Here is a 72,089-nt window from a genome sequence, read left to right as displayed (position 1 = left end):
CAGCATTCTTAGATTTGAGTCATCGTTCTTCCATATAGTGACTGTGTGACCCTGAGTCACAAGCCTTCTGCACCTCCATTATCCTATCTGGAACTGGGAATAAATTGGTAATAAACATGTTCATCTGGAGGAATTGTAAAGATTTTGGTTCTTGTTAGTGGCATACCATAACAAAAACCTAAAATGTGGGAATAGCTTTAGAACTGAGCTCTGAGCAGAAACTAGACAAGCTGTAAGGATTTTAAGAGTATTAGTGAAATATTAAATGCATTTGAACACACTTCTTACACAATTCTGGACTTCGGCTGTTGGAGGGGATTTAAAGGAAATTGAGGAAAATCTTATTGGAAATGGAAGAAAGGGGATCCTGATTATGAAGTGGAAGAAAGTTTAGCAACACTGTCACCTGCAGTTATGTGGAGAGCAGAAAGCCTACCCAGCAAACTGGGTGATCTGGCTGAGGACAATTCCAGCCAGAGTGGTAAAGCCCCCTGGTTTCTTCTTACTGCTTGTAAGAGATAAGATTGATATATAAGGCCTGGTGCAGTGGCTCATGCCTGTAATTCCAGCATTTTGGGAGACTGAGGAAGGCAGATCACTTAAGGTCAGGAGTTCGAGACCAGCTTGGCCAACATGATGAAACCCCATCTCTACTAAAAATACAAAAATTAGCCAGGCATGGTGGCAGGTGCCTGTAATCTCAGCTACTCAGAAGATTGAGGCAGGAGAATCACTTGAACCCAGGAGGCGGAGGTTGCAGTGAGCCGAGATTGCGCCACTACACTCCAGCCTGGGCAAGCGAGACTGTCTCAAAACAAACAAACAAATATAAAAGACTGTTAAACTGAACAAGCCTGAAAACCATTAAAACCACTAAACACAATGGCTTTGAAAATTCTCAGCTCTTTCAGATGACAAATGCTGATAAATTTTAGAAAGAGCTTGTAAGCAAAAATCAAACCGGGACACTGCAAGGAAGACATGCTTCACACCAAAGACCCACTGAAGATTTAAAGGGTTTGAGTCACAGATTTATTCATTTAAACAATAGAACTTTTAAGAAGTGGAGGACATTGTCCCTCCAAAGAAATTTATAGTTTTTAAATTTAAAAAAAAAGGGGGGGGCTTTCTTTGAAGAGATCTATGCCTTTTTATCTACTGGAGTAAACTCCAGTAGGATTCACAGAAGACTTATGAAATTTTTAAAAGAATGATATCAGGCCAGGTGTGGTGGCTCATGCCTACAATTCCAACACTTTGGGAGGCCAAGGCAGGTGGATCACTTGAGCCCAGGAGTTCAAGACCAGCCTGGGCAACATGGCAAAACCCCATCTCTACCAAAAATACAAAAAAAAAAAAAAAAAACTAGCTGGGCATGGTGGCATGTGTCTGTAGTCCCAACTACTCGAGAGGCTGAGGTGTGAGGATCACTTAAATCCAGAAGTCCAGGCTGCAGTAAGCCATGATCACACCACTGCACTCCAGCCTAGATGACAGAGCAAGACCCTGTCTCAAAAAAAAAAAAAAGGCCGGGCATGGTGGCTCACACCTGTAATCCCAGCACTTTGGGAAGCCAAGGCAGGTGGATCACGAGGTCAAGAGATTGAGACCATCCTGGCCAACATGATGAAACCCCATCTCTACTAAAAATAGAAAAATAGTTGGGCATGGTGGCATGCACCTGTAGTCCCAGCTACTGAGGAGGCTGAGGCAGGAGAATCACTTGAACCTGGGACACAGAGGCTGTAGTGAGCTGAGACTGCACCATTGCACTCCAGCCTGGTGACAGAGTGAGACTCGGTTTCAAAAAAAAAAAAAAAGAATGATATTGATATCAGCAGAAACACCCCCAACTTTGAGAGGCACAGAGAAAAGGACAAAATGAAAAGAGGCTGTTGAACCCCAAAATGTATATAGATAAGAAACAGGTTGAGAAAACTACTCGGTCACAAACACATGATGTTTTCATGAAAACAGGATGACTCAGAGAGAACCAAGAGTCCAGAAGGCAGAGCCAGGAGTGAATAGAATAACTGCTACTCAGGAGTGTGACTGAGACCCAATCAAGGAGTTTCTGTGTTTGCCCAACTGGATTTCAGACCTGCTAGCGATCGTTGTGTGCCTTCCACTATGCCCATTTTTGGGCAGGAGCATCAGTAGTGGTTATCCAATGTCTAGCTAAGCCTGTATGTTGAGTGTGGGGGACAAATAACTTGTCTTTGCAGCCCACAGGTGTATGGATAGAAAGAAATGGTACTCAAGGAACTGTCCATATGGAATTACACCTGACAAGCCTCATCTGCACCCAGGCCTGAATATATGACAATCATCTAGACCTCAAGTTTATGCTCTAATGGGATGAGACTTTTGGGGAACTTATGAGGAGTTAAGAGTATTTTGCCTATGGAAGGGATGTAAATCATAAGAACCCAAAAGATGGACTGTGAACGCCAACCTCCAAGGTGGCACCTAAGATTTACACCCTCAGACAGTCGTCTTCTACTTTGTACCAGAATTGGTCTATGTGACCAATAGAATGCAGTGGAAGTTGTGTTCTATCACTGTGGCTTCTGTCTTGTCCTCACTCTTGGGTCACTCATTCTGGAGGGAACCAACTGCCATGTCGTGAGCAGCCCTGTGAAAAGGCCCACAGGGAGGAAAACTGAAGCCCCCAGCCAACAGCCATGTGAATGAGCTCAGAGGCGAACTCTCCAGCCCAGCCAAGTTTTCAGACAACTGCGGCCCCAGCCAACATCTTGACTGAACCCACACAAGTGACAGAGCCAAAATCACCCAGTGAAGTTGCTCCTGGATTCCTGACCCTCAGAAAGTAGATGAATAATAAATATGTTTATTAAACTGATAAGTTTTGGGGTGATTTGTTACATAAAAATAGATAACAAATACAGATAACTAATACGGAAAAATTTTAAAGTGTGGCATTAATATGGGTAAAAACAACAAATATGTGGTTAAAAGTACATATATTTATTATCTTAAGGTAAATTTTAATAACAGACCTGGAGTATGATAATTAAGACTCATTTGCCACATGTCACCCTATATATGTAAAGGACGTCAACGTACAGCAAATGTTTTCAAGAGTCAAGGTGTCATCCCTGGAGAAAGGAACACAAATCTATAACCTATTAGTGATCAGGGAGGTAAATCTTTTGCTTTTCACAGCATGCCAAGAATGTCTTTTGTGTGATCTCCTATTGATATATGTCTGGTGCCAGAACAGCTCTGTAACTGGGGGAAAAGCTAGAGTTTATTGTTTTGCATGCTCCCACCTGGGAGTAAGGCTGGGAGTGGATTTTAACGCACTTCAAAGAGCCTAAAAAGGCATAGGATTCAGTGAAAACTGAGATGGGCCTTCGAGTGACCATAGCTCAACTACTGGATCCCCAACTTAGGAAAGAGTTTTCAAGCCCAGTACGACAGTCAGGGTGGAGACTGGGACAGCAGAGACAGAGGGCTGGAAGAACCTAAAAAGAGTGAATTCTGTGAACCAGAGTTTCCACGATATTGAGGATAACTGAGGCATCTCCCTCTGACTGTGACAAAACAAGCTGGAACTGACTGGAACTAAATAAAGCGACAGGAAAGGGAGGACGTTCTTGTCAGCAACCCTCCGTTTCAGCGGGTTGTTTTGACTACAGAGTGAGTAGCACTCATCATACCGAGAATTGACAAGAACTAATCTTCACGGTCAAAATACATCTCCTCGGCTTCTTGTATTTCAGAAGTCGTCGTCTCCTGCCTCATTCTGACCACATTAGAACCTGGGGTCATTGGACCACATTTTTTTTTTTTTTGACCCTACCCAAGGAGCAGTTTCGATGTCTCTCTTTCATTACTCTCTTTTTCTTTTCAATGTGACTTTAGTGCCAGTGCAGGGAGCCAGATGGAAACTAAAGCCCTCTGTTTATGACTGAACAGGTACACCACAAACAGCAGTGCAAATGTTCCACCCCACTGCCTCCCACACACCCAGACTGCCCCAAGCCCCATCTGGAAGGACCAGTTTCTAGCAGGGGGGATGATGGGTCCATTTCTATGCTTATTGAACCTGGTAATATTTGTTTAAGAACATTTGAATAGAGGCCCCTCAGAAAACTCACATTTCCATATTTACTGGGGGATTTTTGTTTATTACAAATGAGGTTAAGAAACCATTCTGCATACTTGCTAAGCGAAAAGAAGCAGGCTGCTAAAGAACATGCCAGTAATCTTAATTTAATAAGCATTTTTTAAGCATTGACTATACCTCAGGACCTGTGCCGGGCACATAAGGTCAGTATAGATGAGGCTATGCGAGGAGTATTATAATCTCCCATCTTTCAGTTGAGAGAAGGAGGAGCAAAGAGGTAAAATAACTAACCTAATAGGAGATAATTACTTCTGGGGAGTAGGGGACGGGTGCAGTGGGCAGCAGCTTGGACCTTCTTATACTGTTAGAATTTTTACCATAAGCATATATTATTTGGATGCATTTGACAAGATGTGACAAGGAAATAGTTACATCTTTTTAAGAAAATCATTTGCTTAAAGTCACAGAGCTAGTAAGTGACCCAACCAAACTCTAGAACCTGATTTATGGGGCTCCCCATTGCAGGAGCTTCCTCCCTGCGTTATGATCTTATTGTTGGAAAATGGATTCTATAACCATTGGCCAACACGTGCATGGCAGTTACCTCTGTGAGGCGGTCTAGGGACACTATGGTAGCAGAGCGACTACATAAGCTATCGCTCAAACTGGGACACTCTTGAGAGTGAAAGGGGGCACTACTTGGACTGAGACTGTCCTAGGGGCACTAGGACGTATAGCCTGATTGTCAGTGACTGTTTTCATTATGCCATGAACAGACAGTCCCCAACTTAAGATGGTTCGACTTAAGATTTTTCTTCTTTACAATGGTATGCAAGCCATACACATTCAATAGAAACTGTTATTTCAAGTACTGTATTTTGATCTTTTCCGGGCTTAGTGATATGTGGGACCACACTCTTTCAGGATGCAGGGCAGGTGCTGTGAGCCGCAGCTCCCAGTCAGCCATGCGACCACGAGGGTCAAAAGCTGAGTCTCTGTAGGGCACTGTGTTGCCAGCATTTTCTGGACACCGTGTTTGTGTTTTCGCATTCCGTCTTGTCCACAAAATGGCCATCTATGTCTCCTGCTTCTGGTACAGAATTTAATAAATTACATGAGATATTCAACACTTCACTATAAAATAGGCTTTGTGTTAGGTGATTTTGCCCAACTGTAGCCTGGTGTAAGTGTTCTGAGCATATTTAAGGCAGGTCAGGCTAAGCTATGAAGCTCAGAAGGTGAGGTGTGTTAAATGTGTTTTTGATTTACAATATTTTCAACTTATGATGAGTTTATTGGGACATAACCTTGTTGTAACTTGAAGAGCATCTGTATATTAAATGTTCTGCCTTAAGCATGTATCATTTAATAAGTAGAGGGACAGTATTGTGTACCTTTGAAAAAAAGAAGAAACCAGTCATTCTAACTCTTGTGAGTCTGTATTCTTTTCATTCAAATCATAAAACTAAATTCACATAATTCAAATTATTTACCACCATAGTCATATAGTGCTAACAGTCATAAATGTGGCAATCACTGTGACTGAAATGCTAATGTTTCGTAAGAGTGCATGGAAACCACTCTGTCAGTTACCCCTCACCAGGAGGAGGGCAGCAACCCTCAATTCATGGGTTTCGCAGTACAGGTGGCAAACCCAGAGGTTATGTAACCCTCCCCAGAGGTTACCCTGCAAGTTAGTCAGCTTCCACTCCACCTATTGCCGACTTCCGCTGTTCCACCAAGCTGAAAGACAGTTTCCAGTTCTCTGCGGCTATTCATAACTTTCTCCAAAAAAATGAAAGCCAGCTTCGGGAGAACATATGTGTTACCTTGGCCACATCGTGTACCAATACACAAACACCATTCACGTCCAGGCAAGACTATCAGTAAATAATGTAACCTGACTCAAAACAGAACATGCACATTTCTCAGTAGGGGCAGCCTTGTCTGGACCAGTTCAGATGACTAAGGAACCTCAGGAAGTGGAACCATGAATCAGAAAGAGACCTCCTTTCCTCTGACTCAATGCTGAGCTCATGAGCCCAGGTGGTGTTGGAGGATACTGTGTTCCTGGAGGTGCCGAACGCCTCACAAATATACAGAAACTAAGGAAAAACTTATGACTTTTGCGCGTACTCTGTAAACCAGGCTCTGTGATCACATGGTATTAATTACTTTTCATATATTATTTAATCTCATGATAGTATGTGTTCCAAGTTATCGCCCCATTTTAAAGGTAACGAAACCGAGGCTCAGAGGGCTTCCCAAAGCCCCACCACAAAGTCTGTGCATTGCTGGTGCTTTTCCATTACATTACACTGCCTCCCAAGGGGAAGCAATAAGTAAGAAATTAAACAGTGTAAAACATTCTCGGAGCCTCCTCCTAGTCGTCATTTTCACTAGGGTCTTTGTCACTTCAATTTAGGTAAGCTCTATCAGTAGTAACAGGCCTTTTAAATACTTATTTCATTTCTTCCATTCTATTCACAAACTTGAGAATGTATCTACTACACAATTTTGAATATAGTTATAATAATTGGAGTATTAGCTAGTTTTCTCCCACATACAGACAGGTCTAACATGTATTAATGAATTAAGAAGAGAGTGAAGAGTGTGCTTTTTCAGGAGTGCATTAACTCCAGCCTCAAAAGCAGTGAATGAGCAGCCCATGTGTCTCTGGGTCCACTGAACCCCCAAAGGAATGAGAGCCACAGATGACCACACGTGGCCCCTGTGGTTAGGTAGGCTGGAATCTGGCGAACTCCTCAAACGCGGTTTGGAGCCTCTCAACTTAGACTCAATGCTTGCAATTTGGATTTTTACCACTAGGTGGACGGTAGTGCTTTGTGCAGTAATGGTTTTGCTGAATCCTAGTAAGCTTTCCCCAGCAACTGATAAACATTTACATTTATAAAGTAAGTTCTACCAGCTTTAATTAAAGACTATAATCTCCACTGAAAAACAAGACTTTACAACTCAAACGGGATGAGAGAACAATAAAATCGTGGTACAGAAATTTAGTTTGTAATACACAATCTCAATTATGCTGTTTTGTAAAAATAACCTCTTTATTAAAAAAAAAATAGAATTAACAAATCTGATTTTGGACGAAGAGTGCTTTTTCACATTGCTATAATTCACTGCCTTTCTCCCTAAAATTCAGTTACTGCTGATTATTGCTAAACCTAATGCCGGTCTTACTTTTTCTATTTTTAAGAGGGAAATTTAACTTTTTTTTCCTGTGTTCCTTTTGTTTTGGTTTTGTTTTTCCAGTGGTCGGGAGAGTCTCAGGCTGCAAATGTGACTGAGGTGAGAAGCAATGGCAGCCTCTCATGCTGCCGCTATTCCATAACCTGCACACTTCTGGAAGGGTGACCCTTACAGTCCCTCCTGCAGCTGGTGTGGCTATTGTGTGGTAAAAGACATGGGTAGTTCTTGATTTGTTCCACTTCCTGGTGACTATCTCTGCGACTGTCCTTTTCCAATCATGAACAATTTCTTTCTCCAAGGAACACCTTCCTATTCTAATTCCTCGACCTTTGAATCCTAGAAGCAGCATAAAACTATAATAATAATAAACATAAGTAACACATTGTACTTAAACCCATCACAGCACTAGGCATTTTATATATATTAACTCATTTTAAGCAACAGCACACCAAATATTTAAGATTATCTATAAAACATTCAAATAGCTTCATACCTCCTTTTTTTTTTTTTTTTTTTTTTTTTTTGACAAAGTCTTGCTCTGTCACCCAGGCTGGAGTGTAGCGGTACGATCTCAGCTCACCACAACCTCCGTCTCCCAGGTTCAAGCAATTCTCCTGCCTCAGCCTCCCGAGTAGCTGGGATTACAGGCACACACCATCACACCCAGCTAATTTTTGTATTTTTAGTAGAGATGGGGTTTCACTATGTTGGCCAGGCTGGTCTCAAACTCCTGACCTCAAGTGATCTGCCCACGGACAGCAGCAGCACTGTCATCTCAGAAAAACACTGACACTTTAAGTTCCAGCTCCCTTTCTAGCCTCATGCATTTCAAGGAAATCACTTCTCTTCTAACTATAAGCAGCCAGAGACAGTAGACAGTAAAACACAGATAAGACAGCTCAGGCACAAAGGGAGGTGAGGGGAAAGTTCCTTGGGTAACTGCCAATCTTCACCCTCATACAATGGACCCCGGTAAAACAGTGGGCCTTAATAAGCACATTCCTTTCCCTTCAGGTGCGCTAAAATAGGAAATCTAAAAGCAGACTCGGGGGTATGCCTGCAGCTGGCAAAAAGATTTATAGGGACGAACATACAACTCTCTCTCTCAGATAAGCACAACAAAGAGTCACAGAAGCAGTCTAAGCCTCTGATAAACTCTTCCACCCTAAATCCTTAACAACTCAGTCTGTAAGAGAGTGTGGCTCTGACCTAACTCAGCCAGAAGTCCCTCTCAGGTTTGTTTCCTAAAATAAACCTGTCCTTGTGAACTGGCAAGCCACCCTTCACGTATCTCTTCTCTTTTTTTTAATTCTTACACCCGCCTCGGCCTCCCAAAGTGCTGGGATTACAGGCGTGAGCCACAATGCCTGGCCATACCGCCTTTTAAAATGTTTTTTGTAAAACATCTATTGAAGAATGCCATTTTTAAGCAGAGATAGTTCATATGTTCACACATATACATTACATGAATAAATACATCATCATGTATACATACTTCTTCTCACCTCTTCGTGGTATATTATTTTCTCAGGTGGTTTGTGGCTCTCTGAACAGTAATCTTCCCTCTTAATGCTGCCTGTCATTCCTCCGCTATACCTTACTACTCAAGAGCATGGTTCTGTGACCAGCAGTAACTGCATTAACTAGGAGCTTGTTAGAAAAGAGAAACCAGGGGCTCTATCCCGACCGACTGAATCAAAATCTGCAGGTGACAAGATGCCCAGGTGAACTGCATGCACATTACCATCTGAGATGTGCTGCCCTTCCCAATACATCTGATTGGGAAGATGATCACATCATTAAGGAGTTAGGCATTAGCAGCGACTGCAGTGGCAAGGCCAGAAAAAGTTGATAAGTAACACAGCAGTGCCAACTGAGTATTCCAAAAGAGGCCACTAATTAAATGTTCATGGTACACAAAAGAACTATACTTCTCCATGATGAGTAGTAAGTAATTAAGGTAGGGCCATTCTTTTTTGATCTTGGGGGTAAATATCCTTGCTCTGATGCAAAGGAAAATCTAGCACTAATATCAGAAAACAAGAAGTATTTTCCTTAAATATTTGATCCTATGGACAAAATACGGCACCTTAACAGTCCACCTTTTTTCGAACATGCCTACTCAAAGTTAGTCAATTGTCTCCCCTTTTCAGGTTAATTCATAATTGTAAGAAATATGGCTGTGCTTTGGTCAAGGATAGGCCGCGGTAAACATCCTGAGTGACTCAGCGAGTTTACAGCACAGGCGTATAACTCCACTTGTTATCACAGCCATGTAACCATAACATGGGAAGGCCATTTCTTGGTCCTAAGCCACTGTTGTCTGTAAAAGGTATAATTGCCCTGTTGACACTGTGCAGGCATGCTGGCACCAGAGAAAGAGTGTCAAAGCTGTTCATCTTTGGAGATGGACAGAGGAGAACCAGGACACAGCTTGGCTCACTTGTGCCCAGAGAGAGAGAGTTAAGCTGCTGACCCTGAAGGCAAGGGAGAGCCAGCTGCACAGCTGTATGTGGGAGCTGGGCTAAGCCGCCCAGCGAGGGCAGACAGTGTGAGAATGCTGTTGATGAGAGCTGCTGCTGAATAAAACCATCTTTCACCTGCCTACAGCTCCCGAGTGTTCTTTCTGTTCATCCACCCCCTCCCTCCAGACTGCAGCATGGGCTGGTACCTGACCCTGAACATAACAATTGGCGTAGTCAGGAACCTGACAATAACAAAATTAAGCAGGACAGATTCATAAATGGTCATGTATCCAGAATAGCATGCATTTCTGTGAAGGTCTTCCCCTCGCACCCAATGCATTCTTCTACAACTGTAAAAATGCTTCAGCAAACTCAGCAACGTGCTTTAATATTTGAGATAGTTAATTAAAATTGAGGAGTCCTGAAATGCCTTCTTTAGATGCCAAGAAGCAATGAGTGTTTTTAGCAACTGTTGAACTATGTGTTTGTGAAATTTACACTCAGAGAAGGAGGTGAATTGCAAGAGGTTACAGCTGCTGCACCCTGGCTGCTGTTGCCCTGTCTCCCGAGTTGCTGCCAAGTTGGGGCTGGCAGTTTTGAACTTTAGGAGAGGGAGAGAATTCACTGGCAATAAGAGGGTGAGAGAGGAGTGAAGTGCATGGGAATTGCGTGGCCTCTCCTCTACACTATGGATAGTAATTTGGGGTTCTTGAATACCTATTCCAGATCGTGCCTTCCTGGAATCCCTGTTTGATGCTCCATCTTAACATTTAAAAGCAAATGTAAGAAAGTTCATCATGGCCAAGCATGGTGGCTCATACCTATAATCCCAGCACTTTGGAAGGCTGAGGTGGGAGGATCACTTAAGGCCAGGAGTTTGAAACCAGCCTGAGGAACATAGCAAGACACACCCGCCAACCCCCATCTCTACAAAAAATTTTAACATTAGCCAAGCATAGTAGTACACACCTATAGTCCCACCTACTCAAGAGGATGAGGTGGGAAGATCGCTTGAGCCTGGAAGTTTGAGGCTGCAGTGAGCTATGATTGTACCACTACCTTCCAGCCTGGGTGACAGAGCAAGACAAAAGGAAGGGAGGGAAGAATAAGGAGGGGACGGGAGAGGAGGGGAGGGGAAGGGAGGGGGGAGGGCAGAGGAGAGGAGGGGGAGGGGAGGGGGAGGGGAGGGGGAGGGGAGGGGAGGGAAGGTAGCTGATTTCAAGTCTATACTCCAGGTCTGACTGGTCTGAGCATCAAACACAGGCTTCAATTTCTTTTTTTGGACAAGCCACATGCGTATCATGTTATACCCCCAAATTCATGTAGCAAATCACATATATCATCTTTTCCCCAAAACCTAGTCTCCTGGTGTTTCCACTGAGTGACATCTTCATCCTGCAAGTTACTCAGAGTTAAAATCTCAGATAAGAAACTTCAGAACCATCTTTAAGAGCTTTTTAATCGCAGACCCACCCCATCCAATCATCAAGGCCTATCGGTTTCATCCAAATGTCTCTTTCTGAAATCTTTCTCAGTGGTGTACCGGTCAAACAGTTTCCCATAAAATGAATTTCTTTAAAGCTTTCATTTGCAGTGTTTGCCAATTTCTGTGGTGTAAATATTCCCACTACGGCCAATTTCAAGCTACCAAAGGTTTAACATCTGGCTCCTAAAATACTTAAAAATTTAACAATATGTTCGTGAGAGCCAGGGCTCCTTTCTAATTCTACTGCTGCCTCCTTACTGCAGTCACTTGTTTTTTATTTCCTGAACTATTTAGAAGCTGCCCACTCCTGGCCCCATTACATCAGTGAATAAAATACTTTGATTTATGTGTTGTTTATAAAACAAATGTCAAGAACCCTCACCCAGTGTGCAAAGCCTCGCACAGTAGGGGCTCGTTTGCCTTTTTCATCTCATCCCCACTACACTCCCCACCCACCGCCCCTGCTCCACACTCACATGCACACACACACGACTCCTATGCCCCAGCCCCAGAGAGACACTTGGCATTCTCTCAGCAATGCACGGTTCAGTTCAAAAGACTTTTAACAAATACCTACTAATACAGTTTGGATATTTGCCCCACCCAAATCCCATGTTGAAATCTAATCCCCAGTATTGGAGGTGGGGCCTGGTGGGAGCTGATTGGATCATGGAGGTGGATTTCTCATAGATAATGTAGCACTGCTCCTCTGATGCTGTCCTTGCAATAGTAAGTTCTCTCTAGATCTGGTTAAAAGTGTGTGGCACCTCCCCCACCTTTATGTTCCTGCTTTTGCCATGGGATGTGCCAGCTCCCATTTCACCTTGCACCACGCTCGGAAACTTCCAGAGGCCTCCCCAGAAGCAGATGCTGCTATGCTTCCTATACAGCCTGCAGGAACATGAGCCAATAAAACCTCTTTTCTTGGCCAGGTATAGTGGCTCACAACTGTAATCCCAGCAATTTGAGAGGCCAAGGGAAACAGATTGGTTGAGCTCAGGAGTTCAAGACCAGCCTGGGAAACATGGCAAAACCTCATTCTACCTAAAATACTTAAAAAATAATTAGCTGGCCATGGTGGCTCACACCTGTGGTCCCAGCTACTCAGGAGGCTGAGGTAGGAGGATCACTTGAGCATGGGCAGAGGTTGCAATGAGCCAAGATCATGCCACTGCACTCTAGCCTGGGCGAAAACTCTGTCTCCAAAAAGAAGAGAAAAAAGACAACTTCTTTTTTTTTTATAAATTACCTGGCCTCGGGTATTTCTTTCCAGCAATGCAAGAACAGCTTAATATACCTACCATGTGTCAAATATTGCGCTAGGCTAAATAAGACATGGTCCCTGCCCTTCAGGAACATAGAATCCCATGTACTTTCATTCTCTATGGTTATGTTTATACCATTACTTCAGTCAGAAATTCCCACCTCTGTCTTTATTCATTCAAAAAGCATTTACTGGGTGCCTACGAGGTGCCAGACTTTGTGCTAGGTTCTGGAACGACAAAAATGAAAAAGACACAGTGTCTACCTGTGCCTATTAAATCAGACAGTAGTAGGGGGAGATGTGCAGGTGTGGGGAGGGAACTCCAGCTCTCTTGTCCTGTTGGGATCAAGGAAGACTTTGCTGAGAAAATAGGGCTGTAATTGAGGATGAGTACAGAATTTGTTGCTGAAGGAAGACAAAGGTCAGATCATAAAGGGCTCTGCAAATGCCATGTTTCCTAGTTGATACTCCTTATAACAGAATCTACCTTGATTAAACAAGAAAAAAAAAAACGATTATGAAGATATAGATGCCTCTGATGCAATCTAGTGAAAAACTGAACAGCCAGGCCCCAGGAAGGGCTGGAACTTAGCTCCAGAACTAGAAGCAAAAGTACAAGCTTTTACTTCAAAGCTCTGGAATTAATGTGACTGAGCCCCCAAGAGCCTGTTCTTGTGTCTCTCAGTTTAAATGCAAAAGAGAATCTGATTGGCCCAGCTTTGGTAAAGAATGTATCCTGCTTCAATCAGCTGTGGCCAGGGCAAGGTCACATGCAAAAAATGATCATTCATTTTTTGAATAGAGAATAGAGATCCCTGGCTCAGCGGACCTCCTCAAAATTGTCTACTCTTGTCAGAAATATAATTTCCCAAGGCTGGGGGCAGAAAAATCACAGCCAATTTTACTCATTAGGAAGGCTTTTGACTGCAAATAATACAAACCTTGTTATAATGGCTCAAGCACAGAAAAATTAATGATTCCCACACACCAGGAAATCCAGCTGTAGGGATTACAAGTGTTCATTCAGCAGATCACCAGTCCTAAAGCTGATATCTCTGTAATTCTTTTGACTTCTCATGATCATGTGCTGTTTTAGTTTCAGTTATGACTTACATATTCAAAGCTTTAAGAAGAAGAAAGAATGGTACAAACTGTGTTTCTTCCCGTTGATCAGGAGAGCCCAAAAGATTTCCTAGAAACCTCCCACGATACTTCTGCTTAGTATCATTGCCACACCTAGGTCACATGACCACTCCTCACAAGGGAGATTGGGGAAAAAAGGAAATGAAGTCTCATAGTTGGCTGAGATTAATCATGAACATGAGAAAAATAATTGAGGTTTGTGAGTGTCCAGCAGCAGACAACTGGATAAAATAAACACAGTATATATATACACAATGGAATACTATTTAGTCATAAAAAAGGAGATCCTGTCTTCCTTCTCTGTGGGTGAGCCTGGAAGACATCATGTCAAGTGAAACAAGCCAGGCACAGAAAGATACCACACATTCTCACTCCCATATGGAAGCTAAAAAAGTTGACCCCCTAGAAATTGAGTAGAATTGTGGTTACCAGAGGCTGGAAAGGGTAAGAGGGAAAGGTAAATAAGGAGAAGTTTGTTAAAGCATAGAAAATTACAGCTAGATAGGAGGAGTAAGTTCTGGTATTTTATTGCACTAAAGGACGACAATAGTTAACAATAACTTGTTTGTTTTCTTTTTTTTTTTTTTTTTTTTTTTTTTGAGACGGAGTCTCGCTCTGTCGCCCAGGCTGGAGTGCAGTGGCCGGATCTCAGCTCGCTCACTGCAAGCTCCGCCTCCCGGGTTCACGCCATTCTCCTGCCTCAGCCTCCCGAGTAGCTGGGACTACAGGCGCCCACCACCTCGCCCGGCTAGTTTTTTGTATTTTTTTAGTAGAGACGGGGTTTCACCGTGTTAGCTAGGATGGTCTCGATCTCCCGACCTCGTGATCCGCCCGTCTCGGCCTCCCAAAGTGCTGGGATTACAGGCTTGAGCCACCGCGCCTGGCCAACTTGTTTGTTTTCAAATAACTAGAAGAAAGGATTTTGAATGTCTCCAACACAAAGAAATGGTAACTATTTAAGGGGATGAATATGCTAATTACCCTGATTTGATCATTACACATTGTATACATGCAATGAAATATCACTCTGTATCCCATAAATATGTATTAATATAATTATTATGTGTCAATTAAAAATAATTATATATATATGTAAATTACAGTCTGTGTGGCAGACAGACTCTAGGTGACTCCCAATGATGGCATTTATACCCTTGTATAATTTCTTTCCATTGAGTGTGAGTGCGACCTGTGATTTTCTTCTGACCAATAGAAATGACAGAAGTGATGGGACGTCACTTCTGATTATGTTACATTATATAAGATTCTGTCTGGCTAACATTCCTGCTAGAGACTCTCTCCATAGCTGACTATGTTGGGAGCCCCATGTGGCAAGGGGCTGAGGATGGCCTCTCACAGCTAAGGCAACAGGAAGCCAGGATTTTCAGTCCTACGACCATAAGGAAATAAATTCTGCCAACAACCTGCCTAACCTTAGAAGTAGGTTCTTCCCCAGTCAGGCCTCTAGATAAGAATGTAGCCCAGGTGCCAGGCACAGTGGCTCATGCCTGTAATCCCAGCACTTTGGGAGGCTGAGGCGGTGGATCACTTGAGGTTAGGAGTTCAAGAACAGCCTGGCCAACATGGTGAGACCCCATCTTTACTAAAAATATAAAAATTAGCCAGGCATGGTGGCGCATGCCTGTAGTCCCAGCTACCCAGGAGGCTGAGGCAGGAGAATCGCCTGAATCCGAGAGGCAGAGGTTGCAGTCAGCCGAGATTGTGCCACTGCACTTCAGCCTGGGTGACAGAGCAAGACTCCACCTCAAAAAAAAAAAAAAAGTTCCAAGAGCTTGAGTATGGGCACAGATGCCTGCATGGAGGTCAGGCTCACCAAACTGTTTCCTTCCAATCTAACATGTTTGGGGGTTTTACTGCATTGATGAGTCAAAGACTATAAGGTGTATACTCCAATATCCTTTTAGCCCTTTTTCCTTAATAATAGATCCTGTATCTGTTTTCATTTGCAGTATAACAATGTACCACAAACTTAGCACTTTAATACAATACCCATTAGTTAATTCATAGTTCTGTAGGTCAGAAGTCTGGCATGGCATGACTGAGTTCTCTGCTCGGAGCATCTCAAGGCTAAAATCAAGATGTTGGCCAGCCTAAGTTCTTGTCTGCAGACTTCAGAGAAAAATCCACTTTTACATTTAGCATTTTTGTCATTGTCAAGATTGGGTTCCCTGTGGTTGTGCAACTGAGACCCTCATTTCCTTGCTGGCTGTCGGTGGGGTCATTCTCAGCTCCTAGAGGTACCCACACTCCTTGCCACATGGCCCTTCCACCTTCAAGCCAGCAATGGCACGTCCGACCATTCTCATGCTCCTAATTCCTGACTTCCTCCATCTCTGACTCTAGGTCTAGATTTAAGGGGCTTTTTTTAAGGTCAAGCCTACCTAGATAATCTCCATATCTTAAGATCAACTGATTTGATATATAACAATCGCAGGAGTGATATTTTGTCATATTCACAAGTTCTGCCTCCTAGTTAAGAGAAGGAGATTGTACAAAGTAAAGATCACTGGGAAAATTGTAGAGCTCTGTCTACCACTGACCCCTAGCTTTTAGCTTGACATGTGGATCCCCTAATAAAGACAGCATTTCCCAGCCTCCCTTATAGCTAAGCAAAGCCATGTAGCTAAGTATTTGCCACAGAAATGATGTATACCAGCTTCCAAGAGATCTGAAAATACCGCTGGTGTTCAATATTTGTCTCCTTATATTTCTATTCCTTCTTGCCATCTGGAATGTGTCATTTAATGGCTGGAACCCTTGCATCAACTCTAAACTGTGAAATGACAGTAAGAATGACAGCCACATATTAGCATGGTTGGGGCAGTAGAATAGAAAGAGCTTGGGGTTCCTAAACCCCATTAGAGAGCTAGACCCAGTGGTATGCTGATAAGTGGTAAAAAACCAGCTCCCTGGAGGGCAAAGCCCAGATTTGCAGCATTTGCCAATGTCTGTGATGTAAAATCCTCCACCATGGACAATTTCTTTTTTCTTTTCTTTTCTTTCTTTCTCTCTTTCTTTCTTTCTTTCTCTCTCTCTCTCTTTCCTTCCTTCCTTCCTTCTTTCTTTCTTTCCCTTTCTTTCTTTCTTTCCCTCTCTCTCTCTCTTTCTTTCTTTCTTTCTTTCTTTCTTTCTTCTTTTGTTTTTAGAAATGAAGTCTCACTATATTTCCCAGGCTAGTCTCAAACTCCTGGGCTCAAACAATCCTCCTGCTTTGGCCTCCCAAAGTGCTGGGATTACAAGCATGAGCCACTGCACCCAGCCACACCAATTTCAAGTTACCAGTGTGACATCACTGAACATAGAACTGAGAGGAGTGGCAAGTAATCCATTCTCTCAAGTTGGAATGAGCCAGCTGCAGCCACCACTAGCTGTTCTAGCTCTGCACTGCTTATCCTCCAAGCTGCTTCGTCCTCAGAGAAAAATTAACTGCTATCTTACATAAGTTACTGTTATTTTAGGGTATCTGGCACATGCAGACAAACCTGATTCTATGGTAATTTTCTCCAGTCTTCTCTTTCAGCGTTGAAATGTTCTTTACTGGAGGTTTTCTGTGTGCTGAATGCATTTGGATCCAGCAGGACAGTGAGTGTGTGGTGCCAGGTTTTACTCTACACAGCATTCGCAGCAGCTGCCGTTTCATCTCAGCCTCCTGCTAGTAACACTGACCCTGCTCCTTATACAGTAGAGCCCGAATAACTTTACAAACTTCAGGAGGAAACAGAAGGGCAATTGTGTCAGAGAGACAATAACCACCATGCTTTACAGAGACCTTTGAGCAAGCACCATGGTGGAAAATATTTTGAAGCGATGCAACAAATCCAGGAGTATGAGACATTAAAACCTCACTTCATTTTACAAAGCTGCCTCTGAAGATCGGTGACGTTTGAGACCCACAACAGAGCAGAAAAGACTTCAGAACAAATAAACATCAGCACTGCTAGAAAACACCTACTCACCTCTCTGAAAACTGAGCTGGGAAAACAAACAAGAATCTTTTTCTTTACATTTTAGTGGCTCCGAATCACCCTGCATGGATCTGCTGCAGTGGAGGGTCTGGCCGTTTTCCCACCAGCCCGGAGGCACAGAGAGCCAGAATACAGCCTTCCCTCTCCATCACAGGCACTCACACCAGCAGTGCTGGCTACGCTGTGACAGGACAGCTTGGTGTCCACACCCAAATCCAGAACCCAACAATGGCACCAACAATCCTAGGAAATACACAGCCTTCCACTGAACTGCTTCAGCTCTCTTCCTTCCAAGCATCTCTTCCAAATAAAATGCAGATCGGAAGTCCTCCTCTACTTCTTTGTGTATGAGTTTGTTTTGTTGTTGTTGTTGTTTGTTTGTTTGAGACGGAGTTTTGCTCTTGTCGCCCAGGCTGGAGTACAGTGGCGCGATCTCAGCTCACTGCAACCTCCGCCTCCCGGGTTCAAGTGATTCTCCTGCTTCAGTCTTCTGAGTAGCTGGGATTATAGGCGCCTGCCACCACACCTGGCTAGTTTTTGTATTTTTAGTAGAGATGGGGTTTCACCACGTTGGCCAGGCTGGTCTCAAACTCGTAACCTCAGGTGATCCACCTACCTCGGCCTCCCAAAATGCTGGGATTACAGGCATGTGCCACCGCGCCCGGCCGAGATATTTTTTTTAATAATGGCAATGAGTACATACAACCCACCTGCACTCCCTCACCAAAGCCGCTTCTGCAGATGTGCCAGATAATGGGGAAGCAGAGTAAGTCACTAAGTAACTGGATTTCTTTCAGGGGCACCTTCTGTGAGGTTATGACCTTCAGGACCTAGGAGTAGTGATCACAAGAAATTCGTGCAGCTATCACGTGTGGAGCATCTAGTGCATGTGAGATCCGGTGGGAAGTGTTGATAGACATTTTCTCTGGTAATCTTCACAAAAAACCGATAAGAAAGCTGGCATTATTACCAGCATGCCACAAATGAAGAAACAGGTCTGTAGGGTTAAATGCAGGTCACTAGCTACTGAGAATGAAACTGGTATTTGCATCCAGCCCGTTTGACTCCAGACTTCTCAGAAAGGGATCTCTGGGGATAGCGTTCTGGGTCATTCCAGAACAGCGCTAGGCATAGGACAAGGGCGTGCCTGTCTAGGATGGACTGAGTGCAGGGCCATATCCTCAAGGCACACAGGTGACACATTGTCATACTTTTGGAGGTCCATAAAAATGCTTTCATTGTAATTTATTTTAAAACCAGAAGAAAGGGCTGGGTATGGGGGCTCATGCCTGCAATCCCAGCACCATTTTGGGAGGCCAAGGTGGGAGGATTGCTTGAGTCTAGGAGTTTGAGACCAGCCTGGGTGACATAGTGAAAGCACCCCCATCTCTACAAAAAATAAAAAGTTAGCCAGGTGTGGTGGCACAGGCCTGAAGTCCCAGCTACTTGGGAGGCTGAGATGGGAGGATACCTTGAGTTGAAGAGGTCCAGGTTGCAGGGAGCCATGATCGTGTCATTACACTCCAGCCTGGGCAACAGAGCAAGTCCCTGTCTCTAAAAATATAAAAAAGAAAAAAAACATGAGTATAACAATAATGAATGGGTAATAATGAGTCCAGCCTGGATTATACTGGTCATTATACAGAGTTGTAAAATATGATTTTTTATCTTGTTTTACCAAGGAAGGGGCCCAGGAAGGCAAAAATGCCAAGGCCCACAAAAGTCATGAGATGGCTGGAATCCAGGGTAACGTAGATGGCATTGCTGTGGACAACAACTAGATGGGAAAAAATGCAGAATGTTCTCTCACAATTAGGCTGCCTTGGTTAAAATAAAGCGTGTTCCAAATCAATGCCTCAGAAGGATTATGGAGTTGCCACAGTTTGGGCTGTGAAATAGCCCATGGAGTTAATAATAAACAGTGCTAATGAATGCTCCCCATCTGTTCCTTATCCCCTTAATGGCGATCAGATAAGAGAACTGAATAAATCAGCAGCCTTTGTACGCTGTCTAATATGCCATAATGTGAGCCCTGGCCTTGGGTCAGTTTGTGTTATTTTCTTAAGATAGTCACAGAGCAGGCCCCTGGGGACTACCCTTTTCCCATGAGAACCTGCCCAAACCAGAAGGCTTAGGATGACTCTGGTGCTCAGAAACAAAAGCCAAAGCTGACCGGGCACGGTGGCTCATACCTGTAATACCAACACTTTGGGAGGCTGAGTTGGGGGGAGTCACTTGAGGCCAGGCAGCCTGGCCAACATGGTGAAACACCATCTCTACTAAAAATACAAAAATTAGCAGGGCGTGGTGGCATGCACCTGTAGTCCCAGCTACTCAGGAGGCTGAAGCAGGAGAATCACTTGAACCTGGGAGGCAGAGGCTGCAGTGAGCCAAGATTGTGCCACTGCGTGGGCAACAGAGTCTCTCTGTGTCTCAAAAAAGAAAAAAGAAACATAAGACAAAGGAATCAGGTGATTCCTGGGATTAGAACAACACTGCCTTGACTCTCCCACTGTCCAACCCCAGCGGGACAATCAGGGTGCTCACTCCTTCCATTTCCATTCAGGGCTCATGGCACAAGACCTAAAGTGGGTTGGAGTTTCTGTCCCATTGGTGGAGCCCTGAAGAGATTGTCCTTGAGTTCCCAACTGCCGGAGTTGCCATCGTTTCTGTTTCTTTCATTTCCTATTAAAGATTGAGTTAAATCCTATCTTTTTAGTAACCTCCCCTTCCTTCCTTCCTTCCTTCCTTCCTTCCTTCCTTCCTTCCTTCCTTCCTTCCTTCCTTCCTTCCCTCCTTCCTTCCTCCCTCCCTCCCTCCCTCCCTGTCTCTCTCTCTCTCTTTCTTTCTTTCTTTTCTTTCTCAGCTAGAGTCAGTGTCTGTTGATTTTTTTAAAAATCCTGACTGGTGGGTGCCTTCCAGGTACTGGAAGATGACAGAAATTAGCCTCCATGGGACACTGAACACTGACAGCACTGAATTCATAGACATCATTTAACATCTGTACCTGCTAACACATGCACTCAGCTAGGAAAGAAGCTGTGTTTTTTCATTAAAAGTCGAAATCAAGGTATGGCTAACAGTCTACAGCCATACCACCCTGAATGCTCCTGATCTCGTCAAAGTATGGCTAACGGTATAGGATTTACCTATCCTGTTCTTTCAGACTTGTAATTATTAAAATGACATTATTAGCCATTAAAATGACACGCATCATGGGGATGTGGGGAGGTGGGGAAGGTAGGCAACTCAAAGCAAACTTCATTTCAGGCAATGCGCCCCCTAATGAATGGCATGTGAAGCAAACAGCACATTTTAAAAAGTTTTTGAGATAAGATTTAGTACCTGTTTTGAGCTGAATGATGCCCCCTACCTCCTAAAAAAAAAAAAAAGATATGCTGAAGTCCTAAACCCAAGTACCTCAGATTGTGGAAACAGGGTTGTTGCCAATGTAACTAGTTTAGTTAAAATGAGATCATAACTGAGCAAGGTGGGCCGTTAATCCAATATAACAGGTGTCCGTAAGAAGACTGATTTCCTGCCAGGTGCGGTGGCTCACGCCTGTAATCCCAGCACACTGGGAGGCCGAGGCGGGTGGATCACCTGAGGTCAGGAGTTCGAGACCAGCTTGACCAACATGGAGAAACCCCGTCTCTACTAAAAATACAAAATTAGCCAGGTGTGGTGGCAGGTGCCTGTAATCCCAGCTACTCGAGAGGCTGAGGCAGGAGAATCACTTGAACCCGGGAGGCAGAGGTTGCGGTGCCCCGAGATCATGCCATTGCACTCTAGCCTGGGCAACAAGAGCAAACCTCCATCTCAAAAAAAAAATTTAAAATCATAATAATAAGACTGATTTCCATGTGAGGACAGAGACACACAGGGAGAACACCATGTGATGAGGACAGCAGAGACAAGCCAAAGAATGCCAGAGGCCAGCAAAACAGAAGCCAGGGCGAGGTAAGGAAGCATTCCCCTCAGACCTCTGAGGAAGCATGGCCCTGCAGACACCTTGATCCTGGACTTCTGACCTCCAGAACTGTGAGACCATACATGTCTGTGGTTTTCAGCCACCCAGTTTGTGGTACTTTGTTATAGCAGCCCTAGGAAACTAATGCAGTACCCTCTTGACTTTCAAAAAGAAATTGCTTCAATTGCAGAAGCATTGGAAAAATAAAACTAGCAGGCAACCAGGCGTGGTGGCTCACACCTGTAATCTCAGCATTTGGGGAGGCTGAGACGGGCAGATTGCTTGAGGCCAGGAGTTCAAGACCAGCCTGGTCAACATGGTGAAACCCCATCTCTACTAAAAATACAAAACTTAGCTGGCCTTGGTGGTGCACACCTGTAATCCCAACTACTCAGGAGGCTGAGGGATGAGAATCGCTTGAACCGGGAGGCAGAGGTTGCAGTGACTTGAGATCACGCTACTGCACTTCTGCCTGGGCGACAAAGCAAGACTCTGTCTCAAATAAATAAAACCAGCAGACAAACATATACATACACACCAGATTGCATAAGAAAAGTCACCACCAGCCACAGACCACTTGTTATCACAGTGCCTCTTTCTAGATCTCTTGCCTCTGACTTCCTGTCTTCCTACCCAGCACCACCTCGAAATCCACCAGGGCTGAAAGTAGCCTGAGCAGAGGAATCTCTGGCCCCTAGACTTCCTCAGGAAACCCTTCACAGGTCCACATGGGGGTCAGACCACAGTGGGAAACTGGCCCTCGGCCATAGACCGCCACACTTTCTGACAACAACATCCCCTACCTTTTCTACGTCTCTTTCCTGCTGGTGTTCAAATTCTGATAACTGTATATTTGTGGCATTCAATTCAGATTTTAGGAAAAAAACAGTTCTACGAGTGACAATAATATCACTCAAGCCCTAATATTGATTCCAGTGATGAGAAAATAATGAAGCAATGGGGCTCCCTTCCCATTTGCCTGCGGGGCCCCTGAACTCCTAGGCATTTGCCTTGCTGCTGTCTGTGAGCAAACTTCCTTTCCAGCCACAGCCGGAAGCTGAGACTTCTCCCATCTGCGTGATGCATTATGTACATTGCTAGAAGAGAAAAGGACACTGTTTTCCTAATAACAGTTGTTCATCAAGAAAACACTATTTTTTCCTATAAGGAAATTTTAGGGCTACATAAACCAAACCAAAAACCTATATATTTTCAGAAAACCCAAGGAGGCTTTGAAACCTTTCCAGTTTAACAAACACTTCCAGAATTTGCTGTGTTACTGGCTCTGGTGTACGTCCTGACATAGAGTGATAAAAAGAGTAATGAAACGCTCTATTATCAAGCAAACTACAGTCTAGAAGAGGAATAAGACAAGCACATAAGAACTGTTCTATGAAACAAGTATGTGTGCCCTGAGAGAGAGACAGCTGAAGCCGTATCCAGGAACACGTATTTTCAGAAGGCTTATCTTCCATAACACTATAAACCAACCAGCTAGCTTACTTACCAAGACTGACAGCTTCCTCATCAAGGCTAGCTTCAGGGATGTGAGGGTGATCTGCCTGTGACAACTCTCACCCCATTGATCGCCAGGGTTGATGCGGCTGATCTGGCTGGCTAGGTGGGTAACCCCTTCCTCCCTCACCGCTCCACGTGCATCCCTCCCAAAGCTGCGCACTCGGTCGAAAGGGACCACCATCCCCAATAGAGGAGGACCAGTCTTCAGTCAAGGGTGTATGAGTAGCTTCACTCTCCTGCTGGAACCTCAAAACAAGCTCTCAAGATTAGCTTTGGGACTCTCACTGCACTGTGCACACAGTCCTGTGCCCAAAGTTCTTGTATCAGGAACTCTGCCCAGTCTTAAGACCTACTTCAAAATCACCCAGCCCAGGCCCCAAAACCTGACATTCCCCTTCTGAGGCACTGCTAAGTCTTTTTCAAGGTGGTGTCCTCCCTGACCACAGTAAGCATAACAACCTTGGCTTTGCTTGACCAACAAGTTACCTAGCTGTTCCTTTTGCAAGTCAACAGTCAACACCCCTTTCTTCTAGTAAGCAGACCCCTATTATCTGAGATGATTTTCATTCCACATGGTTGAACTGGAGCTTCTCCTCCATGCCCTGGGTCACAGTGGTTACCTCAGAAATGGACACATTACCTGGGCTGGTTCAAACAAGTCTTAATAACGGGTTTGGTACTTGGGATGGGATGTTGCAAATATCTAAAGCTGAAATATGGAACCAGCTAAATCAAGGGAAGGGATGGAGTAGATAGAATTTTCTCATCCCTGAGCTTATGTGAAAAGCAAAGCAACTGATTATGCTGCTGTATCTGGGGCCTCAGACCATTCAAGTCGGCTGTTTGGGAGAAGCGAAAGACACGTGCCAGGGTCTGAATTTGTTAGCTACCTCTTAATGGCTTTGCTAAGATATTTTAGGAAAGGCGTAAGCTTCCAGCCGAGCTGGTCCATTTGAAGGTATAAAGGAAACAGCTTCGGTAATAATAATAGCTCGCTTTCATTGTGTGTTATTTGCCAGATGCCATTCTTAACACATCACATGAATTTCCTCAATTTTTTGCAACAATTTCACAGAGTGGATACTATTGTTATCCCTATTTTACAGATAAAGAAAAAGGCCTGGGGAGACAAAGTAGCCTAACCAAAGCTTCAGCTAGAAAGTAGCAGAATTGCCAGGCGCGGTGGCTCACGCCTGTAATCCCAGCACTTAGCACTTCGGGAAGCCGAGGCGGGCGGATCACAAGGTCAGTAGTTTGAGACCAGCCAGTTCGAGATCAGCCTGGACAACATGGTAAAACCCCATCTCTACTAAAAATACAAAAATTAGATGGGTGTGGTGGCGCACGCCTGTAATCCTAGCTACTTGGAAGGCCAAGGCAGGAGAATCACTTGAACCCGGGAGGCGGAGGTTGCAGTGAACCGAGATCGCACCACTGCACCCCAGCCTGGGCGCCAGAGCAAGCCTCTGTCCTGGGGAAGAAAGAAAAAGAAAGAAAGAAAGTAGCAGAATTGGGAAGCAAAGTCTTGCTCTAGAGTCCATGCCTTTCACCCTTTTGCCTACAGCCAGCAGACTGCAGAGGATCAGACAACATGTGCCTGGCAGAACTATAGGAGCCAGGTTCTCTGCCTTAAAGGGGGGTGAACAGCCAGAACTATAGTAAGATCAGGCTCCTGGAGGAGGCAAAGTAATAGAGTGGGGGCCCTGGAGTGGTGGTTCACACTTGTAAATCCCAGCACTTTGGGAGGCCAAGGTGGGAGAATCGTTTTTTGAGACCAGCCTAAACAAAGTAGTGAGCACCCATCTCTACAAAAAAAAAAAAAATCAATTAGGTGGGTGTGGTGGCAAGTGCCTGTGGTCCCAGCTACTCAGGAGGCTAAGGTGGGAGGATCACTTGAGCCCAGGTGACCGAGGATGCAGTGAGCTGAGATTGTGCTATTGCACTCCAGCCTGAGTGACAGAGCACGACCCTGTCTCCAAAAACAAGGAGGAGGAGAAGGAGGAGGAAGAGGAGGAGAAGGCGAAAAAAAGGAAGAAGAAGAAGAGGAAATAGGGTGGGTATTTTATTCCCCAAACACCTCCTGCCACACAGAGGTAATCATTTCTACTAATGCAGCATTCCCTGGGATGTAGTCTGGGAACGCCAGGCCCCTATGGTTTCAGACTATCCCAAAGCTAGAGAGAGACTGACACCATCAAACTGAAGGTGGAGGCACGGACAGGAAGCCTGTGGCTAACAGACAGACGTAATAAAGATGGGCTCTAAGTTAAAGAAACTGGGCTCCTCTAAATCTGGGCCTTTATCCTATGGAGTTGCTGGAGATCGGATTTGCCAGCATCTGAGTTTTTATTTTTTTATTTTTTAATAGAGACAGGGTCTCATTGTGTTGCCCAGGCTGGCCTTGAACTTCTGGGCTCAAGCAATCCTTCCATCTCGGCCTCCCAAACTGCTGGGATTATAGGTATGAGCCACCGTGCCCAGCCCTAAATGGGTTTTTAAAGTTTTCTTGCCAAGGAACTGTTGATGGCCTACAAACAGGAGCCTGGGATCCCTGGCCTCCGCGGAAGTGTTCGGGCTCCCCTCCACACACCTCCTGTAACCACGCCCACAGGAAGAAGCTGCCACGTCACCACCACGCAGGTCAGCCATGGAACGCGCTACTGCAAAGCAGGACCAGACGCTCCCAGACTGGCTCACTCGGAAACCAACTGCTCCACCAGCAAGAGAAAGGATACCCTTTAGACCAGTGACCAATGTAGTTTTCCCTTCTCCTTTCTCAAATGACAGTTTGTAACCTACAGTGCCTCAGTTTCCTCAACTGTAAAGTGGGGGATAATATTTGTATTTACTACATGGGATTCATGTGAGGATTAAATAATTTAAATTAAAAAATGCTTAGAATAATTCCTGGCAAAAAAAAAAAAAAGTGCTCGGTTAGGTTTGGGTGTCGCTCTGCTGGGTCAGCCATCCTCCTTCTCCTCCATCAGCGTGTCCTGAGTGTGTAGGAAATGGTTGTCCATTTATTTGTAGATTTTTCTTGAGTTGGGGTCTTGCACTGTTTGCCCAGGCTGGAGTGCAGTGGCGCAATCAGAGCTCACTGCAGCCTCAAACTCCTGGGCCCAATCAATCCTCCTGCCTCAGCCTCCCAAGTAGCTGGGACTACAGGCATACACCACCATATTGGCTAATTTCTTTTATTTTTTGTAGAGACAGGATTTCACTGTTGCCCAGCAGGTCTCAAATTCCTGGCCCCAAGCAATCCTCCCACCTCAGACTCCCAAGTCGCTTCACCCATTTCCTCCCAGTCCTGGCACAGCCCTGCATACGTAACTGATACATACAACTTAGATAACAAAAAGTGACTGAGAACTACTTTATTTGAAGATATTTTCTTCTATAGTTCTAAACACAAAAGGAATGCTGTTATAGTGAGTACTTCATAGGCATTCTTGTATTCAAATGAATCACATAATGTTTACACTTTTAAGCTACACTTGAAATTGAAGACTTAATACACCCTTTTAACAAAGAAAGTATCAGTCATATCAAAACATAACTATTCATTTTACAGATTATCACTTTCCCTAAAATGACTACTAGATATGAAAACACTGCAGGGACAGCTAAAGCGCCCCATTCTTAAGGTTTTAATAGAAAAAATGACAATAATGTAAATCACATTCTTTACTAAACTATGGCAATCCATTTAAGAAAGCACCAGCCAGCCGTACAAGTCATTTCAGCACCCTTTGCTCTTCAAAATTAACCATCTTTTATATTTAATGCTTCCGGTAGGAATAAAAATGGTTATGTCAAGTACAGATGTCAGCAATGTGTCAGTTGGTGTGAATTTATGATGTGTTCCTAAGCTAACAGAGAAAAAAATAAAATAAAAAAACTCTTATATGAATAAAACCTAAGGATGAAAAACTATCCTTTGATAATTATCACAAGGCAAAATCAACCGCCTTTTCATCAGTCCTAGTGTGGAATGGAAATTTCATTAATACTTTTTATGGGAATGTTTTAAAGGCATAGGTATAAATGCACATGCAATCAGCTTGCCCCTCTTGGATACTAACTTCCCTGGCTTCACTCCTCCTTTTCACTGGACCAAGCTGCTGAGCCCCTAACTGCAAAGTCTGCAGTGCTTAGTGAGCATTTTTAAATAAAGCAGATTACATATGATTTTCATTTTTTCACACACAAAAAAAGAAGTACAGAGAAGACTATGAAAAGGAATGAGAAAAAGGCATAGAGCAAAAACCTAAAACACAGGATGTGATGTTCAAATTTAAGAGAAAAACAAAACTGGTTCGTGATGATTGTTAGCAAATCACAAAAACAAAGGATAGGGCCAAGACCGAAGGGACCACCAGACCACCGAGCCCCAATGTGCCAGACAAAAGTGGGCATTTTTGAGACGATGCCCTGGTGAAGACAATTACAGTGAACCTCTCTATAAGGCCATAAACTCTTCAAGGTCATGGACCATGACTTATTTATGTCTGTATTCTCAGTTCTTAGCATTGTCTTGCAAATGACAGACACTCAGTATTTCTGGTAACCACAGAACTGGAGCTCAATCAGCTCACTGCTTTCAAAGCCATTTTGGTTGGTATCTACCAACTTGATTCCTTCAACTCCTCTAAGGCAGGGATGGTGAACAGCCTTCATTTCACTTGATGGACTGGGAATAGATGTCTGGAAGCACCAATCTGACATGGATTCTAAGAGCAAATCCTGGCACAGAGGACAGGAATGCTGCACTCATTCATAATGCCTCCTTAAAAGAGCGGTGGCACAGGTGTTATGTATTTCCCACTCCTGGTCTAGGAAAAAGGCAGCCAACCCCTACTCATATTCCTTTTACATTGCTAGCCTGCCTCTTGAGTGATCTGCATTAAGCCACTGTTCGTTAAGTGCTGGTTGATCAGGAAGACCAAGGCCTTTCCTCTCAATGTATGTCTTTGGCCAAACAGGTAGGGTCAGAACTTCACTTAGAAATCTGAAAACACATCACCCACAATGCTCAATAAGCAACAATTCATTGAGAGAGAACAGGCATTTACTTGATTACTACCTTTGTAGAGAAAGAATTTTGCCCATCTCAATGGTGTGTAGCTTTTGTTGATATCTAAGGCATTTGGAATAACTTAGGATCTTGGTGTTAAAAAAAATGGCAGGGTTAAATTATCTTTGGTTCTCATTCTAATCTTAAGACTTCTGTTTGTTTCTTCCTGGTACCCATAACCTTCTCAGCACTTCGTCATTGTGACTTAACCAGTACTGTTGAAATGATCAACTCTTTTACACGTTCATCAGAAAACCTTTTAAAGGATGCTAAGGGGAGAGGCCTCTGAAACTACGAGGGTTGAAAGGAAAGCCAGAGAGAATGACAGGAAGAACCAACCTTCTAACAACCCACACACAGGACTCTCTCTCTACCATTCAGACTGCTATCTATAAAATAGGGTGCTTCTGGTTGGGGAATGCCACCCCAGGTCCTCCAAGCAACCCCTTTCCCCATAGTGGGAGGTCAGCATCCCTCAGAAGAATCTCAGAAAAAAATGATAAAGCATTTAGAGAATTGGGAAGAAAATAGAGAGATACTATCAAAGAGTAAAGGACAGTCCTGGGGGATAAAGGGAGGTTTTTTCTTTCTTTTTTTTTTTTTTTTTTTTTTTGGAGAGAGTCTTGCACTGTCGTCCAGGCTGGAGTGCAATGGCGCAATCTCAGCTTACTGCAAGCTCCACCTGAAGGAAGATTTTCAAAGCAACATTGCCTCTATCATAGGTGAGAGTCTTCAATGTAATACTGGCACCAACAAGAGAACAGAGCTAAATTAAAACGACCCTTCGAAATGTCAACAGAGCTGATGTGCACAGCAGGAAGGACGATGTCACAAAATGCACAGATCGGTTCCTATTGTACATTCCACCTTTCCCAAGTACTCTTGGCAGCCCAGAATAACAAAATCTTGTTAGATGTCTGTCTATAATATGCAAACACACACACACACACACACACACAACCTGGGTTATAAAAGAGCTTTGTGGATCACAGCATACCTCCACTTGATCCAAGAATTTAATTGTCAACATTAGGCAAACAGACCCAATGAATGTAATCAGGAAGAGAATTAACTGGTTGGCTGGAATACTGTATTTGATATGATGTGCTTATGTGCAAACTAATCTCCAACTGTTTGTCCAGTACTAATTCAACTGACTCATCTTCTAAATGTATAGGACTAAGTCTTTAAAAAGTTAAGCTTTTCAGCAACAAAAAGTTAACATCATCTAAAATAAATTAAATTTTAAAATATATGTAATGAAATTATAGGTCACTGGAAATTCATTTCTACAATGAATATAAATTAACATTAAAATCTATTAAGTAGTATTCCTGGGAAGATTTTGGTTCAGAGGTTATTTTTTAAGGGCATAATATTTGGGAATAAATGGGCACAGCTTAGAAACCCTTACAAAGTTATAAGTAGACTAGAGATAAGATTATTTGGTGATAAGATACAAAGATCTCTATGTCCAAAATAATGGCTTACCTCATTTTAGTTAATAGAAGTATTCCCAAAAAGTTGTGCAAATAGGCTTTTTATAACTGGACGCTTATTTTAAGTATACTAGAGGCCATGGTTGTAAAGAAACCCTGTAATGACTCCGCTAATAAACTGAAGAACTCTAAGTGATTAGCCCCTGTCCTACCTACATCTGCACAGTGGACGGCATACTCCAGGCACTCAGTAAGTGTTTGTTGAATGCATGAATTTGTTCTGACAGTTTTTTTTCCCCTTACGGGACTTTCTTAAAGTGAGGCACATGCTAACTGAAATGGTTCTGCCTGCTGTTACTGCAGAAAAATGGAATCCAGCTCACAGTTTAACTGATTCCATCACAAAATATCAGATAATTTCAGAGTGTTTTCAATGAAAATAAAATTTCCATAAGTATGAGTATATATATTTTTGAGGAATGTTGATCTATGACTGGCAGAAGCTTTTATTGTTAACTCACTCAGTGAAAACAACTGCTTGAGCTGAATTCTATTTCAATTAACCAAGGCAAGTAAAGCACTTTACCTAACTTCAGAAATACCACCAGAAACCATTCCACTTCTGTAAGAGAGTCTTCCCCTCACTCCAGCACAAATATTTAAATGCTGTCCTTACCTTAGTCTACAAAAGCAAAAACATGAATTACAAAGCTAAGATTAAATTAGAAAGTTGCCTGACTTAAATATGACAAAGTGTTTTTAGCCTTAAAATAAGAACTAAGTCAAATACATTCAATAAAGGTAACTCTTAAAGGCAAATTTTTTTCTTATTTGGTGTTTTCTTCCCTTCCCATTTAAATTTAAGACTCAATTTTTAAAAATATTCATATATCCATTTTTCTAAATAATATATCCTCTTTAAAACCATACAGAATGCCTAGCAATGCAACCTATGTGTCCACATAAATATGCAGTCTGCCACATAAATAAAATAAAAGGTTACATCCGTCTATTTATTCAGCATTTGTAACTGCAAAAACGGCTGGAAAAATAGCTGAGAATATTTTTATCCAAGTTTTGGGGAGGACTGAACACTGGTAAGGATTCACTGTAGGGCTCCATCATTATAAGTTTCCTAAAAAGTAGTGTGCAAACAAAATATCTGAACACAGAACCCTATTTTAAACATACTAGATGTATGTGTGGGTATGGGTGATGGAGAAGAGAGAATGAGTATGTTAATATGAATGCTTGTCAAGCACATTGATAAGAAAACCTCTCACTTAAGGTGCTAATGACATGTCAAGGGTCCTAAATACAACAGATTTTAAAATCATCTTTACCATTTGTTCCAATTATTGACTTTGGCCCTTTACCACACAGACACAATGAATCTACATTTTGATGATCCGTCATTGGCCCGAGTATCATGTCTGGAGATGGATTTGCTCCCATAATTTAAAAATCAATAATTTAAAAAATAACAAAGTTGGTCTCTTTTTTCCAACAGTTTTCAAGTAATTAATTCAAGTAAGCTTATTTACAGCTGCTACTGTATATATGTGACCTACTTTAACCCTTCTTTACCCTTTAGGAATCGGTCTCCCTTGGAATGGGACACCACATTTTTAAAAAAATCTTGAACCAGGTTTCTTTCATCTACTAATTCAATTCAGTCATGTTTCTGCTTTATTGGGCAGATAAAGAGAAGAAACCAGCAAGTTATGTCCAAAAGCTGGAAAACGCCGAAATGCTTCCCAACTATCTGAAAAGATGTTGTACTTGAGGAACACTCGGTGTTCCAAGCTGGTCGACAGGGTGACATCTCTGCTCATGATGTAGATGCCGTCGTTATGGAGCGCACAAGTCAAGTTAAGACCCGATTTGGACGTGTTCTCCTTGAGGTAGAGCCACTGACGGGTGACGGTGTTGTAGGACTGCACGGTGAGCATGTCTTCGCTCTGGCTGCTCCTGCGGTTGGGCCCCAGCTCGTGGAGACACCCCCCGACGATGTAGATGGTCTCTTCCACAGACACCATCTGCTGCTTGCGAATGTGGACGTCACATGTTTCAAACAGCGTCCAGATGTCGGAAGAGGGGCAGTACTGCAAAATGTTCATGTTCCGGTCTGAAAGAAAGAAAGGCAAGTGATGACTCCGCCCCCACTAACGCCACTAGGCAAGGCTGTACAGAAATGTCTAACTCTACATGCATAATTTGGTAACAAGGAGAAAAAACTGTTTTAGAAAAAGCACAACTTGGAAAAATCGTTTTCAAAATGGCTGGGAAGAGATATATTTAGATCCATCCACACTCACTTCTCACTCCCAAACGTCTCTGCCTTGGGAGACTCAGACTGGATAAAACCAGGAAAAAGAGCAGCTCTGACTTTCACACAGCCCCTCCTCCCTGGTATCTCCACACCCGTGAACCACCAGGTCAGTGTAAAAAAAAAGTAAGTGCCTCAGACCCCTCATCAATAGCTACAAAATTACCAACTACTTAATACAGAAGCCAGGCTGGGCAGGAAGCAGATTATTCTTGACAGCTGATCCTAAGAAACAGGACAAGTAGCAACACAGGATTTCCAGGGGCTGTCCAGTGAAAAGGACACAACATTACACTTCAGGAGAAATGCATCCAAGTCTCACCTGCAGCCTTCTAAAAAGCCACAGAATCACTTGGCAATTCAGTTTTCCAGTTTTTTTTAATTATTATTATTTGTAAAGGCAGGGTTCTTTACCATGTCCAGCCTTGGTTTCCCAATTTTATCACCAGAGAGACACTAACAAAGGTCTTCCTATGTCCCTCGCAAGAGACAGTTGTAGTGTAGATAAGATCAAAGTCTAGATAAAAGGTTGCTGACATTTTAAATTAATAATGATTTTCAGCCAGGCATGGTGTCTCATGCCTGTAATCCCACCTCTTTGGGTGGTTGAAGCAGGAAAATCACTTGAGCCCAGGAGTTCGAGACTATTATTAGCCAGGCATGGTGGTGTGCACCTATGGTACCAGCTGCTACTTGGAAGGCTGAGGTGGGAGGATCACTTTAGCCTGGGAGGGTGAGGCTGCAGTGAGCTGTGATCATGTCACTGCATTCCAGCTAGGGTGAGAGAGTGAGATCCTGGTCTCTCAAAAAAAAAAAGTAATTTTCTTTAAGGAAAAATGTTGCCTAGTCTCTTTGTGAAAAACACTTGTAAAATTTAGAATATCTAGTTTTGTTTTTCTTGTTTTTAATTGTTCTCTTTTTCTTTTCTCCTCTAGGAAAGAATAAATAAGTATTTTAGCCACAGCAGAAAAAACAAATGCTCTGAGTTATAAACAGAATGAACTTCGTTTGTTGTTTTTTTCTAAACAAACAAATCCTATCCATGAAGGAGACAGCTCAGCTTGGGAACTGACAGACAACTAAAGCCTACAGCACTGTGCTGGCTGCATTCGCTTGGTAAGAGAAGACAGCTCATTTTCTCAGAAGTTTCATACCTCTTACAGTCCTTCCTTCTGAGAGGGACCCACCCACAGTTAGCAATGCTTAAAGAGCACCCTCCACAGCCACATCTGATACCAACTAAAGGATCTCCTAAGAGAGCAGACAAAGTCCTGTGCGCGCACATGTCCTGATGCCTGGAGAAATCTCAGAATTGTAAGCCACGGCATTAGGAAACTGTCCTGACTTCCACCCATATTAATACCTCTCCTTCTTTCCTTTTACTGTAGCTATTATGATAAAGATCATTTTAGGAGATGGCCCAAGGGGATTTTAGTCACTAATTTATCAAAAAGTGCTCCTTAGTGACCTGGCTGTCCACCGAATGAATAAAGAACTCATTATATGAGGCTTCCACATATTTCTAAGCTCCAGGCCCAAAGGTCTTTCCAGGTGTTCTGTAAATGTTTTCTCTCCTCACTCAACAAGGGCTCAGACCATGAAGAGGTGGCTTGAGTTGGTGGAATGATCTTTTTGTTTTTACATTTAAAGTTGATTCTGAAGTTTGACAAATCACCCTTCTTCCCTTTACAGCTATTACTCTCTACTGAACTTCTCTGAATTTCTTCAGTGCCGCTAAAGAATTAAAATCATCAAATAGCTACCATAAAAATGAGCTATTACTTACTAAATTATAAAAGTCTCACTTGACTTAAAAAGTCAGAAGGCTAAAAACTAACTTTCTTTTTTTTTTTTTTTCCTAACAATCATGATGTCTTATCTGAAATACACAGAACTATTAGGAAGTGCTGGGAAAGCCCCAGCAGAGAAAGAGGAGGGCTTCAGAGTATAAGTAACTGCCCAGCTCTCCCATTTTAAAAAACTAGTTTTCAGCCCTTATACAAATAGCCATCCATCCACATCACTGAACCATCCCATCAAGGGTATTTGGCTCAGGGAATCCAGAACAGAAATCACGGTGGGTGGCCCAAGTGAAGAAGGTACATTAGCAGTGGCTTGTGAAGCTACAAAACACACAAGAAGGGTTTTCTAGGTCAAATCTAAAGAACATTTGCTCAGCCAGGGTCATGGAAAAACTAGGAAATCTACCAGTAAAGTACTCTTTGGGTTACAGTGCCGCCTGTCAGTGTTGAACAGCTCTTGGTTACAAGAGAAGTCAAAGCACATACGTGCGTTATGTCAGCCCACAAGATGCAGTCTGTGTTACTCAACCTAGAGAGGAATGAGAATTCTTAGAATTGCTCATAGGTAAATAACTGGGAGTATTGACTTTCCTAGAAGAAAAGATACACACACACACACACACGAGAGGGGGATTACTACATAAACACAGGAGGTCTGGGGGACTGAGGGGCACATAGCTTAATCTAAACCTATAAAGTCAATCACTGTAATCTGACAACCAATGTTGAAGATCAAAGAAATGACTACTAAGTCTCTTTTTTTTTTTTTTTTTTTTCCAATTATATGTAAAGAAAAAGTTGAAAACTATCTTTAGTGGAGAGTCACCAGAGAGGGACATTGGGAACAGCTCGACAAATAATGAAAACTTGGAGTGGGGAAAAAAAAAGGTCACTTCTCTTTGTCTTCCCTCTCCTTAAATACATAAATATACACATCGCTTCAGTGGGTTGCATGGTTGTCCCTAACAAGATACGTCAATTTCCTAATTCCCTGAACCTGTGAATGGTGATTTTATTTAAAAAATAATAATAATAAAGCGGGGGGAATCTTTGGGCCAGGCACAGTGGCTCACGCCTGTAACCGCAGCACTTTGGGAGGCCGAGGTGGGAGATCGCTTGAATCCAGGAGGTTGAGCCTGCAATGAACTATGACTGTGCCACTACACTACAGCCTGGGCAATAGAGTGAGACTCCATCTCAAGGGAAAAAAGAAAAAGAAAGGGGATCTTTGCAGATGTAATTAAGTTAAAAACCTTAAGACAAGATCTTCCTGGATTACCCAGATGGGGCCTAAATCCAACAGTGGCAACTGTCCTTAGACAGAAGGGGAGAAGCCACAGACACACACAGAGGAGAAGTCCCTGTGAAGATGGAGGCAGGGGCATCATGGAGCCACCGGCCAAGGAGCGCCGAGCTACCAGAGACTAGAAGGAGCAAGGAGGAATCCTCCCTTAGAGGCCTCAGAAGGAACACAGCACTGCTGACACCTTGACTTCTGACTTCTGGTCGCCAGAACTATAAGAAAATATATTTCTGTTGTTTTGGGTCACCAAGTATATACTAACTTGTTATGGCAGCCACAGGAAACTAACACACCTCCCACCATCTTCCCCACTGAATTAATGTTAAGACTTACTCTAAAAAGAAGGAAATCAGATGTTCATCAAATACTTTACATTTTAACTTCTTCCTAACATAAATCCCCCAAAACAGGACACATTTGGATATGGTGGAAGGAATTTCTGTCACCTATCTGGATGCTATGTTAGCCTGTGGATTTCTGTCCTTTGGGAAGTTCCGGCTGCTGCGGCCTCTCAGGGTCTTCTTCGTGCTTGTTAGCCAGGGCTGAAGAGCTCTGTCCTGCCCATATGGTACCACAAAGGTGTGGCAGTTTATTTCACCATGTCAAATAAAACAGCAACTCTACTACTTTAATGTGGCTTAAAGTCCGAAGAGCCAGGTTACACCTTTTCTGTAAGTCCTGGGCTCCACAGAGTCAGACAGACCAAATGCAGAAATAGATTTCCTGGGATAAGAGGTAACTTGGAGACATCTGCTTTGGAGAGTGAAGGGAAGGAAAGGCACCCCTCTGCTTGACTGTCCCCCATTGTCTGTCTTCCCACAACCACAGTTTTCTTTTTTCTTTCTCTCTCTTTTTTTTTTTTAAATTTTAGAGACCAGGTCTCACTCTGTCACCCAGCCTGGGGTACAGTGGGGCAGTCATAGCTCACTGCAGCCTCAAACCCCTGGCTCAAGCACTTCTCCTGTCTCAGCCTCCCAAATAACTGGGACTACAGGTATATGCCACCACATCCAGCTAATTTTTTTTATTTTCATTTTTAGAGAAGGGGTCTTGCTATGTTGCCCAGGCCTGTCTTGAACTTCCAGGCTCAAGCGATCCTCCTGCCTCAGCCTCCCAAGTAACTGGAACTACAGGTACATGACACCACATCCAGCTAATTTTTTTCTTTTCATTTTTAAAGAAGGGGTCTTGCTGTGTTGCCCAGGCCTGTCCTGAACTCTCAGACTCAAGCAATCCTCCTGCCTCAGCCTCCCAAAGTGCTGGATTACAGGCATGAGCCACTGTGTCCCGCCAACAACTACACCGTTCTCTATCACTGTTACATGAGACAATTCCCTACCAAGAAGAGCAGTATAAAACTTGCTGGCAAGCAGGGCATGGTGGCTCATGCCTGTAATCCCAGCATTTTGAGAGGCCAAGGCAGAACAATCACTTAGCCCAGGAATTCAAGACCAGCCTAGGCAACATAGGGAGACCTCGACTCCACAAAAAATAAATAAACTTGTGGAGAAATTTTTTCATTTCCAAATTATTAACTATACAATGCCTGCCAAAAAAGTGAAAAACACATATGCACATTTTAATAAATAGTAGAACCAGGCCAGGAGTGGTGGCTCACACCTGTAATCCCAGCACTTTGGGAGGCTAAGGCAGGTGGATCACCTGAGGTCAGGAGTTACAGACCAGCCTGGCCAATGTGGTGAAACCCCATCTCTACTAAAAATACAAAAATTAGCTGGGCATGGTGGTGTATGCCTGTAATCCCAGCTACTTGGGAGGCTGGGGCAGGAGGAGTGCTTGAACTTGGGAGGTGGAGACTGCAGTGAGCCGAGATCGTGCCACTGCACTCCAGCCTGGGTGACAGAGGGAGACTCCATCTCAAAAAATAAATAAACAAATAAATAGATAGTACAACCACCTCCCACTGCTGGTCAGGAAAGAGCTCTCTTGTATTCATGTTCTTGCTCCTCCTGTGATGTGTGACCACTGTCCTAAAGCTGGGTTTCTGGAACCTCTATCTGATGTGTGTGTGCTCACAAAGAGAGAAAATGAGAACTAATTTGCAAGGATGCTCTGGTACTAAATTCCATAATGGTGGATGGGGGCAGGTTTGCTGTGTGTTTGTGATAAGGATGGGAATTCCCGGATAATCTTCTCCAAAGACCTACCCAACCTCAGCAAGCGATCCCCACAAACCAGGCCCAGCCAAATCACAAGACAGCTGACCAAAAAGCTGGGTTTCCAGAAGCAAAAAAAAGAGATAACGTATTTTTTTCACAGCTCTCCCTTCCCCATGCTCACACGAAGTTATCAAAAGATCCCTCCTGTCCCAATCATCCCTGCCATATGGGACTCTCTTCCTTCCAGATGTGTAAGTGTACACTATTGAAGCATAACATGACCCTTGGATATGTCGGGGTTTCCTCTGACACTCTCTTGCCCTTCCCAGACTGCTGACGCCTACACATGGGCAGACCACCTGCCTGGTCCCTTCACTTACCTCTGGTAGTGTATCCTCCAATGACATAAATTTTTCCCTTACACTCACAGGCAGAGAACTCAGCCAGAGGATTGGGTAAGGGCGCCACAAAATTCCACGCATCCTGCTCAGGGTTGTAACACTCAACGTTAGAAACGGCCTGCCCTCCAATGGCATAGAGTTTTGAATGAACAGCCACAAGTTTGAAGTTAGACCTGAAAGAGAGACACACAGGCCCACAGAGTTAGTTCTTCTGATCAATGAGAAGTGTAACGACGGCATGAACTCTCCTGGACATCAGAAGAAAATTAGCTCTCCCCGTTGGGGGCCACTCCACCTGAGGACAGAGGAGGAAAGGATGGCTTCTCGAACCTCACTCCTGTCCCCAAGATTCCACGGGAATGGCACACTGTCCAAACACTAGCTATCGAAGATAAGCAGTTCAATACAACAAGTTATTAATCTTGTTCAGCCTTAGTCCAGCAACCAAAGACAATGTGTATACACTAAACTCCACACTTTCTGTCAGGGGCAGGCACAAAGGTAAGAGGGGAAGGCGCCCACCTCACCCGGTTGTCTTCACCTCTCAGAATGGTTATTTCATTCTTCCTACTGAGTAGTATGGCTTCATCTTAGGGACACACTGGTGCTGCCGAGACAGATAGGCAGGTATGAGGGGTGACTGCTAAAGGGTGGGTCAGGAGACGCTTGCACCACCAGTACACCTGAGCAGGACACTGGTCCTGCCTCCCCGCTCCAAGGGCATCTGACATACTGCATCACAACATATAAGATGGGGAGAGGTCAGCACTGAACAAATTCACAGTTTGTATTTACTTATTTATTTACTAATTTATTTATGAAATAAGGTCTTGCTCTGTCACCCAGGCTAGATTGCAGCGGCACAGTCATAGCTCACTGCAGCCTTGAACTCCTGGGCTCAAGAGAGTCTCCTGCCTCAGCCTCTCGAGTAGCTTGGACTACAGGTATGCACCACCATACTCAGCTATACTCAGCTAATTTTTTATAAAAATGTTTTGTGAAGATGGCATCTCACTATGTTGTCGAAGCGGATCTTGAACTCCTGGCCTCAAGTGATCCTCTTGCTTCAGCCTCCCAAAGTGCTAGTATTAGAGGTATAAGACACCACAACCAGCCTCAAAAATATTTTGATCCAGCATTCTTAGGGTCTTTACATATGTTAATTCAATAAATACTTCTATTGACAAATGCTCATCTTTCATAAAATTAAGTAACTTGAAAAAGAGATGTACAATGATTTCCAGCTCTATATTCAGTAAATAATTAAATGCTGCTCATCAGCTTCAGACACTAAACAAGTCTTATGATTTTTGAACTGAAAAGTAACACAAAATTAATTTGTTTTGATATAGTACACAAGGATGAATCAGACCTTTGAAAGCCAGGAAGGATAAACACTTGGGAGTGCTGGGTCAGTCTGCTGTGAGATGTACAACAGTCACAAGTTTCCAAGAGTATGCGCAGCAGCATGATGCAACAGAAAAAGACCTGAGCACAAATCAGAAGACCTCGCTTCTAGTCCCAGCTCTGCTGATAACCAGCTATCTGACCCTGCTCCAACCACCTCACTTCGTCATCTGTAAAATGGTGATAACAGCCATCACAACGTGGTAGAGATGATTAAATCAAATAGTCTATCAGAAACTACTACACAGAGATAAAAAACTATCATTCAAATTTCTGTTTTCTAGTGTTTGAAATAAAGGTGCTAAACCAAGTGAATTTCAAGACCACGTCTAATTCCAACACAATGATGTCTTCAAAAATAATAATATACTAAGAAAGAATGGAGGTAGAGACTATGCATACACAAAAAATTATGTAAGGGGGTAGATTAAGAAAAAGCAGTGAACAAGAAGCCCATGCTTGATCTCCTAAAAAGTGTTCAAAAAAACTGATGCATTAGACTATGGAAACAAGGTTAGTAACAAGCACCTACTAAACAGTTAAGATTTTTTAAAGATTCCTATCATGTTTATATCTAAATGTATTTTAGTTTGTTTTTCCAATCAGAGCGTGAATAGAGTACTCTTCATCCAGAGCCTCGTCTTGTCCCTTAAGGCCAGCCAGCCAGTCAGCCCACTTTTTTGTGCCAACAGACGTCAGGGTGGCAGGTACTGGGGGGTCCCTGATTCCTGCTGCTTACCTTTCTTGCTGCCAATGGTCCTTAAAATCCAACCATGATGCCCTCTCTGTGTGTGCAAATTTGGGGAACCAAAGGAAATCAAGCTTGTAAACAAGCACTAAATTTTCCCAGCCACAATTTGTTTTTGCTCCCCAAAAGTACACAGATAGTAAATTTTGTAAGATCAAAACAGTTTTTAGTATTTATCCAGCATAATCATTTGTCCTAAGCAAACATGTAAGGGGCTTCTTTTTGAGGCTCAATGAATAGGCAGTTAAAGTAAACGATTCCATCTCTCCAGACCCCGACACGCTCAAATTCACTTGAAGAGAAACACTTTTTAATGCTGAATTTGTTTTAAGATGAAATTGCCACCTAAAATCAGACCATTTAATAAAGAGGCATACTGCTAAAGGTTATGAGTCCAGGCTTACACAGGGAAATCTCAGACATCATCACACATCAATTGCTGTCTGACCTTAGAAAAATTACTGAATCTGTTTATCTGTTCCTCAGTTTTCTCATCTGTTAAGTGGGGATAAGAAGGGCACAATATCTGGCATGCAGTAAGAGCTGAAAATGACAGCAGTTGCAGAGATAAGTCATTCTGCATTGGCATTCTACGGAATGCTTCTCTGGGTGTCGTAAGTCCAAGTTTTTCTTAACCTCAGGAGGGTTGGTTTCTCATTTGTCAACTGCAACAGTCACTGACTGCGACGTACTCTGGAACTCTCTACAAAGTGCGCTCTCATCCACAAATTCTCATCACTCACTGCTTCACTTCCAACTTTCTGAAAATAATTCTTCCAGGCCGGGCGTGGTGGCTCACGCCTGTAATCCCAGCACTTTGGGAGGCCGAGGCGGGTGGATCACGAGGTCAGGAGATCGAGACAATCCTGGCTAACACGGTGAAACCCCATGTCTACTAAAAATGCAAAAAATTAGCCGGGCGTGGTGGCAGGCGCCTGTAGTCCCAGCTACTCGGGAGGCAGAGGCAGGAGAATGGCATGAACCCAGGAGGCGGAGCTTGCAGTGAGCCGAGATCACGCCACTGCACTCCAGCCTGGGAGACACAGCAAGACTCCGTCTCAAAAAAAAAAAAAATTCTTCCAGTCTTCACCTCCTGAATGGTAAAGGTATAAATTCAAGCTATCAACCGCCTTTCAAAATTATCATCTCTACAGTATTTTCTTAATATTAACATACTATGTTCAGGAGTTAAAAAGAAGAACTTCAAGACCAAGTAACAAGTCATCTATCATAGCTATATACTTGTTACTTGCAATAAAAATATTATCATTAAAATTGGTTTTAAGTGAAAAAATTAGATAAAACCACAATTGCATTTCAAGGTCACTTATAAGAATTTTTTTTTTAAAGGAGAACTTTTTAAGAGACAGGGTCTCATTTCATTGCCCAGGCTGGAATGCAGTGGCCTGATCATGGCTCACTGCAGCCTTGAACTCCCGGCCTCAAGCGATCCTCCTGACTCAGCCTCCCAAGTAGCTAGGCCACCATGTGTGGCTTAAAAAGCTCTTTAAATCCCTAAAAGTTAAGTAACATGAAACATGCTAAACACCAGCACACAGATCTCAAGGATTAACAGTAGCTACATACAACCACAGGAAGGCAAGATGACACAGACGTCTGGGTGGCTTCGAGTCTAGCCCTGTGATTATGTGGAAGGTAATTAAACTCACTAAGCCTCAGTTTCCACTTTAAGGAAATGGGATTCATAACATCTACCTCATAGAGATGTTGTGAGCATTCATATGAAGTGACACCTCAAGTTGTGACTACAATACCTGACCCCGAGTAAGAGCTCAGGAAATGAAAACCATCATTATGACTCCCTATGTAGAGAAAGAAGTTTGCTTACCACCAGACTAAAAATTAGAACAAAATGCCAAGATCTTTTCAAAAGTCCTTTCTCAATCACTCAGAACACGATTGCTTAAGTCTGTGGGCAGGTCCTTTTGTCTCCTCTTTCCCCTTTATCTACTTGCCTTCTGCCACGTCCCTAGGCATTAATTTCCCCTAGGGACTAGGAAGGGGAGAAGGGGAAGGGCAGAAAATAGAGGTAGTCATTGTTGCTACTTATGCCCAGCTCTAAGAAACTCCAAAAGCAAAGATGCAAAAAGCAATTTAAACTGTTGGCCAAAATTAAATGGGGGGGGGGGGGGGGGACTGTGAATAGACATACAGTTTTCTTTCTTGCACTATTCCCAGGCTCTACTACAACATCAACCACAGAAATGCTCCAAAAATGGTAAACATTGGCTGAGAGGAGAAGGGACAGCTCAGCAAACGCTAAGGCTGAGAACTGCAATTCCATCTCTGCCAGGAGACACTTGTTTATTAAAGTCTCTCTCCCAGCCTTGCTGTATTCACACATGGAACAGGAGGAATCACTCCAACTCCATTTTCAGAGCTAAAGTGCAGGGCAAGGGAAAAGACTAAAGAAAGCTTTGGAAATGGAGAACATTAACGAACAAACTGCTGCAACAGTGGTCAGTTCCTGCAAGTTATCACTGATTAAAGTGAGGAGGGAAAGCAAGCACCCTCGATCTCACAAAGTTTTTTTTTTGTTTTGTTTTGTTTTTGAGACAAAATTTCACTCTGTTGCCCAGGCTGGAGTGCAGTGGCGCGATCTTGGCTCACCGCAACCTCCCCGTCCCGGGTTCAAGTGATTTTCCTGCCTCAGCCTCTTGAGTAGCTCGGGCTACAGGTGCCCACCACCACACTCAGCTAATTTTTGTATTTTTAGTAGAGACAGGGTTTCACCATGTTGGCCAGGCTGGTCTCAAACCTCTGACCTCAGGTGATCCGCCTGCCTCAGCCTCCCAAAGTGCTGGGATTACAGGTGTGAGCCACCACGCCTGAAGGTCTCACAAGCTTTTATGTGTGAAGAGTTACATCCTGACAATGTGTGAGATCAAACCCACATTCAGACCATCAGGCAGTGTTGCACACTTGGCCTACAGAGCAAAACATTTATTTTTTACCCCCTGATGATCATATAGCACCCACTATCTTCTCCAGAGTGCAAAAGGCTTTATAAAATCTCTCAATTGGCTGGGCACAGTGGCTCACGTCTGTAATCCCAGCACTTTGGGAGGCCGATGGCAGAGATCACGCACGCCAGGAGACCACCAGACTCCTGGCTAATACAGGAAATCCCCCATCTCTACTAAAAAATACAAAAATAAATTGGGCCAGGCGGTGGCGGGCCTGTAGTCCCGGAAGCACTTCAGGGAGGGGGCTGGAGGCAGGAGAATGGCGCGGAACCCGGGAGGCGGAGCTTGCAGAGGCTAGACGTTGCACTCCAGCCTGGGAGACAGGAGCAAGACTCTCCTCAAAAAAAAAAAATCTCTCAATCCTGGAGTTCCTGCTATTTAAGATTCTGGATCACTGCACTATTCTGGGAAAAGTGAACTGCTCTACATTTGACCCCTTTTTCAAAGTAAAATACTGATACATCCCAAAGCAGTCTCCGACAAAGGTGAATCAAAGTAGATGTGAAATTCTGCATAGCCAGAGGCCAAAATCTGGTTTTCTTTCTCAAGGTTCCAAATTACTTCCAGTGCATGCATAACTTGCATTGGATGCATCATCCAGCAACAACTCCATACTAGGTTTCATTTTTACTTGTCTCATCATCTAAACTCAATTTTAAACTTCTTGAGGGCAGCAACTATGTCATCAGTTTCTGTATATCCAATTGTGACTAGAAAAATGCTGGGCTTAAAGGCTGTGGTGGAGCTGAGGCACACATGATGAAATTCTAAAAAGTAGCACAGTACCACAAGAGATCTGTGCTCTATTTCTTAGAAGGAAATATTTTTTAACAAAAATAAGGGGGGAAATGTGCATGAAGATGGTCCCTGCAAGTCTAAAAGCCAAAACTTATCAACAATTTAAGTGGTTATAACTACTCAATGGATATTTACATTTTGGTTGCTATACTTATTACACATCCTTGAGCAATTTACTTAACTTCTCTGTGCCTCACTTCCTGTCTTTTTAGAATGGGAACCTGCCTAACAGCCCTTGTGAAGAATAAGTGAGATAATACATGCAAAGCAGCGGGAACAGCACCTAATGCAGAGTTAAGTGTTCAATTAAATGATGTCTCTCATTATTTCTCAGCTACTCTAAATAAATATAATGACTGTTACCAAGGTAAAAATGTTCACTATAGTGTTACAAATAAAGCGAAATATAAAATTATACATTAACTTTTATTACAATAATGTAAAAATATATTGCATAATTTTTTTTAAAGAAAACACATATTTTAAGCACCTATTATTATTGGACATCTTGTTAGGAGTAGGGCTATACATAAGCAGTGAATAAGTCCTAGCTCCTGATGGGAAGGCAGAGAGGAGAGAATGTCAATTCAAGTGGGGGAGTGGGCATGAGATGCTAGAGGAGCAGAGATGGAACATTCAGCCCAAACGAGAGTTCAGGAAGGAACTCCTGGGAGATATGTCATACCTGAGTCAAAGCAGAGGGAGCTAAAGAAGGGTACAATTTCCAATACAGCATCAATAATCAATTAGAAGATATAATGGAGGGTCAGGCATGGTGGCATGTAATCTTAGCACTTTGGGAGGCCACAATGGGAGGATTACCTGAGGCCAGGAGTTCAAAACCAGCCTGGGTAACATAGCCCCCATTTCTACAAAAAAAAAAAAAATTTAATTTTAAAAAGTTAACTGAGCATGGTATTGCATGCCTGTAGTCCTAGCTACTGGGGAGGCTGAAACAGGAGGATTGCTTAAGCCCAAGAGTTGAAGGCTGCAGTAAGTTATGATCACACCACTGTACTCCAGTCTGGTGACAAAGCAAGACCCCATCTCTTTAAAAAAGAAAAAAAAAAAGGGATATTTGGATGTCTGGCAACATTTTCTTTCTTCCACGTGGAAGTAACCAGCTGTGGCTGAGAGGCAGAGCCCTCTTCTGGTGGGGCAATAGCTCTCGGCTTCATCGTAACTCCCACCCACCCCTCTCTGCAACAATTTCACCTACCCAGTCACTTTGGGATCTTATTTTTGAATATTGCAGAAAAAATAACTGCATGGGAAAACATGCACAACATTACGTAACAGACGAGAGATTAATATCTGTATTCACACATGGAACTTCTCGAATGTGAAGAAAATAAGCCAATTTTTAGAAAACTGGCAAAGATCATTTACAAAAGAAATACAAATGGCCAACATATAAAAAGAATAATCTCTCTTCTAATTGGGAAAAATCACACTAGTGTTTTTGCCCATTAGGTTTGGGAAAAAAAAGATGATAATATTCTATCTTGGCAAGAGTATAGGGAACTGGCAAGTACAAACACTGTTGATGGAAGAAGAAATCAGAAGAATTTTTTTGATGGGCAATTTGGCAGGAGCAACCAAAATCTATTGATTTATTTATTTTTAACTGTTTATAGAGATGGGGCCTCACTATGTTGCTCAGGCTGGAGTGCAATGGCTATTCACAAGCCCAATCAGAGTGCACCGCAGCCTCCAGCTCCTAGGCTCAAGTGATTCTCCTGCCTAAGCCTCCCAAGTAGCTGGGACTACAAGCGTGAACCACTGCACCCAGCTTCAACAAAACTTAAAACATGTATACGCAGCTGGGCACGGTGGCTCACGCCTATAATCCCAGCACTTTGGGAGGCAGAGGTGGGAGGATCACGAGGTCAGGAGATCGAGACCATCCTGGCTAACACAGTGAAATCCCATCTCTACTAAAAATACAAAAAATAATTAGCCGGGCGCGGTGGCGGGGGCCTGTAGTCCCAGCTACTCAGGAGACTGAGGCAGGAGAATGGCGTAACCTGGAAGGTGGAGCTTGCAGTGAGCCGAGATCGCATCACTGCACTCCAGCCTGGGCAACAGAGTCTCAAAAAAAAAAAAAATGCATACACTTTGCCCTACCTATCCAGAGATTCCATGAATTTTGACATAGGAAACTAACTCACATATGGCTACCAAGATACACGCACATCTACCAGGATGTTCAATATGGCAATGCTTATTGAAACATCCAGTGCAAATGGAAGTGACCAAAATGTTCATAAATAAGGGAAAGGCTAATTACATTATGGTACATCCTTAGGGCGGAATGACACACAGCCATTAAAAAGTGTGAGGCAGATCTACATTTGTTGACAGAGAAAAAACTCTCAGCTATGGTTAAGTGGAAATATCAAGTGCCATAATAATCACTACAACCTAGTCAATTTTAGAATTTTTGAAATGTGTAAGGTGACACACCACCGTGCACATTAATATACATAAACACTTTTCCCCTATTGTTAACCACTATCAACATACTTATACAGCTGACCCTTTAATAACACGGGTTTGAACTCCGAGGGTCCACTTATATTCAGATTTTCTTCTGCCTCTGCCACCTGAGACAGCAAAACCAACACTTCCTCTACCTCCTCAGCCTACTCAGTGTCAAGGCGATTAAGGATGATCGACTTCCGCTTAATTTTCTCTTCCTTAGTTTCTTAATAACATTTTCTTTTCTATAGCATACTTTATTGTTAGAATAAAGTATATAAAACATATACAAAATGTTTTGATTGATTATATTATTGGTAAGGCGCCTGGTAAACAGTAAGCTATTTCGTAGTTAAGTTTTTGGGAGAGTCAAAAGTTATATGGGGATTTTTGACTGTGCAGGGGTCGGTGTCCCTAGCCCCCACATTACTTAAGGGTTAAGTGTATTTCTATAAGTATACATGTAATTTACAAATATAAATGTTTATACATTTATAATATCTAAAGGTAACAAAAGTCTGTCGATACACTGACACTTTTTTTTCTGTACCCTGAGGGCAGACATTTCCTCTTCTTACTCTGTATTTTTGTGTAATTTGCAGGTTTTCTAAGAAGCATGCATTCATGCATTACTTGAATGCTTTTTTTTTTTTTTCCAGGGGATGAAAAGGGCCTTCCTAAAAAAAGACAAAGACTACCAAGGATGTATGAAGGGAAGAAAGAACTGTGAGGAACTGCGGTACTAAGGATGGCCTGGTGAGCGTCAAATGATGTGTAGCTGGAGGCATGCAAGAGGAGACAGAGAACTCAGGGCCGCCCACCCCTAATCAGACCACCACCCATAGCCACACAATGTTTCTTTGTTGTTTCAATTACAGCGCATAGAATGTTTTAAAATAACACTTCTGATACCAAATTTTAAATATGGTATCATCTCAATGGTGCAAATAATGCATTAAAAATGGGCTGGCAGGAAATATGCCAACCTGCAGTTACTGCCTCTAGGAAGAACGAGTGGTAATAATCATCTTTTTGCTTCTTCATTCTTTTCCATTTTCTAGTTTTCTGTAACCATGTATTATCAGGGAAAAAAGCATACTTTTCAAAATGAATTCCATATTATAGGAGAAATAAAGCCAGTTATTTCCCCAAATAATCCCTGGCCAAGGAGGACCCTCGAGTCAAATAGATAGATATATAAAGGATTCTCTGTTACTGTTAAGACTTCCTTCGCCTAGCTGTGAGTTCCCCAATTCCTTGCTCCACACTTCAGGACCAGAACCCTGTGAGGATTGAGATGGAAACACGTGGATGGGAAGAAAGGGTATTTTCATTCTTTCTTGAGTTACATTGATTCTCTTCCCTGCTTCTGAATGACTCTGAGGCCTCCTGGGCGCTACCGTCTTTATTTCCTACCATCTCTTCCCGTATATGCTCTTTGCTCTTGTTTTCATATTCCTTCCCTGGTTCCTTTCCCTTCTCCCCTCTCATCCCACTCCTCAAGCTCCTCCTCTTCCTTTCTTCAAGTCACCCATATTGGAGGCAGGAGGGATTTGCAGGATGGGAGGGGGAGAAGGTTGGGTAAATGAAAATATTCCAATTCTATAGTTGAACACTTCCAGGCTCAAGCTTTGGGTCATGACGAGGGCTGTCCAGGGAAGGAAGCAAAAGAGAAGATAAAAAATAAGAAAAGCAACCCCTATTGCAAATGTTAATACATTTCCAGTGATTATCTCTTGGTCATGATGGGTGTCACAGTGTGAAAGACTCTCTGTTGTCACAGTCACTGACAACAGAAAAAAATCCCCCAAAGTCAGTGTCACAGGTTACTGTCCAGTGTGTCATTACCATCAGGATCGAATCCTAAAAACTAAGAAAAATTTTTTTAAAAATTAAGGAGCAATTTTCTTTTAAAGTATTCTTATAGGAAACCACGACATCTTTTTTCACAAGAACAGAGACAAAGAAAGCAGATTCACCTAAAGGCACAATACCTGCCAAAAAACCACTCCACTACTTGACCTCACTGGGGAGTTCCTCTTAGCAATTTCTTAGTTCACTGGGAACTTTGCCAGCACCAAGGCCAACAACATTCCTGAAGATGTCATTTCCACCTCAGCACACCCTCCCCTATTTACTGGCTCAGTAAACACCGGGCCCATGAACTAATGAACAAGTGAATGAATGAGAAGGCAGCACTCTGCCGTGGTGCTTACCTCTTCTGGTTCATGGAGGCCACCTGGAGCCATTCGTTGGTGCTGGGGTTGTAGGAATGCGCAGCGGAGATCTCCTGGCTAGTGATCCTGTACCCGCCCACTATGAAGAGGTAGTTGTCCAGGATAGCAGACCCATAGCCCCTGACATTGACCAGGTCGGGAGGAAGGTTGTTGGCCAGCGGGAACCAACGCTCAGTCATCTCCTCGTACCTGAGCATGGACGGGGGCTCCCCCTGGTAGGGGTGAGGGGCCAGGGGTCCCCCCAGGAAGTCCCCGAGGGCCACGAGGACAGGAGTCCCAGTCATCCGGGCCTCCCTCAGCCTCTGCTTCAGGCTGACATCCCCTGGAGCTTGGGGAGGAGACCCCAGGAGGTGGAACTGGGGCTTGCACAGCACCTCGTGGAAGTGGACGACCATGAAGCGCAGGCAGGCCTCCTGCAGGTCGGGCAGCCCGTACACCTGCGCCAGGCGGTACATCTCCAGGCAGTTGTTGAGCCGCACCTGGGACAGCAGCAGCTGCAGCAGAGACGTGACCTGCAGGAAGGAGGCCGCCTCCACCAGCTCGGACAGCAGGCTCACCTCATCCATCTCCTCGTCCTCGTCCACCCCGCCGCCCTTCTCCCCGCGCGGGCCCAGGAGCCAGCCTTCGCGGGCCCCGCCGGCGTTGATGAAGTCCAGCACCAGCCTCAGGCCCGGCGCGCTGAGGCCGCGCAGCTGCTGCACCTCCGGGCCGCCGGCCTCCTGGCTCAGGGCCTCGCGCATGCCGGAGCGGTAGAGGGCGCGGAAGTAGTCGCTTTGCTCGATGAGCTTCCTCTTGCTCACCGGGTAGCAGCGATCCTCCAGGCGGATCTGCACCATCTCCTCGGCCGACATGGCTGGGGGCCCCGGGGCGACGGCGATCTGCGCGCCGGCCTCCCCGCCCCCACGCGCGCGCCGGTTCCGGGCGGGGCGCCGAGGGATGGCGGCCCGGGAGGAGCGGCGAGGTGAGGGCCGCCCGCGCTCGCCCGGCCTCTCCAGCGGCCCCTCCTCCCGGGGCCCGCTCCCGCGAGGCGGCGGCTCTGCCCTTCTCCTTTTCCTCAGCGCCAAAAAAGGGCCGGCGGAGCGCGCCGGGCGTCCTCGCGCGGGCTCTCTCAGGCGGCGCCAGGCGGGAAGGGAATCCCAGCCCCCAGCCCGCAGCCTCCTCCCCTGCCGCCCTTCTCACTTCCGCCCGCGGGACCCCGGCCGCCGGCCTGACCTGCAGGCTGGATCCCGCCCTCGGGGAGGCCCGGGAGGCTGCGGGCCTGGGCGCCCCGGCTGCGGACGCGCAGCTGCGGGAGGCGGAGGGCGCGCGTCCCCGCAGCCTCTCCGCACGCCCGGGGCGCGCGGCTCCGCCGCCTGCCGGGGGCTGCAGCGATGCTCCGGGGTACCCCAGGGAGAAGAAATTAGTTTTCTCTCCCACGCTGCTTTACACGGGCTAAAGAAAAAGAAATGAACGTGGGAGGAAAGAGGAGGGAGTCTCTGGTCCAGGGAGACAAAAAGGCATCAAATCTAGGGTCGTCCTTCTGGCCCAGTCCGGCATCGAGTGTCCGTGGGCTGAGGCAAGCAGGCAATCTGTGGACATGTTGGTGGCAATGTTGGTGGCACGTAGAGCTGATTCTCTGGTAGGGTCGTCGCGTAGGAGCCATCTTACAGGAGGTCCAGGCAGATGGCAGCAGGTTCTCAGAGGAATCGGGTTGGGAGGCAGGGGACCTTGCATTTGCCACTGGGGCCCGTTGTTCTCCCTAAGTTATTAAAAGAAAGATGAAAGCGCAGTTCGACTAAATAAAGTTACATCACGTGGCTTCTGGTTTTAAACCACGTTTTCTATGAGCCATTGCTTGTCTACTTCAGTCTGCTTGGACTAGCCATTACGGAATGTTATCCTGTCGCAAAAGATCTGACAAAATCAGCTCATAGATGTCTGCAAGAGGTAGCTTTTCTTGTCACCCCGTTTCTCCACCTACCCTGCCCCCATCATCTGAGGACTATTAAGAGAGATCACACGTTCAGTTTGGCTGAGCGCGATGGCTCACGCCTGTAATCCCAGCACTGGGGGAGGCCAGGGTGGTAGATCACGAGGTCAGGAGTTCGAGACCAGCCTGGTCAACATGGTGAAACCCCGTCTCTACTAAAAATACAAAAAGTAGCCGGGTGTGGTGGCACGCGCCTGTAATCCCAGCTATTCCGGAGGCTGAGGCAGGAGAATTGCTGGAACCCAGGAGGCGGAGGTTGCAGGAAGCCGAGATCGCGCCACTGCACTCCAGCCTGGGTGACAAAGCGAGACTCCGTCTCGGAAAAGAGCGACCACTTGTTTCCTATGTTCTCTCAGTGAACATTGCAATTAGAAGGCCCACCCCAAATAATAACAGGAAGGACTTTTTGTGTTGCTCATGAATTCATCCAAGGAAGGGGGTGGGGGGAGAAATATACTGTTAGGGTTATCTTTGGGTAGGAGAAGGGAGAAGGATTGAGAGGAAGCAGAGGGTGTGTTCACTCTTATCTTACAAAACAAAAACAGAAAACCTTGAAAACTTCCCCCAAACCAAGATTTGAGAACCACCTATGGTAAACAGTCCTTAACTTGGAGAGGATATGTGTTTGGTTTTTGTTTTGTTTTGTTTGTTTGTTTGTTTTTACAAACTTCAGCTTTCTTCTTGAATGACAGGTTGTTAAATAATATCTTCTTCATAAGTACATTTCCCGTATTTAAAGAAGTACATCCTACCATGCTAACATTTTATGTTGGGAAAGGGAAAGGGTTAAAAACCAGAGAACTAAAGAAAGTCATTGGTGAAACATGAGATCCTTTCAACATAGTTTGGTTACATTTGTGGTTCTTACTATGTAATTTGCTGCGTCACAGAGAGGTGTTGTCATCTTTTACTTTGTAGATTATTATTACTTTGGAAAGGAGGTTTATCTTTTTATTTTTTAGGAAAATTTTTTTTTTTTTTTTTTTTTTGAGATGGGTTTTGCTCCTATTGCCCAGGCTGGAGTGCAATGGCGCGATCTCGACTCACTGCAACCTCTGCCTCCCGAGTTCAAGCGATTCTCCTGCCTCAGCCTCCCGGGTAGCTGGGATTGCAGGCATCAGCCACCACGCTCGGCTAATTTTGTATTTTTAGTAGAGATGGGGTTTTACCATGTTGGTCAGGCTGGTCTCGAACTCCTGGCCTCAGGTGATCCACCCACCTCGGCTTCCCAAAGTGCTGTTGGGATTACAGGCGTGAGACACCGTGCCAGGCAAAAAATGCATTTTTTTTCCCCATAGTGATAGGGTCTTGCTACATTGCCCAGGCTAACCTCAAACTCCTGGCCCCAAGGGATCCTGCCACCCCAAGTGATCCTGCTGCCTTGGCCTTGGCTTCTCAAAGCACTAGTGTGTCTGGCCTATTTTCTTTATAATAATGCTGGGAATAAGGAACTAAAAAATAAAAGACATCGAAAATGGTCTAGTAGATTCTGGCCTCCCTGGAAAAAAATAAAGGAAATAAAAATGGATCTATGACTTACTCAGTTGTTTTCTTGGATTCTATAAAAAACATTCATCTCTTCACCTTGTTTCACCTGGCCTTTAAATCATTACTGATAAAACTCCATTTTCACATCAACCCTTCACACTTCCATTCTCTATGAGGGTGCAGTGAGACACGATAAGCTTTGGAGCAGGAGGTGGAGTGGGTGATCATGGATTTAGCAGCTTCTTTGGGATGGTAGAGTATAACATCCAGTATTAAGCATCAGGCTGCGGAATTTTGCTGGGAGGCACCTCCTGTATCAAAGAGGCTTAGACCTACGATTTATCTATGCCTCAACTGGCAACAATGCCAGATTCAGTGGGTCAGCCACAAAGAACAGGCTCTCAGTCTCTCCTCTGTCTCTTGAATCTTTCACCAATGGATGCTTTTGTTTCCCAGCCGTCATAGATATGCCTCAGGCTGGTATTTTCTTGCCTTTTTAAAACAGACCAAAAAAATCATGCTCAAAGAATGATGTGCATTAGAAAGGCAATTCAAGCACAGTAACATTATCAGGGTAAGATGAGGTTGGACAGGGAGTCTGGGGTGTTAGTCTCACAATACTGGGCATTGATCTTGTGAGTTTTTTGGCTCCCAATATGATAATAACATTATTTAGGATTGGGAGCATCTTAAATGATCAAATCATTTTAATAAATTACACAGTAAGTTTTCTGTTAAGCTAGAAAAGCAATGTCAGAGCAATATAAACTCCTTTATTTTAAAAAGACCTAAATTTATTTCTAGGCCTCTTGAAAATACCGTTTTATATAACTGGAGGTATAATTTTATAGATCTGTTATTGACTGATCTTTGGATAATAAAAACTGGCTTTGTGGTACTATCTGTAAAACAGTTTTACAAAGAGTTAGGTCAAATAGAGTTAGGTAATTTTTATTTTTTATTTTTTTGAGAAGGGGTCTCACTATGCCATTAAGACTGGAGTGTGGTGTCACTATTATGGCTCAATGAAGCCTCCCAGGTTCAAGTGCTCCTCCAAGGAGCCTCCCATGTTCAAGTGCTCCTCCCACCTCAGCCTCCCAAGTAGCTGAGATTTACAGGCATGCGCCACTATGCCCGGTTAATTCTTACATTTTTTGTGGGGATGGGGTTTCATCATGTTGTCCAGGCTGGTCTTGAACTCCTGGGCACAAGTGATGCTCCCTCCTCAGCCTCCCAAAGTGCTGGGATTACAGGCATAAGCCACCGCACCCAGCTGAAGTAGGTCATTTTTTAAAGAATTTATGGAAAATGTCCCTTTTGAAATAGCAAGTAGAAAAAAATCTTAGCACAAGATGTTTATCACAGTATTGCTTTTAGTAACAAAAAATTGGAAAACAACATAATGTATAATAATAGTAGCTAACATGTATTGAGTGTTTAGTATGTGCCAGGCACTATTGTAAGTGCTTTACATGGATTACAGTACTGTTTTTATATTTTACAGCTGAGGAAGCTGAAGTGCAGAGTAAATTTTGGTATGGTAGAATGAAATACCAAAGAGCCATTAGAAGTTTTTGTGTAGATCTTTCTTTAGGATCACTGAAAAACATACTTTTTTTTGAGACAGAGTCTCGCTCTTATTGCCCAGGCTGGAGTGCAGTGGTGTGATCTCAGCTCACTGCAACCACGGCCTCCTGGGTTCAAGCCATTCTCCTGTCTCAGCCTCCCAACTAGCTGGGATTACAGGTGTCTGCCACCATGCCTGGCTAATTTTTGTATTTTTAGTAGAAACGGGGTTTCACCATGTTGGCCAGGCTGGTCTTGAACTCCCAACCTCAGGTAATCCACCCACCTCGGCCTCCCAAAATGCTGGGGTTACAGGCATGAGCCACCATGCCCAGCTGAAAAATATACTGTTACATTAAGTTTTTTAAAAAACAGATTTTGGAACAGTATGATTTCATTTATGTAAACCTATATACTGTTAAATAAAATTTATAGGAGGCCAGTGCAGTGACTGATTCCTGTAATCCCAGCACTTTGGGAGGCCAACGCAGGAGGATTGCATAAGGCCAGGAGTTTGAGGCCAGCCTGGGCAACATAGTGAGACCTCGTCTCTACAAAAAAAATTTAAAAATAAATTTAAAAATAAATAAAATGTGTAGACCATTGGTTTGTTTATTATTTATTTGAAACAGGGTCTTGCTCTGTTGCCCAAGTTGGAGTGCAGTAGCACAACCACAGCTCACTGTAGCCTCAACCTCATGGGCCCCACCTCAACCTGGCTAATTTTTTTTAATTTTGTAGAGACAGGCTTTCCCTGTGTTGTCCAGGCTGATCTCAAAACTCCTGGCTCAAAGCAATTCTCCCTCTTCGACCTTACAAAGTGTGGGGATTATAGGTGTGAGCCACTGCACCAGCCAAGACCACTGGTTTGAACTGAGCTCCTGCACTAGCCCCACAGATGAAACCAAAATGGAGTTACTCATGGTGATGTTCCATGATGCCACCAAGTGCGAACCAAGATCTGTATCTGATCTCTGAAAAACCCAGGAGAGAGATAATAACCATATCCCCAGACAGGCCGCTTTTAACAGCATAAGGCAGTGCCCTCTGCTTTAACCTTTACAAGGAAAGTAATCTTTTTATTATTTATTTATTTATTTATTTTGAGACGGGAGTCTGGCTCTGTCGCCCAGGCTGGAGTGCGGTGGCGCGATCTCCGCTCACTGCAAGCTCTGCCTCCCGGGTTCACGCCATTCTCCTGCCTCAACCTCCCGAGTAGCTGGGATTACAGGTGCCCGCCACCACGCCCGGCTAGTTTTTTTGTATTTTTAGTAGAGACGGGGTTTCACTGTGTTAGCCAGGATGGTCTCGATCTCCTGACCTCGTGATCCACACGCCTCAGCTTCCCAAAGTGCTGGGATTACAGACGTGAGCCACCATGCCCGGCCCCTGCTTTTTATTTTCTATTTCTGCTTTCATCAGGTCTTTTCCATCAACAAAGCCACCTCCTCTGCTCAGTTGATTGGATTTTATAGAATGAGATGTTGCCCTATTCTGGAATCACAAATAAAAGTCAATTAAGATCTTTAAACTAAATTTGTTGTAATTTTGTATTTTGACAGTTCATATGTCAAATAGCAATATCCAGAAAGATGTTTATTAAGATGGTAAGTGCTTGAAAGTTCCTCTTTTTGTATTTTTCTACATGATTTGAATTAAAGTGACCATATGTCAATTTAATAGAAGCAAAAACATTTTTAAAGAAAAAATTACATTTAAAGTTTTCAGGTACCATTTTTAAAAAATAATTTTTATTAATTTTATCAGCAAATGAAACGGAAACATAAGTAAATAAAGCAACTAGCAATTTTAAAATAAAGGTGACCAGGCACGGTGCTCACGCCTGTAATCCCAGCAATTTGGGAGGCTGAGGCAGGCAGATCACTTAAGGTCAGGAGTTTAAGAGCAGCCTGGCCAACATGGTGAAACCCCATCTCTATTAAAAATACAAAAATTAGCCAGGCATGGTGCTGCATTTTTGTAATCCCAGCTGCTCGGGACGCTGAGATGTAAGAATTGCTTGAACCCGGTAGGCGGAGCTTGCAGTGAACCAAGATTGCGTCGCTGCCCTCAAGCCTGGGCCACAGGGTGAGACTCAGTCTCAAAAAGTAAGTAAGTAAGTAAGTAAATAAATAAATAAAGGTGAAATATCGACTGTTTTCCAAATGTCTTGAATTTACTAAAGCTATGCTATTACTTCACTACCATTTAAAAATTATTTCTCTTTGTTTTTTCAGTTTCTCAATATTCCTAACACAACTTTATTTCTGGATTTTTTTTTTTTTTTTTTTTTTTTTTTTTTTTTGAGACAGAGCCTTGCTGTGTCTCCCAGGCTGGAGTGCCCAGATTCAAGTGATTCTCTTGCTTCAGCCTCCTGAGTAGCTGCGATTACAGGCATGCACCACCACACCCGGCTAATTTTTGTATTTTTAGTAGTGATGAGGTTTCACCATATTGGCCACATTTGTCTCCACCTCCTGACCTCTAGTGATCCGCCCATCTCAGCCTCCCAAAGTGCTGGGATTACAGGCGTGAGCCACCACGCCTGTCCTATTTCTGTTTTTTAACAAGCGAAACTGAAGTGTCTTCCTTTCATCAAAGCTTATGGAGTGATTTAAATGAGATAAAAGTAGTACATGGTCTTAAGACGGCTCTAGTTAATTCAAGTTGAGCCTTCTTGTTTAGGTAAAACTTCCATTTATTTCAGTCATCTATCTATATCAGTGTTTCCTAAACATCTTAGGAAATCACCTGGGACTCCTGTAAAAATAAGAAGGCCACTGTCCACTCAACAGCTACTGAATCAGGCTGTTGGGAGAGATAAGTGACTTTTAAAGTACAGATCACATTTGTGAACCCCTCTGCATAGCAAGAGCACCCTATTGGAAAGAAATATAATGTATTCCACATTGCAACAGTGTAGAGTTTCTAGGTATTTGATAACAAGGCCTTATAACAACTTTTGATTCAGTTGCATTGCTTCCTGGTTTCTGCAATTTCAGCGCACAGGGACAAGTTTTGAGATTGTTATGGATGCCTCCCTCAACCTCTGCCTTCCAGTTTCTACCATTTCTTTTTAAAATACTTGGCCCCAAGAAATTATCCATTTCCAGACTTTATGCAATCTCCAAAAAAAAACTTTAAAAAAGTTTAAAGCATGCTTTTACATTGAGACTTGTAGGTCCTTTGTTTGTTTGTTTGTTTTTTGTTTCTTAATAGCACCAGCCCCTGCAAGGCTTTATTTATTTATTTATTTAGTAGAGACCCTGTCTCCCTATGTTACCCAGGCTGGTCTCGAACTCCTAGGCTCAAGCAATCCTCCTGCCTCAGCCTCCCTACAGTGCTGGGATTATAGGCATTAGTCACCCTACCTGGCCAAGACTTGTAGATCCTTTAAAATGAAACTTTGATCTTTATTTAAATATACTCTGACAGCAAAAGGGTTAAACAACTGTGGCTCATTCCATTATCCCTGAAAGGAACACAAGAACTTCAAGGAATTAGGTAACACACAAAAGAACCTATATTTAATATGACTCAAAGACTTGAAGATCATAAGATTAGAGAGTAGACCTTCCTGTTTATGTCTCGAGGGCATTTTCTAAGAGAAATCACCATGGAATCTCATAAAATATTGAGAGTAATTTTTTGTTACTCATCCTTTCTCTTCCTTCCTTTGCCATTATAAAACCTCTCTTCCCTATCCCTTTGATCAGATGGAATCGTCTGAGTCTTTGCAGGTAAGCAACTGAAATTTGCTTTCTATACGAAGTTCATTAGAATGAAATATTTATCATTTTGTGTATTCTGTGTGGCTTAGGCAAGGTTAGGAGTTAGTGCATAATATAATTTTTGCTCAGAAGAAAATGAAGTGTTTCATATTTAAAGCTATTCAGTCTTAACTACTTTCCTTTTCATTATCAATTATTATATGTTTCTAAACATAAAAAGATATGTAACAACTAGACTGACTATTATTAGGAAACAGGTGAAGAGATGAATGTTCAAAGAATGCTAACGATTTTTGTGTCAAGAAGGTGAATGAGTCATTGTATAAAAAGGTATAAAAGAAATACAGATCACAGATTAGAAAGTTTCTTTTTTAAAAGAAACAATAGAGTGCTTTGTGCCAAAAGCTGATTATCACTAATGCTTCATATAAAATTGGATAGAAAAAAGCAACAGTTTTATGCTTTGAACTAATTTGTCACCTTGGATGTCACAGGATATGAAACCCATAACTTTCACAAAAGCAAGAGTTCATTTTCACTGCCTTTTCAAATGTTCGGGCATTGCAATTGAAATGATTTTATTACTATTTAGAAATTTTAAAACATTTCACCATTTTCCTAGTGTTTTCTGTTTGTTTGGTTTGGTTTTTCTGAGACAGGGTCTCCGTCTGTCACCCAGGCTGGAGTACAGTAGTGTCATCTCGGCTCACTGCAACGTCTACCTCCCAGGCTCAAGCAATCTCCCACCTCGGCCTCCCAAAGTGTTGAGATTACAGGTGTGAGCCACTGTGCTTGGCCAGGGTTTTTTTTTAAGTCAGAGTGAAAACCCAAACCAGTGCAAAAAAATTTTTTTAGTGAACCTGAATGTCAGAACTTAAATTCAAAGAAATATAGATGATTTTTTAAAAAAAACAGTCTGCAGTTACAAGTTCTTTAAAAATCAAACAGAGGTGCCCTCACAAAATCATGTCTTGTTTATGATGAAACGGATACTTCCTTTATCTGACGTCAAGTGACTAACTTATTGTTTCCCTCAGAAAGCCTCTTGACTAAGGTTTCCACTTGTCTTTATATTTACTTAGCAAAAGGTGTCTGTGACTATTCACTTTCAGAGAAAGAAGAAAAGCAGAAAAGAGAATGCACGTCTTAAGATGCTAAGGGACAGGGGATTGAAATAGCCTGGAAAGTGTTCAGAAAGAATGCCAGCAAATCAAATGTTCACCTGGGGCTCGGGAAGAAACAAAAGAAAAATCAATATGCAGTCAAAGAGTGGTCTTATTTTTCTAGAAAGTGACTCTCCAGAAAAGCTCCAAGGAAGCTCTCCCTTAACACCTCTGACATTCCAGAGACTGTCCTAAACTCCGGTAATTCAGCTTCTGTCTGGAAATCAGACTTATCTTCGAGTCTTCCTTCATACAGGAAAAATGCATGTGGCAGTGGTAGCAGTTAACGTGATATTGCTCCTAAGCATGGGGCGGACGTCAGACTCTCTCTGCTCACCCACAGTTTTTTACAGAGACTGCTGGATCCGTCGCTTCCCAGGTCTTCTAATCGATCTGGAGGAGTCTCAGAAGCTGGGAGCCCAGTTCTTGAAGTATTATTCTGAAAGCACTGGCCAGAAGTGCAGTAGGAGCTGCTGTCTTCGGAAGGATGGTAAGTATTCATGATATGCTTGGGCAAAAATAAGACGAAACTTCCAAGGATGAAGCCCTAAGTGAGGAGTCCTAGGCAGAGGCCAGTAAACAGTTGTAAAGGACTAGAGAAGATGCCCTGGGGTGTGGGAGAGAGAGGTAGAGGAAAAAGAGCCAGTGAAACTGATTTCACAGTCTGGGCCAGAGCAGGCTCTATTTACATATCTAATAATGACCCAAAATTCAATAGAACCTACAGGAAACAGAATCCTCTTTTCTTCACCAAAATGCTAAATGAAAATATTTCTCCCAAGGTTAATTTACAATATTTTTACAGCTCAAAATATATATGATTTTTAAAATATTTATTTCTCATTTTATTTTAAATGTTTAGAGGCAGAGTCTCACTATATTGCCTAGGCTGGTCTCAAACACCTGGACTCAAGCGGTCCTCCTGTCTCAGCCTCCCAAAGTGCCGGGATTACAGATGTGAACCACTGCACCCAGTCAAATATTTATTATAATTTCCCTTTCAAAGTACATTTTGGTGATATTAGTATCATATCAAATTTTTTTTATGTGCTGAGTCAGGTGCAATGGCTCATGCCTGTAATCTCAGAATTTTGGGAGGCCAAGGTGGGTGGATCACCTAAGGTCAGGAGTTGGAGACCAACCTGGCCAACATGGTGAAACCCCCTCTCTACTAAAAATACAAAAATTGGCCAGCGGTGGTGGCAGGCACCTGTAATCCCAGCTACTCGGGAGACTGAGTCAGGAGAACTGCTTGAACCCGGGAGGCAGAGGTTGCAGTGAGCCAAGATCGCACCAGTGCACTCCAGCCTGGGCAACAGAGTGAGACTCCCGTCTCAAAATAAATAAATAAATAATAAAAAGATTACTTTCCTTGTAAAGGTTAAAACAGAGGGCACTGCCTTATGCTGGTGTGATTCTGTCACACACACACACACACACACACACACACACAAAAACTAAAATGTGCTGACTTGGGTTTACCAAATGTGGAATGTATTAAAAAAGAATTTAGAGTGTGATTCATGTTTTGAAAGAAATAGGGAGATATATGTCAAATACCCACCCCAAACTCATATTTCCAAATATTCCTCATAAATGTTTTGTCTGTCATATGGAATCTGCATGTAGACTTCATCCATATAATATGATCAAGACCTGCAATTAGGAATGTTTATTTTATTATTGCAGGATTTCAAGTTATAATTGCCTAAAGACTTCTTTCATTTCTTTTTCATTTTTCCAAGATTTTAAAGCTACTTGAAAAGAAACAGTAAAAGCAGCACGGCACTTTAAAATAATTCCCTTGGTTGTTCCACACTTTCTTTCCATGGATCCGTATCAACTTGTTAACTTCCAATGCCTCTTGCCCAATTATGTAAGATTTTTGTGTGTGTAAGATTATGTATGTAAGATTTTTGAGATGAAAATTGGAGCTACAATAATTAATTTAATACGAGGAAATCTTTTTGAAAAGATAGCCAATCCAGATTTCCACCTTCCAGATGCTTCTAACTCCCATAAGTCTTCACTGAGAGGAGACGGCGGAGGGGCAGTACATTTTTTTGCATTTTCCCTTAGCATGAATTTACCTGACTCCACAGCAGAGAAGCTCTGGCCTTTGGACTGTCGGGGATACTGTAAGCATACAGGGCAATCCCATGATTTTAGAGCCCCTGTAACTTCCCAGTTGTGACTTTCTTCCTTCAGAACGAGAAAAACAGGAAGGCACATTCCAGTTATTAGCTGGAAGCCATAACTTTAAAATGCCACAATCCTGCTCAGAGCTGGGATGCTGAAATGTATACAAAGAATGTAAAACACGTTTCAAAGTTGTCCTCTGCAGAATCAACTACTTTCTCATCAGAAATTTAAAAGTCTTAAGTTTGAATAGTTTTTCTTTCCCTTCAACTTTACAGCACAGTTCTCAGGGAATGTATTTGTAATGTGTAATGTATTAGCAATGTATTATTAACTAATTTTTGTCTTATTCTTTCTCCTGGAAAATAGAGTGCAGCAACATGAGGATGTCCTAGAAGTAACGATGGAGATGTAACTCCTCACAGTTCACCTTACACAAAAGCAGTACAGGTTCTGCAAGCAGCAGATCCACAGCTTTAGGCATGCTTTGAGGTCTGGTGATCAGACGCTAGCCCTCTGTAATCTTATTTTATTAAAGAGGTTGATACCTTGGCGGGTAGCTCATGCCTGTAATCCCAGCACTTTGGGAGGCCAAGGCAGGCAGATCACTTGAGGTTAGGAGTTTGAGAGCAGCCTGGACAACATGGTGAAATCCGTCTCTACCAAAAATACAAAAATTAACCAGGTGTGGTAGTGCACCCCTGTAATCCCAGCTACTCAGGAGGCTGAGGCAGGAGAATCACTTGAACCCAGGAGGCAGAAGTTGCATTGAGCCGAGATTGCACCACTTTGCTCCGGTCTGGGTGACTGAAAAAAAAAAAAAAAAAAAAAAAAAGTTGATACCTTTTGGCCAATGGATATTTCATATCACATGGTCTCTACTGCACTGTAGCAGAAGTAAAATCTATGTTGCACTTTTGTGAGGGTAGACTGAAGATTTGCATTACACAAATCTGTTTCAGATTTTCCAGAAGTAAGGAAATTTTTTTCTTTTTAAGTCTTCTCTTCCTCTGTCAGAGAACATTTTCTTTTTCTTTTTCTTCTTCTTCTTCTTCATTTTTTTTTTTTTTTTTTTTGAGACAGAGTCTTATTCTTTTGCCCAGGCCAGAGTGCAGTGGCGCAATCTCAGCTCACTGCAACCTCCGCCTCCTGGGTTCAAGTGATTCTCGTGCCTCAGCCTCCTGAGTAGCTGGGGTTACAGGTGCGTGCCACCACGCCCAGCCAATATTTGTAATTGTTTTTTTAGTAGAGACGATGTTTTGTCAAGTTGGCCAGGCTGGTCTCGAACTCCTGACCTCAAGTGATCCGCCATCTTGGCCTCCCAAAGCGCTGAGATTACAGGTGTGAGCCACTGCGCCTGGCCAGAGAGCATGTTTTAAAAAGCAAATTTGCTTAGAGAAGGAAAGACAGCATGAGCCAGTAGTGTGTCCCCACCTGCTAGAATTCTACCTGCTAGCATCTCTGCCTGTCCAGTCCCTGCCTCTTTAAATGACACTGATTAGGCTTTTCTTTGGATGTGGTTTTACATCTGGGGAGAGTGCACACCTGCAGTCAGGGCAAGGTGATGCTCACACAGCCTGTGGCCTTTCCACCATCTGGGCCGTTCACGTATTACTCTTTTGCCCTTCCCACTACTCCCTCTTCTTTACAGCATTTGTCCTTGTATTTTCCTATTTCTTTCTCTGGTGACCCCCAGCCCCTTAGTATTCTGAGAGGACACTGTGCCTAGAAACCTGATGTGTAAATCCCCAGGGTTTTTTGTTTTGTTTTGTTTTGTTTTTGAGACGGAGTTTCGCTCTTGTTGCCCAGGCTGGAATGCAATGGCGCGATCTCACTGAAACCTCCACCTCCCGGGTTCAAGAAATTCTCCTGCCTCAGCCTCCCAAGTAACTGGGATTACAGGAATGCGCCACCACGCCTGGCTAATTTTGTGTTTTTAGTAGAGACTGGGTTTCTCCATGTTGGTCAGGCTGGTCTCAAACTCCTAACCTCAGGTGATCTGCCCCACTCAGCCTCCCAAAGTGGTGGGGTTACAGGGATGAGCCACCACGCCGGGCCCCCAGAGGTTTTTGTAGCTAATCTAACTTTTCATGAACACGAAATTCTGGGACCAGGAAATAATGAATGATTCCAAATATCCTGTATGGGATGGAAAGTATGAAAGATTACTTTGAGAAAATCTGTATTTTCTTTAAAAAGGCATTTTCTGGTTGGGTGGGATGGCCCCTCCCTGTAATTCCAGCTTTGCGGGAGGCAGATGGCTTGAGCTCCGGAGTTTGAGACAAGTCTGGGCAACGTGGTGAAACCCTGCCTCTACAAAAAATACAAAAATTAGCCCAGCATGGTGATGGGGGCCTCTAGTCCCAGCTATTTGGGAGACTGAGGTGGAAGGATTGCTTGGACCCGGAAGGTCTAGGCTGCACTGAGCTGTAATCGCACCATTGCACTCCAGCCTGAGTGACAGAGCGAGACCCTGTCTCAAAAAAAATTTTTTTTTAAAGTATTTTCCATATTCACAGAAGCAGTTACAATAGTTTATAAATGTTCTGCAAAATGTCTGCACATTGCCCTGAAAAATACTGTTAATCCAGTATTCCTGAAACAAATATAAGTTACTCAGAGTTCATGAAACTGGTGGAAATTGAGACCATCCAGAGATGTACTTTGCTTGTTTCCCTTTCAGTTTCCTGTAACCTGGCTGTCTTCTACCACGATCCTATTCATGACAATATCAACTGCCTCCATGTTCACTGCCCAACACTGGAGAGCTGCATATTAGAGCCTGGAACCAGTGCCATTTTGTACAACATAACAGATGGTAATGATTACATATTTCAAGACTTTTAAAGAATGCTGGCAATACTCTAGTAGAGGCATATAGCTGAGAAACTGGCTGGCAACAGTCATATGTGAGTCCCTAGAATCATTATTTCCAGTGAACTTTGGAAAAATTTTGCATATCTAGGATGGAAAACTGAAAGAAAATTCTCTTTAGTTTAATGTTTAGCAATTAGTTCACTCCAGATTATAAATGATACATGATTGAACAAGAGCTTACCCACTGTATTTCATGAATCTCAAGAACTCTTAGTAAAGCTAAAGGAAGGGTTTCTCAGCCGGGCACAGTGGCTCATGCCTGTTATCCCAGCACTTTGGGAGGCCAAGGCGGGCAGATCACGAGGTCAAGAGATCGAGACCATCCTGGCCAACATGGTGAAACCCTGTCTCTACCAAAAATACAAAAATTAGCTGTGCGTGGTGGCATGTGCCTGTAGTCCTAGCTACTCAGGAGACTGAGGCAGGAGAATCACTTGAACCTGGGAGACAGAGGTTGCGGTGAGCTGAGATCACACCACTGCACTCCAGCCTGGTGACAGAGCAAGACTCTGTCTCGAAAAAAAAAAAGAAAAGCGTTTCTCCTGCAGTGGCTGAGGGTGCCACTAGGAGATAAAGAACATGCTAAATGGCAGTTCTGAGGTCCAATGAACACTGCATACAGGATTCTGAAAAGAGGGATGTCACGTTCAGGGAAACTTACCACCGTGTGCTAACATACATTAGCATATCATTGGTCCCAAGATAACCAGTGTATTTTATTTTAGAAATATAAGTGTTTTGTGCCCATTTATGTAATCTCAGGGTGTAAATTACTGACCATAAAAGAAGAGATTTTTGCCATCAAAATGCAAAGGAGATAAATTTCTTATCAATTTGTATGTATTGAACACCTGATGCTCCAGGCTAGAATCAACACTGTGGGCCGGGCGCGGTGGCTCAAGCCTGTAATCCCAGCACTTTGGGAGGCAGAGACGGGCGGATCACGAGGTCAGGAGATCGAGACCATCCTGGCTAACACGGTGAAACCCCGTCTCTACTAAGAAATACAAAAAACTAGCCGGGCGAGGTGGCGGGCGCCTGTAGTCCCAGCTACTCGGGAGGCTGAGGCCGGAGAATGGCGTGAACCCGGGAGGCGGAGCTTGCAGTGAGCTGAGATCCGGCCACTGCACTCCAGCCTGGGCTACAGAGCGAGACTCCGTCTCAAAAAAAAAAAAAAAAAAAAAAAAAAAACACTGTGGAAGATCGCAGCCATATCTCTGCCCTCAAGGTCCTTTATAATCTAGTAGATGTGACAGATCTTACAATTAGTGTTAAGACACAACTAAATACAGAAATGTGTGAAGCTGTCTCAGTGCAAAGTTTCAAAGAAGGGGAGGCTAGTGAAAGTCAGTGTATTCAGAGCCGGTTCATGGAAGAAGGCAGGCAGAAGAAGATGAGTTCTATATTATGCTACAGGAGAGTAAGCAAACAGGTCTGGACACAATAAGGAGACATGTAATTGCAATGAAAATATGGCTAAGATAAGGTAGGGACAGGTATCATAAGGGCCATGGACAGAGTAGAGTTTTGGTTTGACTTTGTCTGAAAGAGACAACAAGGGCATTTAATGAAAAAACATGTGAAGTGATATCTGTTTGTCCTAGTCCACACTTATATGCAGGTACAGATTAGAAAATCTAGTCAGGGAAGCATTAAAGTCTGCACAAAGTGACTGTAGTTGAAATGAAGAGAAGGGGGCCGGGCGCGGTGGCTCAAGCCTGTAATCCCAGCACTTTGGGAGGCCGAGGCGGGTGGATCACGAGGTCAGGAGATCGAGACTATCCTGGCTAACATGGTGAAACCCCGTCTCTACTAAAAATACAAAAAACTAGCCGGGCGTGGTGGCGGGCGCCTGTAATCTCAGCTACTTGGGAGGCTGAGGCGGGAGAATGGCGTGAACCCGGGAGGCGGAGCTTGCAGTGAGCCGAGATCAGGCCACTGCACTCCAGCCTGGGAGCACAGCGAGACTCCGTCTCAAAAAAAAAAAAAAAAAAAAAAAAAATGAAGAGAAGGGATAATTATCAGAGCATTGGGAAGGTTGAATAAGGACTTAGTCACCTTTTTAATGAGAGGAAATGAAGTGATTGGAGTCAAAATCACTTTGCAGGCCCAAGTGCAGTGACTCACGCCTGTAATTCCAGCACTTTGGGAGGCTGAGACAGGAGGATCGCTTGAGTCCAGGAATTCGAGACCAACCTGAACAACATAGAGAGACCCCCATCTCTACAAAAAAAATTAGCCAGGCAAGGTGCTGTGTGCCTGTGGTTGGTCCCAGGTACTCATGAGGCTGAGGTGGAAGGATCACTTGAGCCCAGGAGCTCAAGGTTACAGTTAGTTATGATTGCATGATCACACTCCAGCCTGACTGACAGCTGTCTCTTAAAAAAAAAAAAAAAATCACAGTGCAGATTTCAGTGTGGGTGATGGAAGAATGATGATGCCAATGAAGGAGACAAGGAGGCAGAGATAATAATTTTGGCTTTGGGCATATTAAGAGATGATGTAAGAGGTCCAGATGGAAACCTCCAATAGAAGACTGGATAAATGAGATCAGAACTCAAGAAAGAGGGGAAAACATAGTGATATGGGTTTCAATGCCATTGATGTAGTGGTGCCAATTGAGCATGATCTCTTTGTGTGTGTTGGAGGGGAGGGGGTAGTGAAGAGAAAATACATCTGAAAACCAAGGACTGAAGATGATGGAAACCACACAAGCAGTGAGATTGTACAAGAGAACCAGCAAAAGAAAGCAAAAATGAGAGGCAGTGGGGGAAAATGCCAAGGGGGTCCGAGGTCCAGGGAGTCATGGGAGAAGAATTCAAGAAGGTGGCCGGTAGCATCAAGGACAAGAAAGAAGCCAAAGCAAGGTGACGTGAGTGATCAGGAAGTAAAGAAACAATTGACTACCTCAGAAGCAATGGATGCTGGCATGTTTGCGCGCGGAGAGAGGGAGGGAGAGAGAGAGAGAGAGAAGTCACCAGCAGGGACCATTGGAAAGCTGTTGACAGTTTTTTCTCTTCTCGTATAAAGACAAAGCAGTATTTGTTCATGTCTGAAGTTAGAGGGAAAGGAGTTAGTATACAAGGGAGAAAATACTAAAGACAAAGCAAGACCCTCAGAGGTCGAAAAGGGATGAGACTTAAGGCTTTGCTCATGATTTTGCTTATAGTCACCCTTCTCAGGCCCTGTTTTGCTTAACTTGATTTAAAGACACTATATTGCTGGGTGTGGTGGCTCCTGCCTATAATCCCAGTACTTTGGGAGGCCGAGGCGGGCGGATCGCTTTAGCTAACAAGTTCAAGACCAGTCTGGGCAACATGGCAAAACTCCATCTCTACAAAAAACAACAACAACAACAACAACAAAAAAAATTAGCTGGGCGTGGTGGCGCACGCCTATAATCCTAGTTACTCAGGAGACTGAGGTGAGAGGATTGCTTGAACCCGGGAGGCAGAGGTTACAGTGAGCCGAGACCGCACCACTGCACTCCAGCCTGGGTGATAGGGCAAGACCCCGTCTCAAAAAATAAATAAATAAATAAATAATAAACGCTATATTGTATCTCAAATGGTCACTGTTTCTACAGCTCTCAAAGTAACACTCACTATTGTACAAAAACCCTGACAGACACAAAGCCTTCTCCTTGGGTGTAGTCAAATTTGTTCATTTAAAAAAAAGTGTTTTAGAAAGTTAAGATAAATTCAAATGTAGCCAGTATGTTTGGAAACCTTTGAGAAGAATGTGGTAGTAGAACGTGAATTTAGCTTTGTTCAGTAACTCATAGTGGCAAAAGCCAATCCCTTCTCCAAACTGTGCTTTAAGGTTTTTGTTTTGAAAGTAAAAATAAAATGAATGATGCCTTATTTATTTTTCAGGTATAGATCCAGATTTGCTGGTTTTCGAACAATCTTCCACATATCTCAATACTCGTTCTTCATCCAAGAGATGGGACAGACTAAGGATTCTAAAAGCTATGAATTTAGATAAACAAACCACCATGATAAATGGTATGCTGCCATCCACAGAGGCTCCATCCTCAACCACACATCAAGATTTGGTTGTAAACACAAACAGCACCAGTTATTCTAAGGAATTAACCACAGATTTTTGGGCAAGATTTACTTCCCTGAATGACTCCATTACCGCAAAGATAAATATGGTGTCACCAAATACTGATTTCATCAGCAATCCAGATAATAAGACTATTTCTCCTTTCTTTGTACCCATAGACACAAAACTTTCTCATATGCCTATTCCACCCCTACTCAACAGTAGCAAACAATTCCTGAATAAAACCAAAGGATACAATAGCAGAAACCACACATCTGCGAATGAAGATGAGGTATCTGTGACTTCAAAGGCTTGGCCGGTTTCTGTGGCACTTTGCACCTCTGTCATCTTCCTTGGCTACTGTATAGTCATCCTGGCATCTGGATGCTGTGGAAAGCAGCAGGGCCACTATAAACTGAGACAGAGAAAATCAGGATCCTAGCAAATTAAAAATCGTAACCATGTGAAGGAGAACTCTTCATAGTAAAAGCTGTAGCAAGATTATATGCTTTAAAGGATATCATTTTTAGTTTTGTGTAAGAAAGGGCAGTTTAGTGGGAAAAAAAATTGGTCTGGGCGTGGTGGTTCATACTTGTAATCCCAACACTTTGGGAGGCCAAGGCAGAAGAATTGCTTGAGCCCAGGAGTTGGAGACCAGCCTGGGAAACATAGTGAGACCCTGTCTCTATAAAATAAAAAATAAAAAAAAAAAGCACATGGGGCAACATGATGCACCTGTGGTCCCAGCTACTCAGGAGGCTGAGGTGAGAGGACTGCTGCCGCAGTGAGCAGTGATTGCACCACTGCACGCCAGCCTGGGCAACAGAGCCAGACCCTGTCTCAAAAGAAAAAATACGATGCGCACTCCTACCAATCTGTGAAAAAAAGAAAAAAAGGCTAATGCTTGGTATACATAATGCTTTTTTTGTTGTTATTTCTATTTTTTGAGTAGTGTTCCCTCTGCCAGAGTTGCAAAATTCTGATCCTTACAGTTGTTACTGAGTGAGACACACTGTTTGAGTGCTTTAGGGGCATGAACTCACTGAATCCTTCCAACCCTGAGAGGTGGGTATCCTGCTGTTAACCATGATACTATTATCACATTTTACAGACGAGGCAACTGAGGTGAAGAGAGGTTAAGCATCTTCCCTAAAGACACACAAGTATTAAGTAGTGAAGTCAGGACTTAATTAAACACAGGCAGTCTGGTTCAAGTCCATGTTCAAAATCACTGTTAGACCAAAAGTGTATGTTTTCCCAAAAACCACAAAAAAAAACAATACCAGGAAGAAAACACAATATCATCATATTTGCCTCCCAGTCAAGGTCAAATTATTGTCACGTATAGTAATACGATCATGCAGTAATTTGAGCAAAATAACACAGTTACTAACAGTTACTAACGCATAAGCAAATGCTTCCTGACTTTAATCTAGCTTTCTACTTTCAACTGATTAATCCTTCTCAATTCCAACCCATCTTCATCTTCCTTTCAGTAATTGTGCTACGGAGCTCTTTGAGCTTTCTGTGTTGATTTCTGTTGAATAAAGCTTAGGAGTTTTAGTTTTAGTTACAGCCCTCACTTGTATACATTCTGTTTTCCTAGGTGTAAAGATTAGCTCTGGGTGTTTCAGTTCTGTCCCAATCTTACACCAGATTTACCCCCTAAATCTTAGAAGACTTTTAAGTGTGGAATACTGTAGTTCAAGTCTCTAAGAAACTTAAGCTTTGTAGGCCCCTCTTCTCATTCCCGAAACCTGTTTTTAATGTGAGAACAGATATTAAAAGATAGCTAATAAGCATAAATAATAAATGAGGGGCTGGGCACAGTTACTGGGCACAGCTCACGCCTGTAATCTCAGCACTTTGGGAGGTCGAGGTGGGAGGATCACCTGAGGTCAGGAATTCGAGACCAGCCTGGCCAACATGGCAAAAACCTGTCTCTACTAAAAATACAAAAATTAGCCGGGCGTGGGTAGCACGTGCCTGTAATCCCAGCTACTTGGGAGGATGACGTAGGAGAATCACTTGAACCTGGGAGGTAGAGGTTGCAATGAGCTGAGATTGCGCCACTGCAGTGCAGCCTGGGCAACAGTGAGACTCTGTCGGGAAAAAAAAAAAAATAAATAAATAAATAAATAAGGGGAAATCCTATTTATAACACTTATAAAATAGTACTGTTCCCTCGTATGTTAAAACAAATTGCCCATGGGTACACTAAATGTCCAGATTTCACCATTACACAATACATTCATGTAACACAACTGCACTTGTACCCCTAAATCCATAAAAATAAAACATTTGATTTCAAAAGAAAAAGAAAACCCAAATTTTTCTAAGTCCAGTGGCTTATATTTCCTTTTCTTTCCCTGGTATTAATACTGGGTAGAAAAAGAGAATGACTCTTTCTTTTAATAGAAAAGAAAAATATAAAATCTCTTGCAGTTGAATACTAACCACAATTAAAAGTCTGATTTTAAAATTTAATCAAAAGGCCAGGCATGATGGCTCATACCTATAATCCAAGCACTATGGGAGGCTGAGGCAGGAGGATCGCTTGAACCTAGGAGCTTGAGACCAGCCTGAGCAACATGGCAAGAACCCGTCTCTACAAAAAATACAAAAATTGGCTGGGTGCAGTGGTGCGTCCCTGTAGTTTCAGCTACTTGGGAGGCTGTGGTGGGAGGATCACTTGAGCTCTGGAGGTCAAGGCTGCAGTGAGTCATGAATGTGCCACCTCACTCCAGCCTGGGCAACAGTGAGGCCTTGTCTTAAATAAATAAATAATCAATTAAAAAATTAGCCAAGCATTGTGGCACACACCTGTAGTCCCAGCTACTTGGACGGCTGCATTGGGAGGATTGCTTGAGCCTGGGAGGTTGAGGCTGCCTAGGAGGCAGAGGTTGCAGTGAGCCAAGATAATGCCTCAGCACTTCAGCCTGGGCAACAGAGTAAGACTCTGTCTCAAAAAAAAAAAAAAAAAAAAATCAATTTACCTTAATTTGTAATAATTCATAAAATTGTTATAAATTTCTTTAATTTCTTCCCTAATACATTAGGGGGGAAAAAAACGCATTTTTTTCTTTTTTTTTTTTTTGAGATAGAGTCTTGCTCTTGTCACCCAGGTTGGAATGCAATGGTGCGATCTCGGCTCACCGCAACCTCTGCCTCCCGGGTTCAAGTGATTCTCCTGCCTCACCCTTCCAAGTAGCTGGGATTACAGGCACCCGTCACCATGCCCAGCTAATTTCTGTATTTTTAGTAGAGACGGGTTTTCACCATGTTAGCCAGGCTGGCCTCAAACTCCTGACCTCATGATCCACCCACCTCGGCCTCCCAAAGTGTTGGGATTACAGGCGTGAGCCACTGCGCCTGGCCAAAACCCATGCCATTTGAAGCAGGGGGTGGTGGGGTGGGGAGGCAAGATTTAAATTACCCTAACATTATATTTACAGAAATAATTTAGTAAGTTGTCTTTATACATTTTTGTACATCCATTTAGAAAGTCATTACTTTTTTTTTTTTGAGAGAAGTCTTGCTCTCATCCCCCAGGTTTGAGTGAAGTGGCTTGATCTTGGCTCAATGCAACCTCCACCTCCCAGGTTCAAATGATTCTCCTGCCTCTGCCTCCCAAGTAGCTGGGATTAAGGTGCCTGCCACCACGCCCGACTAATTTTTGTATTTTTTAGTAGAGACAGGGCTTCACCATGTTGGCCAGGCTGGTCTCGAACTCCTGACCTCAGGTGATCCACCTGCCTCCCAAAGTGCTGGGATTACAGGCATGAGCCACTGCCAAAAATCATTACTTTTAAGTATATGTGAATTGCTTAGAGGTTTTCCAATAGACTAGGGCTGCTAGAATTAAAAACGCTTTTTTTTCCCCCTTGGGGCTTCTCAGAATTTTACTCATTCCTTAAAGCTGATAATTTCATATAAATGATCTTAATTTGGGAAAAGCATATTTACTTTCTAAGAAAACAAACAAATTCCTTTTCCTCTTCAGCCCTTTTGACCATTAGATAAATTGAGTAAATTTGGACTGGGAAGACAACAGACCAGGATCAGTTAAGAAGCAAAACTGAGACTAGAAACCACTTTCTTACTGGGAGCCAGAGACAAAAGAAAACTTCTGAGTAAAATTTTAAATTTTATTAAGAAACAATCAGACCAACCCAGGCAACATAGCAAGACCCCATCTCTACAAAAACAAAAACTTAACCAGGCGTGGTGGCGTGCTACTTGGGAGGTTAGGAGTAGCTGGAGGTCCCAGCTACTTGGGAGGTTGAGGTGGGAGCATCGGTTGAGCCCAGGAGGTTGAGGCTGCAGTGAGCCATGAATGTGCCACTGCACTCCAGACTCCAGCCTGGGCTGTAACAGAGCAGACCCTGTCTCCAAAAAAAAAAAAAAAAATGTGACAACATTGGAAAGATTTCATGGTTACTTCCTAGGTGGGTGTCACAACCTTAGCCTTAGTTATCAACTGGACCCCAGGGTCCAGTTTGTTTGTTTCTTTTTCTTTTTTTCCCTTTTCCTTTTCTTTTTCTTTTTTGGAGACAAGTTCTTGTTCTGCCACCCAGGCTCGAGTGCAGTAGTGTGATCATAGTTCACTGCAGCCTTGAACTCCTGGTCTCAAGCAGTTCTCCCACTTCAGCCTCCCAAGTTGCTAGGCGTGTGCCACCATGCCTCAGGAATTTTTTTCTTATATAGAGACAGTGTTTCACTTCGTTGCCCAGACTGGTGTCCAATACCTGGCCTCAAGCAATACTCCCACCTTGGCCTCCCAAAGCGCTGGGATTACAGGCATGAGCCACTGGGTCCAGCTTCTCAAAAAAAAAAAAGTCTGTA

At 43.4% G+C, this 72,089-nt stretch overlaps 2 protein-coding genes across 2 annotated transcripts; one reads left to right on the top strand and one right to left on the bottom strand.

Annotated features, from left to right (window-relative positions):
- Positions 1–26,494: 26,494 nt before the first annotated feature.
- KLHL42 (kelch like family member 42) lies at positions 26,495–49,193 on the bottom strand. Its single transcript, XM_003906158.5, has 3 exons — positions 48,241–49,193; positions 37,583–37,776; positions 26,495–31,776 (listed from the first exon to the last, which is right to left on the bottom strand). Exons 1-3 carry the CDS (start codon positions 49,110–49,112, stop codon positions 31,325–31,327), a joined length of 1,518 nt encoding a protein of 505 aa, XP_003906207.1. The 5' UTR covers positions 49,113–49,193; the 3' UTR covers positions 26,495–31,324.
- An 8,679-nt stretch (positions 49,194–57,872) lies between these two features.
- On the top strand, positions 57,873–67,794 carry MANSC4 (MANSC domain containing 4). The gene is made up of 3 exons (XM_003906157.5): positions 57,873–58,668; positions 63,001–63,135; positions 67,070–67,794. Exons 1-3 carry the CDS (start codon positions 58,440–58,442, stop codon positions 67,684–67,686), a joined length of 981 nt encoding a protein of 326 aa, XP_003906206.2. The 5' UTR covers positions 57,873–58,439; the 3' UTR covers positions 67,687–67,794.
- Positions 67,795–72,089: the final 4,295 nt, after the last annotated feature.

Source organism: Papio anubis, chromosome 9, assembly GCF_008728515.1.
Source record: "Papio anubis isolate 15944 chromosome 9, Panubis1.0, whole genome shotgun sequence".
Lineage (NCBI taxonomy): Eukaryota > Metazoa > Chordata > Mammalia > Primates > Cercopithecidae > Papio > Papio anubis.
The sequence above is the reverse complement of the archived record's forward strand: the minus strand, read 5'-3'. Positions and strand labels throughout refer to the sequence as shown.

Coding starts and splice junctions, on each gene's coding strand:
- KLHL42 (XM_003906158.5), bottom strand. CDS start 49,112: ATGTCGGCCGAGGAGATGGTGCAGATCCGCCTGGAGGATCGCTGCTAC. Junction 37,777..48,240: donor GCCTCCATGAACCAGAAGAG/GTAAGCACCACG, acceptor TCTCTCTTTCAG/GTCTAACTTCAAACTTGTGG. Junction 31,777..37,582: donor TGGAGGATACACTACCAGAG/GTAAGTGAAGGG, acceptor TCTTTCTTTCAG/ACCGGAACATGAACATTTTG.
- MANSC4 (XM_003906157.5), top strand. CDS start 58,440: ATGCATGTGGCAGTGGTAGCAGTTAACGTGATATTGCTCCTAAGCATG. Junction 58,669..63,000: donor CTGCTGTCTTCGGAAGGATG/GTAAGTATTCAT, acceptor TTTCCCTTTCAG/TTTCCTGTAACCTGGCTGTC. Junction 63,136..67,069: donor TTTGTACAACATAACAGATG/GTAATGATTACA, acceptor TTTATTTTTCAG/GTATAGATCCAGATTTGCTG.